This window comes from Akebia trifoliata, chromosome 12, assembly GCF_017979445.1.
Source record: "Akebia trifoliata isolate Shusen 1 chromosome 12, ASM1797944v1, whole genome shotgun sequence".
Classification (NCBI taxonomy): Eukaryota; Viridiplantae; Streptophyta; class Magnoliopsida; order Ranunculales; family Lardizabalaceae; genus Akebia; species Akebia trifoliata.
This window is the reverse complement of record NC_141386.1, coordinates 18,155,327-18,227,415: the sequence shown is the minus strand read 5'-3', so window position 1 is coordinate 18,227,415 and position 72,089 is coordinate 18,155,327. Positions and strand designations below refer to the sequence as shown.

The 72,089-nt window shown below is 39.0% G+C and overlaps 2 protein-coding genes across 2 annotated transcripts; both read right to left on the bottom strand.

Annotated features, from left to right (window-relative positions):
* Positions 1-40,715: 40,715 nt before the first annotated feature.
* Positions 40,716-41,558, bottom strand: LOC147388989 (uncharacterized). The gene has a single exon (XM_086419703.1). It carries the CDS (start codon positions 41,556-41,558, stop codon positions 40,716-40,718), a length of 843 nt encoding a protein of 280 aa, XP_086275829.1.
* Positions 41,559-47,298: 5,740 nt separating this feature from the next.
* Positions 47,299-55,051, bottom strand: LOC147388988 (uncharacterized). Its single transcript, XM_086419702.1, is given in 11 exon segments — positions 47,299-47,817; positions 47,926-48,292; positions 48,392-49,040; positions 49,116-50,504; positions 50,506-50,607; positions 51,314-51,773; positions 51,918-52,152; positions 52,615-52,902; positions 53,662-54,071; positions 54,390-54,731; positions 54,846-55,051. Coding segments are annotated over 11 exon segments (4,863 nt in total). The 3' UTR covers positions 47,299-47,402.
* Positions 55,052-72,089: the final 17,038 nt, after the last annotated feature.

The following is a 72,089-nucleotide window of genomic DNA, read 5'->3' as shown; positions in this document are numbered from 1 at the left end:
CATCATGGTCTTGAAGTCTGACAGCTTTTCCAGGTAATATTTTTTTATGATGAACGGACCTCCCCAATTAACTTTGAACTTCCCCCTGGGGTCAAAAATAGGTACTTGATTTTCTTTAAAATCTAATGATTTCCAAAGTAGTATTTTCTTGCTGATAGATGAATCCCTCCAATTAAGTTCAGACTTCCTCTTATGGTCGAGGAGTTCTTAGTTTTCTTTGAAGTCTGACGGTTAAATCCTTGACTTGTAAGTAGCGAACTTTAACCTTCTTATCAAACGTGCGAGCGATTCTTCTTTGATAAGTTTGCATCTTAAGTTATTTTTCTTCAATCAAGTTTAGTTCTTCATACCCAATGACGAGCCTAGTCTGTTTATAGCGATTGACTTTCCGTTAAGACCTTGAGATACGGGATTTCCATTTCAATTGGTAAGATTGCTTCCATATCATATACTAGAAAGTAGGGAATAGTTCCAGTGGAAGACTGTATTTGAAGTACGATACCCCCATAGTGTGAATGGTAGCTTTTCTGACCAATCTTGGTTTAATTGACACATTTTCACGATGATTATCTTGAGACTCTTATTACCTGCTTCAACTGCTCCATTAATCTGAGGACGGTAAATGAATGATTTGTGATGCCGGATCTTGAATTTTGAACACAAAATAATAACTTAAACTTTGAAGTACGACCCATTATCATAGATCAGCTCAAAAGGTACCCCCATATCGGCTGATAATATGTGTTTGAATGAACTTTACGATTCGAGATGTAGTGAAGATAACGTTAATACATATCCTAACATCTTTGATTCTATTGATATGGGCGAGTATCTACTCCGTGTTGAACAACACCCAAGCTTATACCTAACTTATCCTCATAAGATCACACGAACAAATCTTTCGAAATTTCTGAGTAAATCCATTATCCCTTTGTGTTCCTTTGGAGGATAGGATGTTTTCTATCTGAACTTTTCTAAGAATTATTTTCTTCTGAGGTCAATGACCTTTGCTTTCTCGATTAAAGATTGAGCCCGACCATTATCTATATCCTTGAAGTTAGATTATTAGTTAATCCGTTAATGTGCTCGAGGTATTCAAAAAATTTCTTTATCCGATCAATTTCAGATGGGGCGACAGACACCTCTATAGACTTGATAAACTAACTCGACACAACAGAAAAATAGTAGACTCAATCTAAAGAAAATATGACATTGATGGATTGGTAAAAAAATATTGGACTTAGCTAACCCACATAACTCATGGAAACTCAAAATAAGTACCCACAACGGGCTTGATTACGGACTGAGGACTTGGAACATTGTTTACAACCAACAGGACTAAGGCACTGTGATCTTCAGGGAACAACTGTGTAATTTAAAAAGATTTTGGGGTCATTTCTAACGATTCAGTTGGTGTTGACATTTATTCTAACTGACCAGACTACTGACCCTAGTAAAACGATGGACGATTGAGCTTAGGTACAATGATAACCTTGTAACCCCATCAAATGTGGATTATCAATTTTAGTGTTACCCCCTTGATAACATTTTAAATGAACCCTGAGATTTTATCGAATTCTGTGCACCAATTCATTCATGTAATGATTATTTAGAAGGAAAATAATTTTATTACAATATGAAAACTTATTGACAAATAATGTTTTAATTGAATAAAAACTTTCACAAATCTGATTATTTTTTTTGCAAGTCATTTTCTTTTTAGAAAAATACATTTTAGTAATTTTTCAAAGTTCATGCATAAAAATAAATTTTTTGGAAAAGACATATTTTTAAAATTTCCCATGCCAAAATAGATCTTTTGTAAATCATTTTTCCTCCTTTTTTTTTTCTTTTGGAAAGTATTTTCTCTTGGAAAATATTTTTTCTGAAAAATATTCTTTTTCCGAAAAATATTTTCTTTTTTTAAAATGGGTTGAAATCCGAATTAGCAAAGAATTTGAATTTCATTTTGATTTAAATGGTCCGGCCCACCATGACCGTTGGATCGAGATGGACTGGGTTATCATGAATTATTACAAAAAATGGATTCTTTATTGGGTCGGTGTACCCATTTTAATCAGGTAAAACAAAAAACTTTAATCCTTGAGGACAACCATACATTCTGATCTCATCATTCGCATACACTCATCATTCACAAGGTCCCATTCAATAAACAACCCGGGAACACCCACGATAAATTGGAGTCATGACCTACAGGGGAGGTTCCTAGACTCTAAGTCTTACTATGTGTAATATATTTTTTATCTAACCACCATTGCCTAAGTACAACTGTATACCTCTTGAGCATACTCAATCACACGGTACATGGTGACTTCGTTTGATATACCGTATAGGTGATAATCACAAACTTCAATTCACTTCTCTGAAGCCAAAAACAGTCAATTTAATCCCCAGATCAAAGGTGTCGCGTGATGCTTGAGTGTAGACACCCCATTTTTGTACTCGCCTGATTAATCAACTCGTCAATCCGATTGCAACGGTTCCCAATGATGGATGTCTATTCCAATGCTTTATTTTATTACCAGATATGTTTCAGAAATCTGGATGAGGTATCTCGAACTGACGAAACTTAGAAATCACGTTACGCTAGGAAAATACGACCCCAGAAACATAGAAATCATCATCTTGCAGACTAAAAAGAAGTTTCACGATAAAAATTACTAAAAATGACCAAATTACCAAAATACCCCTAAAATCAAAATAACCCTAGAGCCTACATTACGATTAGGAAAACTCATTCAAACACATAAAATAACAAATCGAAACCAAATAAATCATGTCGCTAATTTTCACAGAATTCGACAAAATTACGAAAATGCCTCTCATAAAGTTCACGACCATTTCATACAAAAACCTTCATAAATTACAAAAACCAACATTCCCATTGAATTCTAAATGAAAAACTGATTCCAAAACATCCTAGGACATTGAAAAACGACTTAAAATGTAAAAAATCCTCTCCGAGGGTAAAACGATAATTTTACAATTTTAATAACTAAAAATTTTGAAATTAATAAATAAATCATTAATAATGTAAAGTGAAACATTAATAATATTAATTTAAAAATTTAAACTAAAAATTGATCAATCAGGCTTTCAGGCAAAATTGTTGATGGTTGCCAGGATCTTTATTTAAGGACCCCCTCCATCTAGGGGCCCAAAGAATTAAAGATATAATAAAAGGGGTTCTCCAAAAATCAAAGTCAATCAAGTAAGATTAAAGTCAGCCTTAAAGTCAATCAAGTAAGACTAAGTCAAGATATTAAAAGCCAACCAAGAAAGACTAAAGTCAAACTATTAAAGTCAATCTCATAAGACTAAAGTCAAAATCCTAAATTAAAACCTTAAAGACTAAGTCCATCTCATAAGACCAAAGTCAAAACCCTAATTAAAACTCTAAAAGAAATCCTAATCGAACCCTAATGCTTCTAAAAAATTTTGTAAATAGGAGCCTCCATACCCTATTTTCGTATCAAAGAAAAAACCCTAAAAAAAATAGGTCAAGAAGCCTCCACAAGCTTCTCGAAACCCTAATTTTGAAGCCCCAACTCCTTACCTAACACTCATACTTCGATTTTAGCTTGAAAAATACCTAGAAGCCCTTCAAAAACACCCCAAAATCCATAAAAAAGTTCGAAGAATCCAGATCTAAGAAAGAGATACCTTGTTTCGGAGATCAGAAATCAGATCCGGAGACAGAATGAAGCAAGGAGTACGGTACAAGGAATGATTTTATCAGATCTAAGGGAATAAAATCGTTGCGCTCGAAAAAGGTGAGTATTTTTATTTTTTTATTATTATTTAGGTCTTGTTAGCAATGTAGTTTTATTTGAAAATTAGTAGAGACCGGCGTTTGCCGGGCGAGGTTGGTGCCTAACACCTTCCAACCCCGTAACGTGATCCCCGGACCCGTATTTTTCTTTCGTAGATTAGTTTATTTGCCTTTAGAGTCAAAATTCGGTTCCTAGACCGTAATAACTAGGTAGCGACTTCCAAACCTCAAATGTCAAAAGCGGATCCACGCACCCCGCGGATCGAGGGCGCTTTGAATGGCGACTCTGCTGGGGATATTGAGGATCAGACTTGAAAAACCTCAAGTATGGGAATATTGCCATTGACATAGATTTTATTTTTTTTTATTTTTTGCTCTATTTTTTTGGGACTGGTATGGGGTGCTGTTTCCTGATTACTTCGCATTTTTTCACTCAAAAATCGTCTCATGTCTCGATTTTAGTGGCTGTTTTTTTGCCCGATCAGTCGTTCTTGTAAGATAGGTGCTTCTGAACTTGATCTCGAACGTGAAGATCTCTGTGAAGATTGGTTGAATCTCGGTTTCTCACTCTCTTTCTTTCAAATAAAATATTCAAATCATCAGAAGGCAGTTCATAGAGAATTTCTTCGTCTCAACAAACTAAGATGGTGAATAATTTATCGAAGAACTCCGTGAATTTTTCATACGCTACGATTCTGTTTTGTTGGTTCTCTCGGTTCTATCTTTCACACGTTGTCTGCTTGATGTCTCCGTTTCACCAATGGGTCTGTATAAAAGTAGATGGCTTTGAAGGTTCTGATTTTCGGGTTGAGTGGGTTCTTGTGTTTTGAATTAGATTCATTTGGTTCTGTTGTTCTCTAAACAGCACCTAAGGTTTATCTCGACGTGATAGTGGATGAGTCCGAATTTTTGGTGACAGCAACATGTAGTTTGTTTCATAAAAGTATTTTGGGTTTTTAAAATCAATTTGTTCTCTAAATTTTTTTTTTAAAAAAAAGATAATAAATAAAGATTAAAAAGTTAAAAAAAAAAAAAAAGTTCAAAAAATTAGAAAAAAACAAATTTTAAATGTTGCTAACAGCAACATATGTTTATGTCTTTTTATTTTGTTTTGTTTTCTGAATTTCTTTTGATTGGGCTCAACTTGTTTTCTTTTTTTTTTAAATAATAATAAAAAAATAATAAAATATCCTCTTTATTTCATCGATCATTATTATACCCTCAATTCAATACCCTTAGAAATTTTGAATTATTTTGGGTCGCCCCAAAATAACCTTGATTGGGCCATATAAATTTTTTGAGACTTGGAACTATGGGCTTATTTCAATGATTCGGACCATATTATTAGTTCTTGTTAATTGCCTATCTAACATGTCATAATCTTGTTTGAGATACATATTTGATGTTAATCATAATGTTGATGTGCTGGAATGTGATCGGATTGGTGTTTAATATTCATGTGATATCAATGTTGTAATGGTTTGATAAGGCCCATGGGCCCATGTTGTTTGAAAAAGGCCTCGGGCACACTCCACCTTGTTTTGCACACACCACATGCACGTTTATTGTTTTACCCACTTACACGTCCCATATAGCCAACGTGGTACTAGTGCGTGGCCCGGTCTCTTCGGAGATGCGACGTCATTCATGAAAACCACAACTCCAGTCACGTACCTTAGGGTATATCAAACTAGGGCATCAATACCGTCCGATCAGGTGATTCTGAGAGGTATATTGATGCACCCAGGCTGGAGCAACCTGAGCCTTTGACCTATTGTGAGCCACACAGTCACATGTCCCGATTGCCAACGTAGCACTAGTACGTGGTCGGTCCCCTCGTGGGATGCCAAACCATTTATGAAAGCTACAACTCTTGACTCGTACCCGTAGGTGTAAAAGATAATCTAAGTATATCAATTGCACTTCTTGGTCAAAACTGGTGCCTAAGCAAGATCTTGCCCCACTGTACCCTACTGTACGAGAGGGACAGACTACGTCTATTTTATACGAGAGGTATTTAAGTGGGCCCTTGCTCAACATTGTGCGCCACCTCTCAACTGGAGATCAAACTGGCTGTTTTTGACTTTAGAGAAGTGAATTAAGGTTTTGGATTATCACCTATACGGTATATCAAACCAAGTCACCACGTATCGAAAGGTATTTAGGTGTGCTTGGGCAAGGGTGGCCAGATAAAAATGCATTGCACGTAGTAAGCTTAGAGTCTGGAAACCTTCCCTGTAGGTCACGACTCGAACTTATCGTGGGTGTTCCCGGGTTGTTTATTGAATGAAACCTTCTGATTGATGAATGTATGTGAATGATGTGAATGGTGAGATCAGAGTGTATGATTGTCCTCAAGGATCAAAAATGTCATTTTTGAAAATTAAAATGGGTGCACCGACCCAATAAAGAATCCACTCTTTTACAATAATGACCCAGTCCATCCCGATCCAACAATCATGGTGGGCCGGGCCATTTAAATTGAAAATGGAGATCAAATTTTCAAAAGCAGACAAATAGTTTATAAAAGGAAAATATTTTCCAGAAAAGAATATTTTCAAAAAGAAGTGTTCTCTAGAAAAAATATTTTCCAAAAAAGCTTTTTCATAAAAATAAGATTTTCTGAAAGGAAAGTATTTTCTAAATAAAAAGGAAATTGATATTTTACATGGACCTTGGAAGAGTACTAAAATACCCTTTTATGTCAAACCAAGATGCTAGTTGCAGGCGATAACCCAATCGATCAGTTAGTCAAAACAACTGTCATAGGAATGCACCCTGTAGAGAAGATCAATTTTGGAAGATTCATGTTGAGGAGTACTCTCTATTTCCACGAATTTGAAATAGACTGGAACCTCTTACATGCTATGGCTAAGCGATGGAACCCCTATCTTCACATATTCCATATGGGGTATATGCACTTGTGCCCCATTCACGAGGATTATTGTGGCATCATGAGGATATCCACTTCAGGACCTCTAGTCAGGCTCTCATTGAAGACTGAAATTTCTGATGAACTCGCCACATAACTGAACATTTCCAAGGAAGAAGCCAAGGCCTTAGTCCATGACGGGAGATTGGACTTAGTACCTTTACTGGGCCCGTATCGCTCCCGCAATCATCCTATCAATGTAAAACCCAAAGCCTAGCGAGCCACTAAAGATTACCAATTATGCCTAGGAATCCTAGCCCAATACATACTGACCTCTAATAGTGATGGCCAAACTATCCCTGAGTCCTTCATAGATATAGCCTCTCAACTCTCAAGGAAAGCCAACCCAGTACCCCTTATCCTAGCTGAAACTTTCTCAGGTCTAGATGTCATAAAAAAGGGTGCAGGGGAAAACTTCAAAGGAAGCCCCTACCTACTCTATATGTGGCTTTGTGATCGTCTGAAAATCATAGATGTTCCCTCAAACCTCGAATATGGGCCAGAACACTTTTCTAAGAGAAACTTGTTAGTGCGTCACAACTCAGTCAAAGCTTGGAGTAAATGGTTAGACTCTCTCCTTGCCTGTAATATCGATTTTAGGTGCCCTTGGTGGATGACTGATCCCCCTGTTCTAGGAACCAAAGGATCCTACTATGTCCGTCTGATTGGTTTAGAAGAAACATCTTTTTTCCATCCTAATCTGATCCCAGAACAGTAAGACGTACCTATAGAGTTATCTTTACCTCAGCACAAAGCTTTCTTTTCCCCCGAGCCTTTGACTGAAAAGTTAGTACACCTCATTGATAAAGCTTGGAACAAGCGCACCTTAGGGTATCCAGACAGACCAACAGAATTCAAAGAGCCCGTGGTTAGAGCCAGGAGGGTCAAGCCTGACAGCAATCCTAATGACCATCAAGATAAAGCCAAGCGTCCATGTAAAAATAATTCCAGTCAAAGTTGTTGAAATATGTTTTTCATAAGAACATATTCGTTGTCAATCATTTTCAATAAAACTATCTTTCTTTTTGAATAAATATTTATTTTCTTTTCGAATACTCATTGTGTGAATGGATTAATTAATGGATTGGTGCACAAACGTCAATAAAATGATTCTTTAAAATTTTTTCAAGGGGGTAATACTGAAATTGACTAAATCTATCTTTGATGGGATCATATAGGATTATCATTGCACCCAAACTCAAGCGTCCATCTCCTAGTTGGAGTCGTAAGTTCAGTCGGTTAGAATGAACCACAGTACCAAGTCAACAAGTAGAGATGGCTTCAGAATCTGAGCTCACAGAGATCCGTAAGATCTTTGCAGCCTTTGCCAATGATATCAACAGTATAAAAGGCAAAGTGGAAGTGTTAGAACAGACCTCGAAATCGACGGGTAATCCTCTAGATGACCCAAAAGGGAAAAATGTGGAAGAGAAACGTCCACATGAAGTCTTCGAACTCGATGGAAACTAAGAATATGTTGATGAAAATCCGACGTTATCTAATAGAATGTCTCAATTGGAGTCAGCTATGAAAAGTATAAAGGGTATTGATGAAATTACAGCAGGCATTGAAGCTCTTAACCGCATCCCTAGAATCCATTTGCCAGAGAAGTTTGTGATGCCTGAAATGGATAAATTCAGTGGGACAGGATGTGCGAAAACACATCTTAAGGTATATGTTACCAACATGCGTACTATGGGGCTCAACGACGAACAAATGACATTATTGTTCCTAAGAACTTTATCAAGATTAGCACTACGTTGGCTAATGTCTCAAGATCCAGTTATTGTGGGTACATGGGAGAACATGTCAAAGGCCTTCTGGCATCAGTATAAATATAGTACCGAGATTGAGACCTCAAGAAGGGATTTGGAAGTAACTAAACATAAAAATGGGGAGGCATTTACTGATTTCATTGGTCGCTGGAGGGCCAAGGCTATTCAAATGTAGGATAGAAATTCGGAGAAGGAACAAGTAGTGATTATCCTAAAGAACCTTTCACAAGGATATGCTCAGCATCTAGTGGCCCAAAATCTCCCTACTTTTGAGTCTCTACTACAGGATAGAAGTCAACTCGAGGATGCATTTTCCTCTGGGGTTCTTTCTAACCCCTCAGATAACAAATCTAAGAAACTATATATTCTCAAACCTAGTACCAACCACGTCTACATAGCAAACACATCAGCTACCCCAGCTCAACCCCCAGCCCGGACTAATAACCAGGTTCATCCAAGTCAACTTCGAACTCCGCGTCAATTTACCAATCTAGGGATGAGTCTCACGGTAACGCTTCACAAATTCATGAAAAAAGGGCTTCTGACCCCTATCCAACCCCGACCTTTACCTAATCCCTTGCCAGCTGGACACAATGCTAACTTGTTCTGTGAGTTCCATCAAAATCCTGGCCATCACACGAATCGATGTATAACCTTGCGCCATGACATTCAAAACCTTATTGACAACAAAAAGGTCACCATCCCTAGCCCACCAAATGTCACCATTAATCCACTACCTACTTATCAACCTTCACCAACCATGAACATGGTTTCTCATACCCCATTACTATTCGTCCTGTTTCTCTCATCCATCCAATCCAAGTTAAACCGCCTAGTTACCCCCTTGCCGGGATAGCCTTCACTGATGAGGTTTTCACTATGAACTATGAACCATTTGATTTAACCTCGGATGATACATGTTGTTTATCCCTGTCCCATTACGATAGTCCCGCATTCATTAGTTACCTGTTGGCTCAAATGAAAAACCTTGTACCTTTGACAAAAGAAGATCCATACTTGTTGACTGAAGAAGATGAGCCTTTCTCCCTTTCCTGTGATGAAGTTAGACATATGACTCGAGGGGGAAGAGTTTTTAAGCCACAAGAACTCTGTGTTGATAATCCTGCAGTCCTAGCAAGAAAAGAAGGAGAAGATCCCACCAAGGAAAGCATCGAAGAGGATAACTCCGTGATCAAGCAGTTGAAAAAATCACGGGCCAATATCTCAGTATGGGGTTTACTCATGGCTTCCACTGCTCATAGGGAGGTTGTTCTCAAAGCACTAAACACAGCCCAAGTCTCCCTTGATACTTCTCCAGATCAGCTGGCTAGTATAGTAGGGACAACTTACGTGGAGAATATCCTATCCTTCTTGGGCTCAGATCTCCCAAAAGAAGGGGCAAGCCACACTAAGCCGTTGCACATTATAGTTGACTGTAACAGGATGAGGGTACCTCTAGTTTTGATCGATAACAGGAGTGTACTGAACGTTTGCCTGCTGAAAACGGCTACTTGTCTTGGGTTTAAGGCTGAAGATCTCAAGCCCACTAATCAAGGTGTTAGGGCCTATGATAACACCAAGAGGGATGTACTGGGAATCTTGCACCTTCGATTGTCCACAGGCATAACTGAATTTCTTATGGAATTTCAGGTTATTGACATCCAGTCTTCTTTCAATTTATTGTTAGGGAGACCATGGTTACACCAAATTAAAGCCATCTCTTCTATGCTACACCAGAAGGTCAAGTTTATCAAGGATGGGCTAGTGATTACTCTTCATGGAGATGCTGAAATTGTAGGGATTATGAACAGTACTGAAACTAAGGATGAGCCGTTGCTTGAAATTCAACCAGAACAATAGGGAGTAAAGCTTAGTGGGTTCGAGCTTGAAAAGATATGCTCAGTCCAATGGGATCAAGCCATGAAAGAATATTTTCCAATGGAAAATACCTCTAATTGCTACATGGCCAATATATTCAAGAAAATGAGATTTTTTCCTGGCATGGGTTTAGGACGCAAGCAGCAAGGTATTAAAGAGGCACCAATGATTAAATAGGTCATCGGCACATTCAGACTAGGATATAAGCTTACTAAGGAAGATTGGGCCCAATACTGGAAGACAAAACGGGACAAGGCCATTGCTAAAAGGCAAAGGCGCACCACGGATCTCATTAAAATGATGCCCTATCGAAAGACCCTCAATGGTTATTTTGTGATTGAAGGAGAAGACTTCCATTACTATGGGTTCCCAGAGCCATTCATTGATCACATCACTGGTACTCGTCTGCCGGGGTTTGAAATCTTCTTTGGCATGGAATGGCCTAAAAAGGAAGCAAGCACAGAAGTTAAAGAGAAGAAAGTTGAAGACTGGCAGCTCGATCTGGACTCCCTCAACATCGATCAGCTATTCATTGAAGATCATAGTATTTTAGTGTTGTCAATTGAGAAAGGGATCCCAAATCCTCAGTCTGTAATCAAACCCGCTGTTGGGTGTCTCTCAAATTATCATGTAATTAGTCTTGTGTTGCATGTCAAGACTGGGTCTGTCGGTCCCATTAGTCCTGTTCAGTTTGACATGCCAGTCGAGTCCTTTATTTCTGTTGAGTCAAATAAGTTAGTTGTTTCTGCTGAGTCTGTTATTTCTAGTGAGTCTGTTTTTCCTGCTGAGTCAAGTGAGTCTGTCAAGTCTGCAATGAGTCATGTTACCCCATCTCTTTTCAATGAAATGAAAGAAATTTTTGATTACCCCGAGCGCAATAATAATTTAACTAATAATCTGACTTCAGAGGGAGAATCTTCTGACGAAGAACCTCTCCCTGAAATAATCAAATTACTTGAACAAGAAGAGGAACGTCGGACTCAACCTCTAATAGAGGAAGTATAGGTTATCAACCTCGGAATAAAAGAAAGTCCGCAAAAAATTCGGATAGGAGTCACTTTATGTCCCGATGAACGCAAAGGGATAGTAGACTTGCTCAGAAAGTTCAATGACGTATTCGCGTGGTCTTACGAGGATATGCCGGGGGTAAGCACAGATATTGTTCAACATCGGATTTCGTTATATCTTGATGCTTGACCAATCAAACAGAAACTTCGACGTATGAAGCCGGAATGGACTTTGAAAATTAAAGAAGAAGTTACGAAGTAGATTAACGCTGGATTTTTGAAAGTAGTAGAATACCCTGAGTGGATTGCTAATGTCGTCCTAGTGTCGAAAAATGATGGAAAAGTTAAAATGTGTGTGGATTTCAGGGACCTAAACAAAGCAAGCCCAAAAGATAGTTTCCCTTTACCACACATAGATGTTTTAATAGATAATACAACAGGACACGCTTTATTGTCCTTCATGGATGGCTTTTCGGGATACAATCAGATAAAAATAAGTCCTCGAGATATGCAAAAAATGTCGTTCATCACATAGTGGGGGACCTTCTGCTACAAGGTCATGCCTTTTGATTTTAAGAACGCTGGAGCCACCTATCAAAGAGCAGCCACGACTTTACTACATGACATGATACACAAGGAAGTCGAAGTCTATGTAGATGATATGATAGTCAAATCTAAGGAATGACTGGGGCACGTTACTGCGTTAGAAAAGTTTCTCACAAGGATTCAAAAGTACCAACTCCGCCTCAACCCACAGACATGCATATTTAGAGTAACTTCTGGGAAACTATTAGGATTTATGGTCAGTTAGAGAGGGATCGAAGTAGACCCTGTGAAGATTAAAGCCATCCAAGAGATGCCACGGCCTGAGAATGAAAGCAGATTCGATATTTTTTAGGCAGAATCCAGTATGTTAGTAGATTCATTGCTCAACTCACCAATGTCTGTAAACCTATTTTCAAGCTTCTCAAGAAGAATGAACCAACAATTTGAAACGAGCAATGTCAAAAAGCTTTCGACCAAGTCAAGGAGTATCTCTTAAATCCATCTATTCTGGTTCCACCTACACCGGGTGAACCACTTCTTCTTTATCTGTCAGTCACAGAAGAAGCTATGGGATGTATGCTTGCACAGTATGACAAAGATAGTCGCAAAGAAATAGCTATATACTACATCAGCAAAAAGATGTTAGAATATGAACGAAAATATTCGACTCTCGAAAAAACTTGCTTAGCACTGGTATGGGCTACTCAGAGACTCTGGAACTATATGCTGTCTCATTCAATTATCCTATTATCTCGGATGGATCCTCTCAAGTATCTTTTCGAGAAGCCGGCGTTGACAGGGAGAACCGCGCGATGGTTATTACTGCTATCAGAGTTTGACATCACGCATGTTACACAGAAGTCTATCAAAAGAGAGCTGTAGCAGAATACTTGGCAGATCACCTTGTAGTAGAAGGAATAAGGCCTATTGATCAATTTTAAGATTAGAACATCTTGCACGTTAAAGAAGAACCGCAGAACCAAACATGGCAGTTGTACCTTGATGGAGCCGCTAATCAAAATGGGTATGGAATAGGGACAGTCTTATTTTCTCCGGAAGGATGCCACATTCCTATCGCTATTAATTAGCCTTTCCGAACACTAATAACACGACTGAATATGAGGCGTGCATTGCGGGGCTTGAAACTGCTTTGAACCTGGGCATTACAGAAATTGAAGTTTTTGGAGATTCAGCCTTGGTCATACATCAGTCATTGGAAGAATGGAAGACTAGGGATGAAAAATTGAAACCTTATCATAAGTATTTGTTAAACTTAGTCAGTAAGTTTAAAGCTATCATGTTCCAACACTTGTCGAGGGAGGATAACAAATTTGCTGACTCCTTAGCAACTTTATCTTTAATGATCCATTTACCCCCTAGCATGGAATTGAGGCCGATCACTGTTGAAGTCAAAGACAAGCCCGCGTACTACCATCAGATCAACATTACTACTCGACTACCCGATGGAAAGTCATGGTACACAGATATAAAGAGAGTGTTAGAAAAACAAGAATTCCCGGAAGGAGCATCGAGGAAGGAACGACAAACCCTACTAAGATTAGCATCTCAATTCATCCTGTGCGCAGGAAATTTATACAAATGGTCTTATGATGGGATTCATTTGTCATGTGTTGATAAAGATCAAGCTGAACAGATAATGGTTGAACTACATTCAGGAGAATGTGGCCCACACATGAGTGGGAAAATGTTAGCTAAGAAAATTATGAGACAAGGTTACTACTAGCCCACGATGGAAACAGATTGTCATCACATGGTCAAAACCTGTCATAAGTGCCAAATACATGCGAACCTTATACATGTGCCACCATCTCAATTAGTGGGTCTGACTTCACCATGGCTATTCTCAGTCTGGGAAATTGACATTATTGGTAAAATATTGCCTAAGGCATCAAACGGGAATGAATACATTCTAGTTGCCATCGATTATTTTTCCAAATGGCTCGAAGCTGCCTCTTGTGCTGTCCTCACTGCGTCTCGAGTTGCAAAGTTCATTCAAACAAATATCATTAGTCGATATGAGGTACCTTCGGAGTTGATCTCTGATAACAGGTCACACTTCGAAGCTGAGGTTATCAAATTGTGTTCAAAGTTCAAAATCTCACACCAAAAATCATCTCCTTACCGCCCTCAGACTAATGGAGCAGTCGAAGCAGCTAATAAGAATATTAAAACTATCCTCAGGAAAATGTGTCAATCACATCGAGATTGGTTAGAAAAATTACCATTTGCATTATGGGCATATCGAACCTCAATTCGATCCTCCACTGGAGCTACTCCTTACTCCTTAATATACGGCATGGAAGCAGTCTTGCCAATTGAAATGGAAATTCTGTCTCTCAGGGTCTTATTAGAAAATCAGTTGTCAGAAGCAGATTGGGTTCGCCAACAGTATGAAGAATTGAATTTGATCGAAGAAAAATGACTAAGAGAGTTGTACCACGTGCAAGCTTATCAAAGAAGTGTCGCCCGCGCATTTGACAAAAAGATCAAGGCCCGTCACTTACAAGTCGGGGACTTAGTACTCAAATAGAATCGGGCACCTATCTTTGACCCTAGAGGGAAGTTCAAACCAAATTGGGGAGGTCCATTCATCGTCAAGGAAATATTACCAGGAAAAGCTGTCAGACTTCAAAATCATGATGGAATCGAATTACCAGAACCAACCAGCCTTGACCAAATCAAACGGTAATACATTTAAGGAGGCCATCTTTGGCCGAATCATTCCTTATATTACCCAGCTACCTGGTTCAACATATCCTTTCTCAACCCCTTTGTAGCCTTTTCAAAAAGAAAAATTATGCCTTTTTTCTTTTTCAGCCCGATCACCTAACCTAGGGAAGGAAAGCTTCGAACTACGTTTTGGTCTGATCCCAAAATTCTAGGGTACATAGGCAACCTGAGAAGTTACTTTAGGCCCGACCACATCAAAATAAAAAAAATCTATTTCCCCACACAATAAAAAATCAAGATAAAATTCAAAAGAAAAAGAAATCCAAAATGGGGAAGAAAATTTAAGGAAAAAGAAAACAATTTAAAAGGAAATGCCACACAAGGGGCATTTGGGTTTTTGAGCCTCAAAATTCCTTTCTTTTTATACCCAGTCCTAAGCTTACCTATAAAAGTCCTCCTGAGTACCGTACAAAATGTCAAGGAAGATAGCAAAGCATGATCAGACAGTAACTCTAGAAGTTCAGAGGAGAAGAAAAAGATAAAAAAATGATGAAGCCTGCTAAGTTGAAAATCCGAAAAGGGTGACTTAAGCAAAAATTAAGGCAAGCTCGCCAGGTTGAAAATCTGAAAGGACAACTTTGGCAACAATCAGAGCCAAGAAAAAAAAAAAGAAAAGCTCGCTAGATCGAAAATCTGAAAAGGCGATCTAGGCAAAAGCTAGAGCAAGCTAGTTTGATAGATTGAAAACCTGAAAAGGCGATCTAGGCAAAAGTTAGAGCAACAAAGAAAAATAGAAGAAGATCCGAAGCTGAGAGGGGTCCGAGCTGAAGCATTAGAAGTCCGAATAATCAAGTTCAATACTAGCTTAAACCAGGCATAGACTCAGAAGCCACAAGTATCTTGCCTACGATCGATCTGAAAATGTTTAGTTCCTCAAGTGAACCAATGGAGAAAAGGGTGAATTCTATGATGAGTCCCGAAAGAAAATATTTTGTTCTCTTGAGCCTGACTCAAAATCTTCAATAAAATTAATCAAAATTAAAAGTTGGATCTTTATTGCGCTTGTGATAATCAAATATTTCAAACCTTCATACAAGGGGCATTTTCTTTCTTCTTTAATATAACTTTTCCCCCTTATACTAGGGGCATTTTTTTTTATTTTTGCATGATGTGTTCAATTATCTTCAATGCCATGTTCATTGTCAAATTAGGGGCATTTTATTTTTGAGCAATGATAATGAGAACCCCAAACTTAAGGTTACCCTCTTGATAACAGTTTTTCGAAAAACTTTGGAGGTTCAAAAGAAATAAAAACTCAGGTTTTAAATTCATAAAATTTTTGGATAAAACCCTGAGTTTCCAACAAATGCATTTTGGATCTCACTTCAGAGATAGAGCATTCATTCTGTCCCGGATCTATTCATTCCCAAATTCAACTCCTCTTTTTCAGATTTCATTTTCAATCGTTCTTTCCCAAATTTATTCCTTCATTCTCAGTTTTACTCAGCCAGATGCCGCCGAGGGCTTTCTCGAAATTATGCTCAGTTGCCGTCGAGGGCTTTCTCAGAATTATGCTCAGATACCGCCGAGGGTTTTCTCAGAATTATGCTCAGTTGCCGCTGAGGGCTTTCTCGAAATTATGCTTAGATGCCGTCGAGGGTTCTCTCGAAATTATGCTCAGTTGCCGCCAAGGGTTTTCTTAGAATTATGCTCAGTTACCGCTGAGGGCTTTCTCGGAACTATGCTCAGATGTCGGCGAGGGCTTTCTCGGAATTATGCTCAGATGCCGTCGATGGTTTTCTTGGAATTATGCTCAGATGCAGCCGAGGGTTTTCTCGGAACTATGCTCAGATGCCGCCAAGGGTTTTCTTGGAATTATGCTCAAATGCCGCCAAGGGTTTTCTTGGAATTATGCTCAGATGTCGCCGAGGGCTTTGTCGAAACTATGCTTAGATGCCACCAAGGATTTTCTTGGAATTATGCTCAGATACCGCCAAGGGTTTTCTTGGAATTATGCTCAGATGCCGCCGAGGGTTTTCTCGGAACTATGCTTAGATGCCACCAAGGGTTTTCTTGGAATTATGCTCAGATGCCGCCGATGGTTTTCTCGGAACTATGTTCAGATGCCACCAAGGGTTTTCTTGGAATTATGCTCAAATCACGCCAAGGGTTTTCTTGGAATTATGCTCAGATGTCGCCGAGGGTTTTCTCGGAACTATGCTCAGATGTCGCCAAGGGTTTTCTTGGAATTATGCTCAGATGCCGCCGAGGGTTTTCTCGGAACTATGCTCAGTTACCATCGAGGGTTTTCTCGAAATTATGCTCAGATGCCGCCAAGGGTTTTCTTGGAATTATGCTCAGATGCCGCCTAGGGTTTTCTCGAAATTATGCTCAGATGCCGCCGAGGGTTTTCTCGGAACTATGCTCAGTTACCACCGAGGGTTTTTTAGGAATTATGCTCAGATGTCGCTAAGGATTTTCTTGGAACTATGCTCAGATGCTGCCAAGGGTTTTCTTGGAATTATGCTTAGTTGCCACCGAGGGCTTTCTCGGAATTATGATCAGATGCCGCCAAGAGTTTTCTCGGAATTATGCTCAGATGCCACCGAGAGTTTTCTCGGAATTATGCTCAGATGTCGTCGAGGGTTTTCTTGGAACCATGCTCAGTTACCACCTTTTCTCAGAATTATGCTCAGATGCCGCCAAGGGTTTTCTTAAAATATGCTCAGATACCGCCAAGGGTTTTCTTGGAATTATGCTCAGATGTCGTCAAGGGTTTTCTTGGAATTATGCTCAGATACCGCCGAAGGTTTTCTCGAAACTATGCTCAGATGCCGCCAAGGGTTTTCTTGGAATTATGCTCAGATGCCGTCGAGGGTCTTTTCAGAATTATGCTTAGATACCGCTAAGGGTTTTCTCAGAATTATGCTCAGATGCCGCCGAGGGTTTTCTCGGAACTATGCTCAGATGCCGCCAAGGGTTTTCTTGGAATTATGTTCAGATGCCGCCAAGGGTTTTCTTGGAATTATGCTCATATGCCACCGAGGGTTTTCTCGGTACTATGCTCAGATGCCGTCAAGGGTTTTCTTAGAATTATGCTCATATGCCGCCGAGGGTTTTCTCGGAACTATGCTCAGATGCCGCCAAGGGTTTTCTTGGAATTATGTTCAGATGCCGCCGATGGTTTTCTCGGAACTATGCTCAGTTACCGCCGAGGGTTTTCTCGGAATTATGCTCAGTTACCTGCAAGGGTTTTCTTGGAACTATGCTCAGATGCCGCCAAGGGTTTTCTCAGAATTATGCTCAGATACCACCGAGGGTTTCTCGGAATTATGCTCAGTTTAGCTCAATTTATATTCATTTTGTGTGCTCAGATTTACTCAAACTCTTTGAAATCTATCTCAAATTTTGAGTCCACACACCTGGACAGTTGTTACATCAGTTAAGGAGAATTTTCCAAAATTCAAGGATCTGACACTGCCAGTGAGAGTTCACGCTCAAGGACCTGACATTTTACTAGTTCGGGGAGAGTTTTACCCTCAAGGATCCGAACACCCTGAAGAATTGCTAAATCAGGCTACAAAATGAACTGTTACTAGCTTTGGCATTCAGATATCGAACTATCTACCAAAATAGATTTGCTAACTAGTTTGCTTCAACCCTCTGCCAAAGAGGGGCATCTGTAGACGCCCCATTTTTGTACTCGCCCGATTAATCAACTCGTCAATCCGATCGCAATGGTTTCCAATGATGGATGTCTATTCCAATGCTTTATTTTGTTACCAGATATGTTTCAGAAATCCGGATGAGGTATCTCGAACTGACGAAACTTAGAAATCACGCTACGCTAGGAAAATACGACACCAGAAACATAGAAATCATTATCTTGCAGACTAAAAAGAAGTTTCAGGATAAAAATCACTAAAAATGACTAAATTACCAAAATACCCCTAACATCAAAACAACCCTAAAACCTACGTTACGATTAGGAAAACTCATTAAAACATAAAATAACAAATCGAAACCAAACAAATTATTTCGCTAATTTTCACAGAATTCGACAAAATTATGAAAATTCCCCTCATAAAGTTCACGACCATTTCATACAAAAACCTTCATAAATGACAAAAACCAACATTCTCATTGAATTCTTAATGAAAAATTAATTCCAAAACATCTTGGGACATTGAAAAATGACTTAAAACATAAAAAATCATCTCCGGGGGTAAAACGATAATTTTACAATTTTAATAATTAAAAATTTTGAAATTAATAAATAAACCATTAATAATGTAAAGTGAAACATTAATAAAATTAATTTAAAAATTTAAACTAAAAATCGATCCATCAGGCTTTCAGGCAAAATTATTGATGGTTGCCAAGATATTTATTCAAGGACCCCTCCATCTGGGAGCCCAAAGAATTAAAGATATAATAAAAAGGGTTCTCCAAAAATCAAAGTCAATCAAGTAAGACTAAAGTCAACCTTAAAGTCAATCAAGTAAGACTAAAGTCAAGATATTAAAAGCCAACCAAGAAAGACTAAAGTCAAAGTACTAAAGTCAATCTCATAAGACTAAAGTCAAAACCCTAAATCAAAATCCTAATCTAAACTAATCAAATCAATCTCATAAGACTAAAGTCAAAATCCTAAATCAAAACTCTAATCTAAACTAATCAAGTCAATCTCATAAGACTAAAGTCAAAATCCTAAATTAAAATCCTAAAGACTGAGTCCATCTCATAAGACCAAAGTCAAAACTCTAATTAAAACTCTAAAAGAAACCCTAATCAAACCTTAATATTTCTAAAACATTTTATAAATAGGAGCCTCCACACCCTATTTTCGTATCAAAGAAAAATCCTAGAAAAAGTAGGTCAAGAAGCCTCCACAACCTTCTCAAAACTCTAATTTTGAAGTCCCAACTCCTTACCTAACACCCATACTTCGATTTTAGCCTAAAAAATACCTAGAAGTCCTTCAAAAACACCCTAAAATCCATAAAAAAATTCGAAGAATCTAGATCTAAGAAAGAGATACCTTGCCTCGAAGATCAGAAATTAGATCCGGAGATAGAACGAAGCAAGGAGTACGGTACAAGGAACGGTTTTATCAGATCTGAGGGAATAAAATGGTTGCGCTCGGAAAAGGTGAGTATTTTTATTTTTTTATTATTATTTAGGTCTTGTTAGCAATGTAATTTTATTTGGGAATTAGTAGAGACCGACGTTTGTCGGGCGAGCTTGGTGCCTAACACCTTCCAACCCCGTAACGTGATCCCCGGACCCGTATTTTTCTTTCGTAGATTAGTTTATTTTTCTTTAGAGTCAAAATTCGATTCCTAGACCGTAATAACTAGGTGGCGACTCCCAAACCTCAAAGGTCAAAAGTGGATCCGCGCACCCCGCGGATCGAGAGGGGCTTTCATTGAGTAAAGAAACTTTTAAATCACCTATTTTCTAGAATAGACGTAGTCTATCTTCTTAGTACGATAGTACATCGGAGCAGGATCTCGCTTAGACATTGGTTTTGACCAAGAAGTGCAATTGATGTAGTTATATTATCTTTGATATACTTATGGGTACGAGTCAAGAGTTGTAGCTTTCATAAATAGTTTGGCATCCTACAAGGGAACCGACCACGTATGAGTACTACGTCAGCAAACGGGATATGTGACCGTGTGGCTTACAATAGGTCAAAGGCTCAGGTCGCTCCAGCTTGGGTACATCGATATACTTTTCAGAGCCACCTAATCAAACGGTACTGATGGCCCAGTTTTATATACCCTAAGGTACGTGACTGGAGTTGTGGTTTTCGTGAATGACATCGCACCTCCGAAGAGATTAGGCCACGCAGTAGTGCCACATTGGCTATATGGGAAATGCAAGTGTGCAAAGCAATAAACATGCTAGTGGTATGTGCAAACAGGTGGGTGTGTCCGGCGCCTTTTTCAAATAAATAGGCCCATGTGTCCAATTAAACCAATACAAGTAAAGGTATTAAACCATACAAGTAAAATGTATACATTGATCGAGAAAGATTAAAAATATATATATATGGTTTAATGCACATTTCATGTATATATCAATGACAAATCAATCAATGAATATGGCATAAAATAATTGATTAGATCCAAACATTGCAATAGGCATAATTTCTATAATATTATGGTCCAAACAATGATCACTTTTGGGTGATCCAAAATAAATCGAGATTCCAATAGATATTACATTGATGATATAATTATAATTGTTGAGATGAGGAGCGATGAACCCTTTTTTTTTAAATATAAAAGAAATTAGAAATACATCCCAAAAGAAAATCAAAAGAAAGATCCTAGTGCCAAATGAGCTCACTCTCTCAAAATAAATCAGGAACGCTAACTGTGCTAGCACTAGATAAATTCAGATTTTCTGTGAGTTAGGAAAATATAATCCGAACTTGCATCGATAATATCTAAAGCTCCTGATAACGAAATCGAGTGAATTCAGATTCTAAATCAATCTCCTCGATGAGATCTACGTTTTACTAATAGGTGCTTAGGCTTAATTCTAACTAGAATGTTCTGTAAAAATATTTTAACATTGCTGTCCCAACATTCTTTCAGCAACAATTCTAGATTTACAGATTAATACGAACTTGCATCAATAATATCCAAGGCCCCCGATAATGAAATTGAGTGAATTCAGATTCTAAATTAATCTACTCGATGAGATCTACGTTTTATTAATAGTTGCCCAAACTTAATTCTCACTAGAATGTTTTGTAAAAACGTTTTAACATTATTGTCCCAACCTTTATTCAGCAACAATTCTAGATTTACAGATTAATCTTGAACTTACATCGATGATATCCAAGGCTCCCGATAACGAAACTAAGTGAATTCAGGTTCTAAATTAATCTACTCGATGAGATCTACATTTTATTACGAGGTGCCCAGACTTAATTCTCACTAAAATATTCTGTAAAAACTTTTTAACGTTGCTATCCCAACCTTCATCATTCCATCCTTTTCATATGTCAATTTGAATCTTTCATTATTTAGGGGTCATCAAAAAGTGACCTTTAATTGGATAAAAAAAAATAAAAATACAATACCCAAAATCAACCACAATCAAACCACAAAAAAAAAAAATAAAATAAAATATATCAAACTAAATAATAATAAAAAACTAGGTCATCCTGACAATGCTCCCACACTTAGGATTTTTCAAGTCTGATCCTCTATAGTCCCTAGTGGAGTCGCCACTGAAAGCGTCCTCGATCCGCGGGGTGTACAGATCCATTTTTGACCTTTGAGGTTTGGGAGTCGCCACTTAATTATTACGGTCTAGGAACCGAATATTGACTCGAAACAGATAAACAAACAACTAATCTAGTAAAAAATACTGAGTCCGGGGATCACATTACGGGGTTGAAAGGTGTTAGGCACCAATCCCACCCGGCAAATGTCGGTCTCTACTAATTCCCAAAAATGATTACATTGCTAAAAAGACCTAAATAATAATAATAATAATAAGAAATAAAAATATTTACCTTTGCAATGCAACGGTTTTGTTCCCTCAGATCTGATAGAGCAGCTCCTTGTACAGTATTCCTCGCTTCATTCTATCACCGGATTTGCTTCAGACCTCCAAGACGAAGTACCTCCTTCTTAGTTCTGAATATTTCTGATTTTTTTATGGATTTCTTGGTGTTTTTGAAGGATTTCTAAGTATTTTTTGAGCTAAAGTTGGGATTTCAAAATTAGGGTTTATGGGAAGCTAGGAAAGCTTTTTGACCAACTTTTCTTAGGATTTATTTTTTGATACGAAAATAGGTTGTAAGGACCCTTATTTATAGATTTTTTTAAGTGCTTTTTTAGATAGAGTTAGTGTTTAATTATAATTATTTTAAATAGAGTTAGTGTTTAATTAGAATTATTTTAAAATAGAGTTAGTGTTTAATTAGAATTACATTAGATAGTTTATAGTTTAATTAGAATTCTATTAGATAGTTTTAGAGTTTAATTAGGTTTCTTTTAAATAGTTTTAAAGTTTAATTAGAATTCTTTTAGATAGAGTTAGAGTTTAATTAGAATTTTATTAGGGTTTTGACTTTGATCTTATTAGATTGATTAGGGTTTTGACTTAAGTCTCACTTGATTGACTAGAATTTAGTATTTTGATTTAAGTCTCACTTGATTGACTTGACTTTAGGATTTTGACTTACGTCTTACTTGATTGACTTGAATTTTATGATTTTGACTTATGTCTTACTTGATTAACTTGAATTTTAGGATCTTGTCTTAAGTCTTACTAGATTGACTTAAATTTTAATTAGGATTTCACTTTATATTAATTAATATTTTAATTATTAATTTCTAAATTTTTAATTATTAAAATTTTAAAATTATCATTTTACCCTCGGAAAGGACTTTTTACGTTTTAAGTCATTTTTTAATGTTCCAAGATGTTTTGGAATCGACTTGTCGTAAGAAATTCAATGAGAATATTGGTGTTTGTCATTTATGAATTTTTTTGTGCGAAATGGTCGTGAAATTTATGAGGGACAATTTCATAATTTTATCGAATTTTGTGAAAATTGACGAAATAATTTATTTGATTTCGATTTGTTGTTTTATGTGTTTGAAAGGGTTTTCCTAAGCATAATGTAGGCTCTAGGGATATTTTGAAATTAGGGGTATTTTGGTAATTTAGTCATTTTTTCGTGATTTTTATCTGAAGCTTCCTATTATCTGAAGCTTCCTTTTTGGGGTTATATTTTCCTAACGTTGCTTTTTTTCTACAGTTTTGTTAGTTTGATATACCTCATCCGAATTTTTGAAACATATCTAGCAACAAAATATAGCAATGGAATAATCATCCATCATTGGGAACTGTTACAATCAGGTTGACGAGTTGATTAATCAAGCGAATGCAAAAATGGGGTGTCTACAACCTCATAGGATCTAAAGTCGTGATCTACACAGACCACGCAACATTTAAGTACCTTTTATCAAAGAAAGATGCTAATGCAAGGTTAATCCGTTAGATTCTACTTCTACAAGAGTTTGATCTCGAGATCCGAGATAAAAAAGGGGCAGAAAATGTCATACCTGATCACTTGTCTAAGATAGTTAACAAGCTATCCGATGAGTCCTTACCCATCTCTGAGTCCTTTCTCGATGAGCAACGTATACAAATCTTTCAAGCCAATGCTCCATGGTATGCAGACATTGTCAACTACCTAGTTACAGGTCAATTCCCAATTGAAATGACTAGCCAAGAGAAACTCTGTCTTATGTCAAAAATAAAATGGTATTTCTGGGATGAGCCATACTTATTTAAGTATTGTCCCGATCAAATCATTAAACATTGTATTCCAACCTGTGAGCAAGTCAATATCCTAGAGTTTTGCCATAATTATGCCTGCGGAGGGCACTTCAGTGGTAAAAAGACGATTTTGAAAATCTTACAATGCTATTTTTTCTAGCATAATACTTTTTGTGATGCCTATGAGTTTAGCAAATCTTGTGATAGATGTCAGAGATTAGGAAAAATCTCTAAGAGAAATGAAATACCTCAAAATCCTATCGTGATCATCGAAATTTTTGACGTGTGGGGTATAGACTTCATGGGACCCTTTCCTATCTCCCAGGGTTACCGATACATCCTAGTTGCTGTTGACTATGTGTCACAATGGGTCGAAGGTATGGCATGTAGAACTAATGATCACAAAGTTGTGATAAAATTCATCAAGGAGACGATTTTTTCAAGATTCGGTACTCCGTGAACTATCATAAGTGATGGTGGCTCGCATTTTTACAACAAGATCTTTGCTGCGTTGATGAAGAAATACCTCATAACGCACAAGGTTGCTGTAGACATGAAATATTCGTAATGAATCTCAATACTACATTTTTGGAGTCACCACCATTCTTTTTTAAAAATGGGTGTGAATAGGCACCCGAATCGAATTTTTTGAAAACCATTTTTTCCATGGCATTGTAGTGACTCTCATGTATTAGAAAGGGTAAGGTCTATCTAAGATCTAGGTAAGGAGGTCCGGTTAGAGGATGGAGAAGGTATTAGGCATCCCATCCTCTCCACCAAAGGTGGTTACCTTGCTTGGCCATTTTATTTTGTAAAAACTTAAGAAAACAAACATTAAAATGTATGATGAGAGTAGTGTGTGCATTAAGTGGAATGTTCCCTTAACAAAGGGTTTTGATTTTTTTAACATGACATAAAGGGGCATTCTATGGAAAAGAATGACCTATGTAGTCACATTAAATTTATGAGTATGAATATAGGTTTGAGCTTTTAGAGAGACTCCATGATGGAGTTCCCTTGAACCCACAACCTTGATGCATGTATGCACGGCTAGAAACTTAGTGTTTCACCCCATCAAGTGGGTGACACATTTCTTCATCATTGCCATGCATAGGTGAGTGTGTGCATTGTGTACAATATGATGCATGAAACTAAGGTAAAAAGGGCTTCAACCCCCATCCTTTCGATCGAACCTTAGTCCAATCTACCGGGGATGGGAGAGGGTAATCATTACATCCTAAGGGATTTCTAAAAAGAAATTAAAGTAGAGGGTTAGAAGAAGAAAATGCAAGCTTAAAAATAAATAAACTACTTTCTTGATCCCACATTGTCCCTTGGTGAACTTGAACCTTAAAGAGTAGACTTGAGAGTTGAATGAGATAGTTAAGGGTTGAGTTGAAGTTTTAGAAGATGAGAGAATGAGTAGAGATTTTGGTAGAATTTTAGGTTGAGAGATGGGGGCTTGAGAGCATGAGTTGATCATAGAAAATGAGGGTATTTATAGAGTTTTTGGAGAACTTTTGGGGATAAAGTGGTCCAACCCTAAAAGTAAAGATAAGGGACACAAGGTTTAGGTTATTTCTTTTTGAATTTTTCATTTGTATGAGGGCAAAAATGACATCTGTGAAGGAACCCTAAAAGCATTCTTTAATCCTTGGTTTTTTGGTAAATAAAGGTGAGAGAACAAAAATACTTTTGGATGATGAATGGGGGAGTGACATGTGTAAAGGTGGAGGGGTAGGTAAAAAGTAGATCTTGATTTATTTGTAAATAACTCATAAAGCAAGGGTAGAAGTGTAATTTTGAAATGGACCAATGGAAAAATAAAAGCACATTTGGGAGGGTGAATAGGAGGTTGACTTGTGTAAAGGTGAAGTAGTAGGTGAAAAGTAGACTTTAATTCATTTGTAAATAACTCATAAAGCAAGGGTAGAAGTATATTTTTGAAATGGATCAATGGGAGAACTTTATGTATGTACTTGAAGATTCCCTCCTTTTGAGGGCATAATGGAAAGTTCCCTCACCTTTATGGAATATTACCAAAGACCCAAGAACCTTTTTGGTTTGACCAACCTTTTTGGGAAGGACATTCTTGAGTTTTTACAAAGAGGTAGTTGACCCTCAAATTAGATAATGCATTGGGTATTGAAGGCTTATGAGATATCAACATGTGTCATCTTGTGGAGGGGTGAGAGAATGGACTTGGAGTGGGCTTGGTGTTGGGCTTAGGTTTGGGTTGGGATATGGACTTGGCTTTGGGTTAGGATATGGGCTTAGGATGGACTTGGCTTTGGGCTAGGTAATGGATTTGGGTCATTGGGTTTAGGACATGGACTTTATTTGTGGGCTTGGGTTAGAATATGAGTGATTGATATAAGTTTAAAGTGGATTAGGGACAAGATATGAGCATGCAATGATATGAGATGCAATAAGTATGCATATATGCATGTATGCACGAATAATGATGCCACGTGGCAATGAGAGTCCGTCAAAGAGCTTGAGTCTAACTCGGAATCAATTCGAGGAAATCTGGATTTTCCTAACGGGTTCGTGCAAATTGGGGTGTCTACAGCTACCCCTTTTTGCAGGAGTTGCTTCCAAAAAACTGCAAAGAATAAATTAGACCCTTTATTTGTACCAATCCGAAATAATTTACTGCATGATGATTAAAAACGTCGGATGGATTGAAGATTTTTGTAAGACTGTGGCTACCCAAGCACGGGGTTTGACAGGATTAGCCTTTTTGAAACCCTTGACTTTGTGGCGCGGAGCTCGTTTGAAGTCTTGGGTTGATTTTTGATGAATTTCGGGAAGTGATTGATGTTTTAAACCATGCGCTTTTGATATTTCATCATTTTCTCTTGTTGATTCCGAGCTTCGAAACTTCCCCTCTTTGGATTATTATTAAAATTTATTATTATTATTTTATATATATATATATATTTTATTGGGTCCGTTTTGTATCCACGGACTGAATTTTGCTCCTAATGGTCCGCTTATAAAAGCCGGACTAAATGATTTTTTCTTGGTCCGCTTATTGTGAACGAACTGCATAACTCCCCATTGGTCCGGTCATAGTGAACGGGCAGTAGCTTTACTTATTGAATTTTTGAACGGTCTCCTTCGCGCGTTTACTTTGCTGTCGCTATTTCTCCTTCTCTCTTCTTTTTTGCCCTCTCACTTCTTGCCCTCTCATCTTCTTCATTTCCCTTCTCTCTTCTCATTGCCTTCTCGCTCTCTCTCTCTTGGCTGTTGTGTACCCTCGTGGACATGTGGATTGGGGTGGTAAAGCTTGACTGCTCTTGGCTGTTGTGTGCTCTCGCGGATGCTGTGGATTTGGGCGGTGAAGATTGACTGAGGCGAGCACTTGTGCTTACATTTTCTTTGTGAGGTTAGTCGTTCTCCTCTACCCCTCTTTTTTCCTTTTTTTTCTTTTCTACCTTCCCTTGTTGGTTACACACCATGCTACTGTTATTTTGTTGCTCGTGTGGTTGACTTTGATTGGGATTTTATTGTGGGATTCGATTTTTTACTGTTGATGAAATTGATTTTGATGAAGATGGTCGGTTCATTGTAAGGTTCGACAGGTTTTGGGATTTGATTGATTAAATGTTTTGGTATTGGTTTATATTTTAACAGATTAATGTTGGATTATTATTTAAGGTTTTATACTTTGCTTGATTGAGACTAGTTGGGATTGAATGGTTGTTGATTGTATGTTGATTAAGATTTTTAATTGTTTGTTGATTAGTTTAGATTGGTTAAAAAAATTTAGTTGATTATTGGTTGTTGATTTAAGGTTGGTTAAGATTTTTTATCGTTCGTTGATTAAAAAAAAAAATTGTTTAAGTTCTTTAACTGTTTGTTGATTAATTAGATTTGGTTATACATTTTTAGTTGATTATTGGTTGAAATTTTAATCGTTTGTCCGTTTATTTTTTTTTTAATTGCCTGTTTGATTGAGATGGATTGCGACTAGATTGGTTAATGATTTTTAGTTGATTGTTGATTAGATTGGTTAAATTTTATTTATTTTTAGTTGATAATTGTTGATTTAAAACTTTTAGTTGATTGTTAATTACATTGTTTAAAGCTTTTAGTTGATTGTTGATTACAAATTTGTTTTAATTGTTGATTAAGATTATTAATTGTTTGTTGATTAAGATTCGGTTAAGATTTTAATTGTTCGTTGGTTAATTTGGTTAAGGTTTTTATTCGATTGTTGACCGGTTAGATTGGTGAAGATTTTTATTTGATTGTTGATTTTTAATTGATTATTGGTTGGCTAGATTGGTTATGATTTTTAGTTGATCATTGATCGGTTGGATTAATTATGATTTTAGTTGATCATTGATCAGTTAGATTGGTTAAGATTTTTAGTTGATTGGCGAGTTTAGGTTGATTTGTAGTCTTGTTGAAGCTTCTAAGGCGTAGCGAATCCTAGCGTTTGTTTTGTCAAGCGTTGAGTGTTTTCGTTTGCGTAGATGGGTCGTGCTCGGAGATCTACTGTTGCCTTTGAGGGGGAGGAGGACGCTCGACCTGCTGTCTGCACCCGATTTGATACCGGAGCCGCTTCAGTATCACATGCGGAGGGGTTTTCTTCGTCAGTTCCCATTACCCCTGATGATTCTTCCGATAGGGCATCCTCTTCTAGTGGGTCATCTTCTGAGAGCGAGAGGGAGGTCAGGGTTCCACGTCGTCGTGTTGTTTCTAGGCGTCCGACTAGAGGTAGACCTGCCGTAGCTGGGAGAGTACTAGGTGGACGAGGCGACCGAGGACATGACGTTACCAGAGATAGTGGTGCGAGTGGAGAGAGAGCTCCGAGTACTGAGAGAGCTATTGCAGTGGCCCGAGTGGAGATTCCAGCCCATGTTAGGAAGCGAGTGGCTGACACATCATTGTTGACTGGACTGAGTGGGCACGTATCCATGCTCGTGAGGATGGACCAGTCGACTCCCTTCCCGGGAGGTCACTTTCGTGGCAGTTTGAAGAGATTCTTGGACGTGTATCGGCTCTTCTCCGAGGACTTATGGGGGCAGTTTACTTGTGCTGGCTTTGGGGCCTTTCTGAGGATTCCTTATTTCAGAGCTGATCGGCCTATCTTTATAAGCTATGATGGAGCGTTGGTACCCTGCTACCCACTCGTTTCATATGCCTAAGATCGAGATCGGCATCCGTCCCTCAGATTTCGTGGCGATTACTGGTCTAGTGATGGAGGGAGAGGCACTTCAGCCACACCTTCTACCCTTAGAGGAGGTTGCTGGTTTGCTAGGGACCCCATACATCCCCGTCGGATCGGTAGGCAAGTTGGGCCACATTAGCATGAGCTACTTATGGGGTTTATTGGGGCAGCGTGGACTCACAACTCGGAGAGGGGATGATGATTTTGCCGCCATTTTCCGCATAGCATTCCTTTGCATGCTTGGGAGTTGCTTCTTCTTGGAGGACGACTCCACTGTCTTCACTACTTTTCTCCCATTTCTCCGAGATATTGAGAGAGTTGATGACTGGGACTGGGGCAGTCTTATCTATGGCACCATTATTGGTGGCCTAGATCGAGTGGTTGAGGGTATCACATCCCCTCGCGGAGGCGGGGTCTCTGCTAGATTCTTTTGGCCTTTTATTGAGGTAGCCTTTTCTCCTACCCTCTTTGTTGTTTCATCCACTTGGTTTGCCAACTCTCTGATTCTATCCTTTTCTTTCAGCTCTTTGTACACGTGAATTTTCCATACTATCTTCCGACAATGCGTCACCCGGACGAGGGTTTCTTTCTTGGAGCTTTCTGGGCTATTCATGATTATCGGACAGTCAAGAGTAATTCCCGCAGTGCCAGAGCCCACTTTGACCGGTGTCGCCTGCAGGAGGTACCTGATCTTTTCTGTTGTTTCATTCATTTTTCTGCATATACCGTGTTCTGATTATCTTATTTTGCAGATTTTCTCTGTTGCTTTCCGAGACCTGCCCGTTCTGTCCAGGAGCGCCGGGAGGTTCGAGCTGCTTTCCGACGAGATCTATCCCGGACGATCTACCCATGCTTCATTGGTCGTATCTCCTACATATATTACCTGGGGGAGCGATTCTTTTTTCAGCATGATCGGTCCTTACGGATCCCGGTTGCTCCTCCTGCCCCACTTGTAGCAGATTACATGGCTCAGGTTGGTGGTGTCCTGGCACGTGGCTTGTCAGTTGAGGGTAACTATATTCGATGGTTCCGGGAGGCTTCGATTGGCTGTTTGATGCCACCCAGGCCTGTCCGAGCTCTGATTAGGGAGCATGATGACACGGTAACTTCTGATTCCTTTCTTCATGTTTGCCCATATCTGTTCTATAGATGTTTCCTTACCCTTCAAGTTTTGGCAGATTGATGATCTTCGTCGCCTCCGACAAGGCTATGAGGTAATTGAGGCGCAAGCGGCCCGGAGCGCTGAGATGGAGGGTAGGTGGCGAGCTGCCCAAGCAGAGGTGGAGTCTCAGGCGGCGCGTATATTGTCTCTTCAGACAGAGATGGCTATGAGGGAGTCTAGGCTGCAGGTTGAGCTGGTATAATACCTGTTATTTTTCCTTAGTTCCATTGATTATCTATTTCTCAGTCTGACTGTTGTTTCTTTCTTGGTGGTGTTTCAGGACTATTATCGTCGTCGTGATGGAGCGAGTACTTCTGCTTAGCCGCCTACTCCCCCACAGGTATCTGATTTATTTTTAGCTTTTCATTTGAATTGTATACAGGCTGTATCTGACTATTATTGCCTTCTAGGCCTCTGCCTCTGCTGGCCCTTCTGCACCTGCCTCTGAGCCCGGTACCTTTGCTCAGACGACCGACGAGGATGCAGCATTGGATCGAAAGTTTTTTACTGTTGATTCTGAGGGAAGAGTTAGGCTACGGGGCCTACCCTCCTCCTCTGGCACGGGTTCGTTCTTCTCAGGCGTGGGTGATGCTGATCTTTCGGGCATTGACTCTTTCCCCCCAGAAGCCCCTGCACCGAATTCAGATAGCCATAGATTTCATTAGGATATATCCTGACATTTGTATATATATATATTTGTTTATGATCATTTGACTTTTATTGACGATGTATGGAAACATTAGTACCCCTTTTGTACAAGTTATACTACTTGTCACCTTCTTTTTAGTGCATATTTCTCTTTTTTTTTTCTTTTTTTTTTTTTTATGGCCAATGATGAGATTAATGGTCTAGGTCCGTGAAGTAAGCGGATTGGTTTCAATTCCCTAAGCCCGTTTTTATAAAGCCAAATTTAATGAAATTTATACGGTCCGTTTATAGAAACCGGACTGAATGAAATCTATTAAGTCCGTTCTTAAAAACCGGACTATGTGATATCTGTCCAGTCCGGTTTCTATGACCGGACTATGTGAAGTTTCTTTAGTCCGCTTTTAAAAAACGGACTTAACGACATTTATTAAGTCCGTTTATGGTGAATGGACCAGTAGACTACGCCTTTTAAAAAAACCGTGGTTATTTTGTCTTTATCTTCGACCTAAGTCAGCCATGGAGGCCACAAAGCGCTCCAAAACCCAGGTCAACCTAGATCTCATGATTCCACCCTCTTCCCTCACTCTTGGAAGCAAACAAGGTGCTCCTAACCTTCTTAATCTCAAAAGGTATGCTATTGTTAACTCATTTTTAACTCAATGGTTAGGTTCTATGACACATGAAGAAAAGGTTAGGTGGGATTCAAACAACCTAGGATTCACCCTTTCCTTGGGGGTGGTTGAGGTTAGATGGGACCTAGTTGAGGCTCTTATGGGATTTTGGATCCCCAAGCTTAACCTATTCCGATTTGGGGAGATAGAGATGACTCCAACGGTTGAAAAATTTGAGCGCATTCTTGGACTTCGCTATTCGGAAAGGGTGGTGATTCCACCTTTGCGAGAGAGCTATAGGAAAGAAGTATCGGGTTTCTTGGGGGTTCCTAAGCATAAACTGGAAAGCTTGGACGAGGACTCCCTACTTCTCAAGATTTCTAAACCTTTCTTGCTTCGATGGTTCGAAGATGAATCCTCTTCACCACACTTCGATGTGTTGACACTTAGTAGTAAACCAACTCTTGTTCCCTCGGAATGACGAGTGTGTGAATCCGGCCCTAATAAGTGTGATTGACCAAGTTCGAAAAGGTTCTAGCCTCGTCCCTATGCTTCTTGGGGAAACCTACTTATCTTTCTCGGCTTGCTCGGGTGGGAAAGAGCGTGTGTATCATGGCTGTGCTCCTCTCTTACAAGTAGATCTTCAAATTTTATTTTTAGTGATTATTTTAAAAGATAACACTTATTTGACTTCCCTTTCTTTTGCAGCTTTGGTTCCTTGATCACATGTCCTTCACCATAGCGGTTAGCCGTCCATTCAATGCCCATGCCGACTTGGTAACGTTGATGAATAAAAGAGAGTTTCCCATTTTTACTGGTGGCAAGGTGGGTTGGTTCAATTGCTTGACCAACTTATCCAGGGCGGATGTACGCTGGGTGGGGGCCTTTCAACCTTCTGCATCTCCTGTGATTTCCTTCCACCAGAGCCACTTCGTCATGTTGATTGGCTTGCGTGGCGCTACCCATTATATTCCTCTTTGGGTTTTGAGACAATTCGGGGCCGAACAAGGGATAGTAGTCCACGGAGATTTCCATGAGCTAGTCGGGCCTTTTATTCCTTCTCCATCCTCCTGGCAGTTAAGAGATCGCCTGGAGAGGGCTTGGTAGAGTGTGATTATTTTTGACCATCCTATCTTCCCTGGTCATTCTTTTTCGGATTATTCGTTTTGGTTGAAGAGGCAGATTGCTAAACGTGCCGGCATTATACCCCCAGTAGAGGTGAAATCTTTCTCCACTCGTTTTTTCGATCATCACGATAAGTTGGAGGAGTTGCGGGTGTCCAACAAAAGGCTTGAAACGATTTGACTTTGCTTTGAGAAGGAGTTACAGGTACAAGTGACCCGTTTGAAATCTGAGATTGATGATTTACGAAAGAGAGTTGCTTCACGGATGCATGCTGACATGATTGTTGAATATTTGGTGAGTCGTCATGCTTCAGATGCAGAAATGATCATTATTGATCAAGCTGCTCAAATTAAAGCTTTGGAGGATAGGCTTGATGCCTATTACGCTTCTCAGGAAAACGTTTGCGTGGTTCTTTGCCTGTTGTTTCTTTTCGTACCCTACTTTTGAGAAGATGATGTAGCACTATTTGAAATGAATGAAATAGGTTTTTTATGTAGTGGCCTCAGATATATCTACTGCTTTCGAAAACTCTTGATTTTAAGAAAAGTCCTAGATTCTTCGTCATAGCCAAAAATAGTAATTTTGATGATGCATTTTTTTTGTTTGTTTTAGGTTTTAAAAGATTGCCTTTGTTGAATAATCTGTGACAAACTAGTGTTGGCCGACTCTAAACATCAACGATCATGGTGTCTTTGCCAAATGCCGAGGATACAGGTGTCAGCTAATCCTTAGCATCTATAGAGTCATCCCCGAGATTAAGGATTTTATCTTCATCGAAAAATTAAGGACTTTCAGATTTTTTGTCGTTCATAGTTTATACTCTTGCGGGCCAGGAGTTTTTTTTTATTTTATTTTTATTTTTATTTTTTCATTCTTGCCCCTAGAGCCAGTTACGATTTTCACCAGACCCGATTTCCACATTTTGCGCATCGACGCCCTTTTTGGGTTTTCATCATGACGATTTTCATGGTGCGGTGACTCAAGTTGAGCTTCGAGATTAATAACTCTACACTTTGAGTCGCTCTTTTTTTTTGAATATTCGACCTAGTCTCCCCACTCAGGTCTTCCAACGACTTTGGCGGCTTGAAATCCGATTTGAGTGGCAAGATCGACTACACTTGACAATATTTCTCATGACATGCTTCCACCGTAGTTGAGTTACCTTGAACCATTCCCTGATCTAAGAAGACTTTAAATAGGACGAAACGTAGGCTTAGGTTAGGGTTATGGAAGGATAAGAAAGGCAGAATCTAGATTTATTTAGGTAAATGATGGACACAGGGTTGATCTATTTTGTTTCGAAAATATGATCTATGTCTTTGAGATCATACATTCGAGGTTTTTTGACTTTTTTGACTTTTTTGATTTTTTTTTTGTACTTTTAGTCGTTCACAGTTTATCCTTATGCGGGCCAGGAGTATACTTTGGTATTTTTGTTTTGACTTTTGATTGTTTTTTTTTTTTTCTTTTTTGTTTATTTGATTCTCTTGATAGCGATGACTTGCCCCGGTCTTGGGTTAAGAAATAAATGTGATGGCTCAAAAAGGGTTAACTAAGGGTAGATAGTTGTTCAGATAGTAGAAAGATGGCCTCTCTTCATTTCAAAGGATGACTTCATGCGTAATATTTTTTAACGGTGTCAGCATTGATTGGTTGTGGAAAGACTTTCCCGTCCATCTCTGTGAGAATCAGCGCTCCTCCGGATAGTACCTTTTGGACGACGAATGGTCCCTCGTAATTTGGACGAAACTTCCCTCTCGCATCTTCTTGTATTGGTAGAATTTTCTTCAGAACTAGGTCTCCTGGTACGAATTCTCGAGGTCGAACCTTCTTGTTATATGCACGTGCTATTCTTCGTTGATAAGTTTGCCCATGACAGATTGCTAAAAGTCGTTTCTCCTCTATTAAGTTTAACTGGTTGAACCGGGCTTGGACCCATTCTGCCTCATCCAATTCAACTTCTTTTAAGATTTAAAGGGAAGGAATCTCGACCTCAACAGGCAGGACTGCTTCTATTCCATAAATCAATGAATAAGGCGTTGCCCCAGTCGAAGTTCGGATTGACGTTTGATAAGCATGTAGGGCTAAGGGTAACATCTTGTGCCAATCCTTGTAAGTAACAGCCATTTTCTTGATGATCTTCTTGATGTTTTTATTAGCGGCTTCAACTACTCCATTCATCTTTGGTCTGTAAATAACTGAGTTGTGATGGGTGATCTGAAAGTCCTTGCACATCTCAGATATGTCTTTGTTCTTGAGATTTTTGACGTTATTGCTTACTATCCCGCTTGGGAGGCCGTACTGACATATAATGTTGTTCTTCACAAACTTCAAGACATTACCCCTTGTAACATTGGTGTAGGATGTTGCTTCTACCCATTTTATAAAGTAGTCGATGGCGACTAAGATGAAGCGATGCCCATTGGAAGCTTGAAGATTGATCTGTCCGATGACATCCATACCCTAGAGTGAGAAGGGCCAAAGAGAAGTCATATTGTGCAATTCTGAAGGTGGTGCATTGATTCTGTTGGCATAGATTTGACACAAATGACACTTCCGAACATGTTGGTACCCGTCGTTCTCCATAGTCATCCAGTAGTAACCCATTCTCATAATCTTCTTTGCGAGCATATGTTCATTCATGTGAGGTCCACAGACTCCTCCATGCACGGTTTCGATTAAGCGTTGAGCTTCTGTTTGTGTTACACACCTGAGGACGACCTCGTGATGCGACTTTTTGTATAAGACCCCGCTACTCAAGAAGAACTGTCCTGCCAATCTCTGAATAGTCTTTCTGTCCGTTGTTGTGGCATCAGGTGGAAAAGTTCGATCCTTTAAGAATGCCTTGATGTCTACATACCATGATTTTTCCTCAGGTTCTTCGACCCCTACAGGTAAGCAATATGCAGGCTCGTCTTGAATACTAATTTCAAGAGGGTCGACTATGGTGTCTTCGAAGATGCTGATCATTGAAGCCAGAGTAGCTAGTGCGTTTGTAAACTGATTATTAGCTCTCGGCATATAAGTAAAGGAGATTCGGGTGAAATTTGAACTTAGATCTTCGAGATACTCGTGATACGGAACCAATTTCTACTCTTGGGTCTTTCATTCTCTCGTTGTCTGGTAGACTACTAGACTTGAGTCTCCAAATACATCTATTTCATCCACTTCGAGGTCGATCGCTGCTTTCAACCCCATAATGCATGCTTCGTACTCAGCTTCGTTGTTGGAACACTGAAATCTTAATCTGACTGCAATGGGGATATGAGTTCTGTTTGGCTTGACCAGGACTGCCCCAATTTTGTTTTCCTTTTGATTTACTACTTCATCGAAATACATTTTCCAACTAGATTCTTTATCGTCGCTCTCGGCTTCAACAAACAAAATGGCTTCATCAGGAAAATTTGTCTTTAGTGGTTCATAGTCGGGCAGAGGGTGTTCCGCTAAGTGGTTAGCAATGATTTGTCCTTTGATGGCTTTTTGAGTGACATAGGTGATGTCGAACTCAGATAATAGTAGTTGCCATTTTGCGGTGCATCCCGTTAGTGCCGACTTCTCGAAGAGATACTTCAAGGGGTCCATCCAAGCAATGAGCATAGTCGAGTAACTGAGCAAGTAATGGCGTAATCGTTGTGATGCCCAGACAAGGGCACAACACGTCTTTTTGAGAGTCGAATAGTTTGCCTCATAATTTGTAAACTTCTTGCTAAGGTAATAGATGACTTGTTTTTTTCGACCTGTTTCATCATGTTGTCCAGTACACAGCCCATGGAGTTTTCTTGCACAGAAAGATACATCAGTAGACGTCGACCTGGTGTAGGTGGAACTAAGACTGGTGGATTAAGCAGGTATCTCTTAATTTTGTCGAAAGCTTCTTGACAGTCTTCATTCCATTCTTTCGACTCATTCTTTTTCAGTAATTTGAATACTGGCTCACAGATCGGAGTTAGTTGTGCGATGAACCGACTAATGTACTCAATTCTCCCTAGGAATCCCCTGATTTCTTTCTATGATTTGGGTGGCTCCATATTTATGATATACTTCGTTTTAGTTGGATCGACTTCGATGCCTCTTCTACTAACAATGAACCCTAATAGCTTTCCTGATGTGGCGCCAAATACACACTTTACCGGATTAAGTCTTAAACTGTACTTTCGTAATCGATCAAATAATTTCTTCAAGTTTACCAGATGATCCTCATCGAGATTGGATTTAGCTATTATGTTGTCCACATATACTTTTATCTCCTTATGGATCATTTCATGAAATAAGGCAGTCATGGCTCGTTGGTAAGTTGCCCCGGCATTCTTGAGATCGAATGGCATAACCTTATAGTGAAAGGTGCCCCAAGGTGTAATGAATGTAGTCTTCTCTTGATCTTCTTCCGCCATTTTTATTTGATTGTAACTCGAGAAGCCATCCATAAACGAGAACATGCCGTGTCCGGCTGTATTATCGACCAGAGTGTCGATGTGCCATAATGGAAAGTCATCTTTAGGACTGGCTCTATTCAGATCATGGTAGTCCACACACATGCGTACCTTTCCATCTTTCTTTGGTATAGGAACGACATTAGCGAGCCACTCAGGATAGGTGGATACTGAGAGAAACCCTGCTTGGAACTACTTCATTACTTCGTCTTTGACTTTAAGTGTCCATTCTGGTTTCAATCTTCGTAATTTCTGCTTGACTGGCTTGCTTCCCAATTTGATAGGTAACTTGTGGACGACTAGATCAATGTCTAAACCAGGCATGTCTTGATAGGACCATGCGAATACATCTTGGTATTGTTGTAAGAACTTTGTCATCTCTTCTTTCTGCTCAATCGTTAATAGGGCTCCGATCTTAACGATCTGTGGGTCATCTTCGGTGCCTAGGTTCACTGAGTTTGTATCCTCTATATCTGGCTGAACACCTTTCTCGTGTCGTTCTATAAGTTCTTTGATTTCTTTTGGAGGATACTCAACCTCTTCCTCTGACTCTTCTTCGATCCCCATGAGATCAAAATCGAGCTCGAGGTCAAAGTCGTAATCGTCTATTTCATACTATGTTTTGTCACAAGGCTCATTCAACTGAGGAAATTCTTTGAAAACATTTGGTATTTTGAAGATTTCTGATTTTTTTGAATTTTTGAAAATATTTGATTTTTTTGAATTTTGCAGAGTTTTTAAATTTTTTGAATTTTGAAAGATTTTTAATTTTTTTAAATTTTGAAAGATTTTTTATTTTTTTTTATCTTGAAAGATTTTTTATTTTTTTAGATTTTGTGGACTATCTATATTCCTGAAACAGGATAAAGAAAAATCATGCAAATTCATTAGCAACGAAGGTGAGCCCCCAAAACAGTCTTGCTCCGAGGACGAGGGCTCATTACGGTCCCCGGGCACATGAGCTTCTGCTAGTGGCATTTTTTTTTGGAGGCCGTAGGGATTCTGGACCCCATGGCGGCCTCATAAGTGATTGGGTACTCCTCCCAATTTTTGAGGACTTGCCCCTCCTCTGCAGGGTAGATAGGTCGGGAAAGTGGCTCCCTCGATGGTTCAGATATGACCATCACTTCCGGGTGACTGTTGTCAAATCCGGTTGCAGACATTTGTAGGGTGGGTGGAATTACGACAAATCCCCAATCGATTTTGAAAGGGGAACAATGATTTTCCTTCTTCACATATTGCGATTTTCGCCTTAGCGGGCTCTTCTTCTTCTTTTTGACTTCCTTCGGAATCCCCTCCGAACAAGATGTTCATGCCATCTGTAAAGGAATGTGGGGACTCAACGAATGAGTCTTCTTGTGATTGAATGGGCTCGATACTTACAACACTTGGTTCTCCTGTGCGGTTTGTCGGTGGTAGTTCTGATAAGTCCTCTGGCCTCTTCAAGGATTGTGGGAAGCTGATGTTGATGTGTGGTACTTTGCCCAAGTTCCATATATTAGGCTCTCGGTTCTATCTTCGTGCAAGTCGAAGCTCTCTCTTTTTATCATTCATATTAGAGATGTCCTTCCTCGTAGGCTTGAATCCAAGACCAAAGTAGGGAGTATGTTTTTGCATGCAGATCAAAGTAGCCCTGCCTTTTCCTTTAGGCCCTAACCCTTGTTTCGGACTATATCCCACCTCTTCATCACTCGTCCGATCATCAAATTTGTTTTTGACAGCCTTGCCTTTGTCTTCTCTTTTCCCCTTTTGATATGATTGACAGATGTGAACTAAAAGGAATGGTACCCCTCTTTGTCTCCAGACATTTCCACATCTATATAAGGTACATCTGACGATCAATCGACGGGTATAAGATTCTCGGTGAGGACGGACGAAGATCACCCTTTGTCCCATAATGAATTTGACCCGTTGATGTAAGGAAGAAGGAACTGCTCCAATGATGTGAATCCAAGGTCTTCCTAGGAGGAGATTGAATGCCGAGGGTATGTCCAAGATCTCAAATGTCATTTCAAATGTACATGATCCAATGGTGACAGGGAGATCCATTTCTCCTAACGACTCAGTTTTTCTACTATCAAATTTCCTTACGGTTCTTCTAGTTGGCCTGAGGTAAGATAAATCTACGTTCAACTTGTGCAAAATTTGTAGAGGACAGACATTAAGAGCCGAACCATTGTCGATTAGCACCCTTGCTACCATCATACCTTTGCACATTACCATAATGTGCAATGGTTCAATGTGTCCACACCCCTCGCTAATAAGTTCATCCTCGGTGAAGGTGATCGGATTGGGGGCCATGATCTGACCCACTGTCTTTTCCAACTCTTCTGACGAGGTGGTCTCAGGTACATGTGCACTACTAAGGACTTTGAGTAGTGCTTCCCGATGATGCTCTAAGTTTAAAAGTAGGTCAAAGATACTGATTTGAGCTGGCATTCTATTCAACTACTCTACTATGTTGTACTCACTCTTTCGAATGAGTTTGAGGAGGTCAGCTGCCTCCTTGTCAGTCACTCTACTCTTCTTCCTCTCTGGTTCCCCTTGTAGTACTTGTTCCTCCTCTACAAGTTTTTCTTTTCCCTTTTCTTTCCTTCTTTCTTCCTCCTCGTTCTACTTCTTCTATTCCTTTTATGGTATTTTGTAGCATATTTCTGATCTGATCATATGACCAATGTCCGTTACCATGGCCTCTTTCGGTTTCTCAACCCCAGCGGATGTTACAATCATCATCTCATAACTCCATGGAATAGTTTGATTTGGACGGTATGGGAATGGTTTAGGGATATGATGGTCATAGGTCGAGGGTCTGATTTTAGATGAAGGACGAGAGGTAGTAAATTGGATTTGATGGTTGGTGTAGTGATATTTGGGATTTGTAGGTTGGTGTAAGATAAGATAAGGGGTGGTTGAGAGGAAAAGCTTGAAGTTTGAGGGGTCGATGTAATGTAAGGTATGACAAGATGTGATCGGGAAGGAGAGCCTGAAGTTGGTATGGTGTAAGGTATAATGAGAGGTGACCGAGAGGAAGAGCTTGAAGTTGGTAATGTGTAAGGTATGATGAGAGGTAGTCGTGAAGGATTTGAGGTTTGAGAATTGGAGTGAATGGTGAGATTGGCCAAATTGATTGGAAGTTGGGATGATGATTGGCTGGTTGTATTTGGTGGTAATGCATTGATGCTTGATGATGTTGATTCTTTCCTCAGATTGACTCTAATCTTAGAGCCAATTGGTGCTATTAGAACTGAAAGGTTGAAGCTCGGTTCATCCCTCTGTATGGCATTGATTGTAGGCCCACTGGCTCCCCCATTATGCGTCGGTAACGGGTTCTGATTGATATTTTGTTGAGGTGCTTGGGTTGACGGACCATCCAAGAGGATCGTTTTCCTGTCGATTAAATTCTGAACTTGGTGCTTGAGTTGCCAACATTGGTCGGTGGCATGTCCTGGTACCCCCATGTGAAACTAGCAGAATTGATTGGGGTTGTACCCTGGTCCCTTAATCGCCTCAGGGTTTGGCTGCCTTTTGGTGAGATAGTCTCCCCTGAGTAATGCTGGGAGTAGTTCTGATAGAGTCATAGGCAAGCGGGTAAAGAATCGAGGGACCCTGTTGGGTCGGTGCTACTCGATTTGATGATTCTGGGCAAATTGTGGGTTTTGCCCAACCACTGGATTTTGTCCGAGTTGAAATCCCGGTGGAGCCGGTGCAACTTGAGGTGGCTTCACCATGAAAGGGACCTGAGGTATTGGCGGCCTCTGGTTTGGTGTAGAGATGAAGAAATGACGAATAGGTTGCACATTGTTAACTTGGGCTTCATCTTTCTTCTTGTTCAAGATTGCTGGTTTCCGTTGAGTAGATTCCCCTGTTGGTGCTCCTAGATTGGACAGGTCATAAATCAGACCTAATCGGATACCGTCCTCTACTCGATCCGCCACTCGGACCAATGATGAGAAGCTTGCAATTGTATGACCCACTAAATGAGTGTAGAATGAGTGACCCAGCGTAGAAATGAATATAGTGTTCATCTCTTGTTTAGGCATAGGTGGTTTTACTTTGGAGGCTGATTCCCGCCACCTATGCGCATACTTTTTCACACTTTCTTTCGATTTTCGTGTCATTTTTTCCATGTCATTTCGGTCTAACCCCATGTTTGTATTGAACCTATATTCTTTCGAGAACAGTGTAGCCAGATCTTGCCAGCTCTTGATTCGAGAATGATCTAATTGAGAGAACCATGAGAGAGCCGCCCCTGTTACACTCCTTTGGAAGAGCTGAACCAATAACCTGTCATCATCACCGAACTGGCACATAGACCCACAATAGAGCTTCAAGTAGGACAAAGGGCATCCAATGCCATTGTATTTTTTGAAGTCGGGACACTTGAACTTTGGCAACAATGATGCATTAGGGTATAGGCACAGATCTCTGAACCTCATTCCATTTGTGGAGTCTTTGCCTTTCATCCTTTTGATCTCTTCCTCGACTGTCTCGAGCTTGCTTGCAAGTCTCTCCTCTGTAATACTCCTTACCTCAACTGCCCTGAATTCACATTCTTCCTCTTGAACGACCTCATGTCGTGGTGGATTGTAGTGAATGTGAATTGGAGGTCCTTGGTTGGCAGGAGCGGTGGGTGGTGAGGTATTCTGTGCTTGCGGAGGTTATTGTTGTGGTTGCTCTGGCATGGCCTGATTTGAGCCAAAAACTTGATGTTGGACAGCCTGAATGATACTTTGGTTGGCCATCAGCAAATCAAGAATCTTATCGTGCTTTTCTAGTGCCTTCACTACCAAATCAAGCTTTGAGGCGAGATCCGTTACTACTTCTGACGATGTCTACTGAGGTTGCTCTGAACTGCTTATGGTTGGTTGTGAGCGTAGAAAATACGGAGGATTGTCAGGTGGTAAGTACTTCTTTCTGGGTCGTTTGGTTACCTGTGGATAAGAAGTTAAGCGTTAATATATCATTTACATAATGAAGATGCATGATGATTTACTATGTCAGATTGGATTAATTGGTAAAGTTATATTAAGAAAATCCTGAATTTCGTTGAGGTTGGATTTTTTATGAGTACGGAGCTGAGGTTCGTCGGCACGGGGCCAGATATTGATTAGCATGGAACTGGGGTTTGTCAGCACGGAGCTAAAGGTTTATTGGCGCAAAGCCGGAAGATTATCGACACGGAGCCAAAGGTTTGTCAGCACGGAGCTGGAGGTTTGTCAGCATGGAGCTGAAGTTTATCGGTACGAAGCCGAAGGTTCATCAGCACGGAGCCGGAGGTTTATTGGCATGGAGCCGAAGGTTCATCAGTACGGAGCCGAAGGTTTATCGGCACGGAACCGAAGCTTCATCAGTACGGAGCCGAAGATTTGTTAGCACAGAGCTGGAGGTTTATCGGTATGGAGCCGAAGGTTCATCAGCACGGAGCCGGAGGTTTGTCAGCACGGAGCTGGAGGTTCATCAGCACGGAGTCGAATGTTTATAGGCATGGAGCCAAAGGTTTATTAGCGCGGAGCCGGAGGTTTGTCAGCACAGAGTTGAATGTTTATCGGCACGAAGCCGAAGGTTCATCTGCACGGAGTCGGAGGTTTGTCAGCACGGAGTTGGAGGTTTATCGGTACGGAGCTGAAAGTTCATCAGCAAGGAGCCGAAGATTTATCGGTACGGAGCCGAAGGTTCATCAGCACGGAGCTGGAGGTTTATCAGTTAGAAAAAATATTTTGTAAAGACGGATTATTGTAAAAAGATTGAGTCGAAAAATCATTTTGTTAGTCCCTCAATTCAATTCTCTAAAATCAAGATCGGCCAGTCAAATCTCTGAGGAAAAGGTGGTGCACAATGGCACTCTTAAATCACCTTATTTCCTTAAATAGACGTAGTCTATCCCCCTTGTATCAACAGGGTAAGATCGTTCTTAGGCATCGACTTTGATCAAGAATTGCAATTGGTGCTTTAAAATTTCTTTATTATTTTTTTTTCAAATCTAGTTTGTTGAAAAATGATTGGATTTATTTGAATTAATCGACCAATTGTTGATCTTGATGGTTCATACATAGATTATGCACATGGTTGAGATTAAAGGATAGATATTATTCGGGTTGGGTACGGGTTGTGGATCCGACTCGAAATGGATATGAGTCATGGACTCATTTCGAAAATGAATATGGGTCGTGGACCAATTTGAAGTGGATATGGGTCATAGACCTATTCAAAAGTGGGTATGTGTCTTGGACCCAGTTGGAAGTGGGTATAGGTCATTAACCCATTTGGAAATTGATATGGGTCGTGTAGACATGAAATGTTCACAATGAGCCTCAATACTACATTGTTTGGAGTCGCCACCATTCTTTTTTAGAAATGGGTGTGAATGGGCACCCGAATTGATCATTTTGAAAATCATTTTTTTCATGGCATTGTAGTGACTCTCATATGTTGGAAAGGGCACGGTCTACCTAAGATCTAGGTAAGGAGGTCCGGTTAGAGGATGGGGAAGGTGTTAGGCACCCCATCCTCTCCACCAAAGGTGGTTACCTTGCTTGGCCATTTTATTTTGTAAAAAAACTCAAGAAAACAAATATTAAAATGCATGAGAATGTATGGTAAAAGTGGTGTGTGCATTAAGTGGAATGTTCCCTAAAAAGGAATTTTGATTTCAATGTGACATTAGGGACATTCTATGGAAGAGAATGACCCATATAATCACATTAAATTTATGAAATGAATGTTGGTTTGAACTCTTAGAGAGACTCCATAATGGAGTTCCCTTGAAGTCACAACCATGATGCATGTATGCATGGCTAGAAACTTAGTGTTTCACCCCATCAAGAGGGTGACACATTTCTTCATCATTGCCATGCATAAGTGAGTGTGTGCATTGTGTACAATATGATGCATGAGATTGAGGTGAAAAGGGCTTCAACCCCCATCCTTTCGATCGAACCTTAGTCCAATCTACCGGGGATGGGAGAGGGTATGCATTACATCCTAAGACTTTCTAAAAATAAAATAAAGTAGAAGGTTAGAAGAAGAAGATGCAAGCTTTGAAATAGATAGACTACATGTTAAACCCTACCTTGTCCCTTGTGGTTTTGAATGAACTTGATCTTGAGAAGTGAGCTTAAGAGTTGAGTGAGGTGATTGAAGGTTGAGTGAGTTGAAGTTTAGAATATAAGAGAGTGAGTAGAAATTTGGGTAGAGTTTTAGGTTGAGAGATGGGGGCTTGAGCATGAGTTGATCATGGAAAATGAGGGTATTTATAGAGTTTTTGGAGAACTTTTGGGGATAAAGTGGTCCAACCCTAAAAATAAAGAAAATGGATATGAGATTTAGGTTATTTCTTTTTGGATTTTCCATTTGTATGAGGGTAAAGATGACATTTGTGAAGAAACCCTAAAAGCATGCTTTAATCCTTGGTTTTTTGGTAAATAGAGGTGAGAGAACAAAAGTACTTTTGGGAGGGTGAATAGGAGGATGACATGTGTAAAGGTGGAGTGGTAGGTAAAAAGTAGATCTTGGTTTATTTGTAAATAACTCATAAAGCAAGGGTGGAAGTGTAGTTTTGAAATGGACCAATGGGAAAACAAAAGCACATTTGGGAGGGTGAATAGGAGGATGACATGTGTAAAGGTGAAGTGGTAGGTGAAAAGTAGACTTTGGTTCATTTGTAAATAACAAATAAAGCAAGGGTGGAAGTATAATTTTGAAATGGACCAATGAGAGAACTCCATGTATGTACTTGAAGATTCCCACCTTTTGAGGGCATAATGGGAAGTTCCCTCACCTTTATGGATTATTACCAAAGACCAAATAACCTTTTTGGTTTGACTAAACTTTTTTGAGAAGGGCATTCTTGAGTTTTCACAAAGGGAAAGTTGACCCTCCAATTAGATGATGCATTGGGTATTGGGGGCTTATGAGGTATCAACATGTGTCATCATATAAGGGGTAGAGAATGGACTTGGGTTTGGGTTTGGGATATGGACTTGGATTTGGGCTTAGGATGGACTTGGTTTTGGGTTAGGGATGTGGACTTGGGTTTGGGCTTAGGATGGACTTGGTTTTGGGTTAGGACATGGACTTGGATTTGGGTTTGGGATATGGAATTGGATTTGGGTTTGGGTGATGGGCATAGGTTTAGGTGGATTAGGGACAAGGTATGGGCATGCGATGATATGAGATGATGCATGTATGCATGAAAATGATGCAAAATAGCAATGTGGGTCCGTCGAAGAACTTGAGTTCTAAATCGAAATTAATTCGAGAAAATTTGGATTTTCCTATGGGTTCGTGCAAATTGGGGTGTCTACAGCTGCCCCTCTTTGCAGGAGTTGCTTGCAAAGAATAAATTATACCCTTTATTTGCACGAATCCGAAATAATTTATTGCATGACGATTAACAACGCCGGATGGATTGAAGAATTTTTTGTAAAATGTGCCTACCTAAGCACGGGGTCTGACAGGATTAGCCTTTTTGAAACCCTTGATTTCGTGGCACGGAGCTCGTTTGAAATCTTAGATACCATTTTTTATGATTTTTGGAAGTGATTGACGTTTTGAACCATGCAATGCAATTTTGAGATATTTTTTCTTTTTCCCTCCTTGATTTTGCATTTCGAACTTAGTTTCCCCTTCATGGAAGTTATAAGATCATCTTGAGAGAGCTTAGTGTGACGTGACCATCCTTGAGAAAGACTTGCATGATGGCATAATATTTGAGTATTTGGTGTGTCATCAAGCCTCGGATGTGAAGAGAATCATCGTTGATCAAGCTGCTCAGGTCAAGCCCTAGAGGATGACTTGTTGCCTTCTACGCTTGCCAGAGAAATGCTTGAGTGGTACTTTGCCCGTTATTCCTTCTTGTACCCTGCTTTTAATGATAATGATGTAACACTATTTGAAATGAATGAAATAGGTTTTTTTTTTTATAGTGGCCTCAGATATATCTACTGCTTTCGAAAACACTTGATTTTAAGAAAAGTCCTAGATTCTTCGTCATAAGCCAAGAATAGTAATTTTGATGATGCATTTTTTTTTGTTTTAGCTTTTAAAAGATTCCCTTTGTCGAATAATCTGTGACAGACTGTGTTTGAAAACTCTAAAGTTAACGATCATGGTGCCTTTGCCAAATGTCGAGGATACAAGTGTCAGCTAATCCTTAACCTCTTTAGAGTCATCCCCGAGATTGAAAATTTTGACTGAGTTATCTTAGTTGCATCTGTTGGAACATTGAGGATTTCGAGATTTTCGCCATTCACAGTTTATACTCTTGCGGGCCAGGAGTTGTTTTTTTTTTTTTTTTTTTTTTTTTTTTTTTGTTTTTTTTTTTTTTTCATTTTTTCCCCTGACGCCAGTTACGGTTTTCACCAGACCCGAATTCCACATTTTTGCACATCGACGCCCTTTTTGGGTTTTCATCATGCCGGTGGTTTTGATCTTGCCATGGACTGATTTTTTACTCATAGTGCCCTTGCAGGTTTTCACTATGCCCTTTCAGTCTATGCTTACTTTATAGATTTTTTGCTTTGAATACCTTCTCGATTTCTTTATGCCCCTTGTGGCTTGGTGACTCAAGTTGAGCTGCGAGATCGAATACTCTACTCTTCTAGTGGCGCTCTTTCTTGAGTAACAGATCTGGACTCCCCTCTCGAGTTCCTCCGACGATTTTCATGGTGCGGTGACTCAAGTTGAGCTTCAAGATCAATGACTCTATACTTCGAGTCGCTCTTTTTTTTCAAATATTCGACCTAGTCTCCCCTCTCGGATCTCCCAACGACTTTGGTGGCTTGGAATCCGATTTAAGTGGCAAGATAGACTGCACTGACGATGTTTTCCATGACGTGCTTCCACTGTGATTGAGTTGCCTTGAACTGTTCCCTGATCTGAGAGGACTTTAATTAGGACGAAACGTAGGCTTAGGCTAGGTTGTGAAAGGATATAAAGAAGGTTGAGTCTGGATTTATTGAGGGGTAGATCGGACATGGGGTTTGTCTGTTTTTGTTTCGAAAATATGATCTATGTCTCCTCCCATTGTCAGACGAACTTGGAGATTTGGGTCGAGCTTTGATCAGACATTCGAGATTTTTGACTTTTTGATTTTTTTTGTACTTTTAGCCGTTCACAGTTTATCCTCATGCGGGCCAGGAGTATACTTTGGTATTTTTGTTTTGACTTTTGATCATTTTTTTTTTTGGTGGTGACTTGCCCCGGTCCTAGGTTAAGAAATGAATGTGATGGCTCAAAAAGGGTTAACTAAGGGTAGATAATTGTTCAGGTAGTAGAAAGATGGCCTCTCTTCATTTCAAGGAACGACTTTAGGCGTAATATTTTTTCACGGTATCAGCATTGATCGGTTGTGGAAAGACTTCCCCATCCATCTCTGTAAGGATTAGCGCCCCTCCGGACAGTACCTTTTGGACGACGAATGGCCCATCGTAATTCGGACGGAACTTTCCTCTCGCATCTTCTTGTATTGGCAAAATCTTCTTTAAAACAAGATCTCCTGGCGAGAACTCTCTAGGTCGAACCTTCTTGTTATAAGCTCGTGCTATTCTCCGTTGATAAGTTTGCTCATGACAGATTGCTGAAAGTCGTTTCTCCTCTATTAAGTTCAACTGATCGAATCGGGCTTGGACCCATTCTGCTTCATCCAACTCAACTTCTTTTAATATCCGAAGGGAGGGAATCTCGACCTCAACGGGCAAGACTGCTTCCATTCCATAGACTAGTGAATAAGGCGTTGCCCCAGTCGAAGTTCGGATTGATGTTCGATAAGCATGTAGAGCGAATGGTAACATTTCGTGCCAATCTTTGTAAGTAACGGCCATTTTCTCGATGATCTTCTTGATGTTTTTGTTAGCGGCTTCAACTGCTCCATTCATCTTTGGTCTATAAATGACTGAGTTGTGATGGGTAATCTGAAAATCCTTGCACATCTTAGACATGTCTTTGTTCTTGAGATTTTTGGCGTTATCGGTTACTATCCCGTTTGGGAGGCCGTATCGACATATGATGTTGTTCTTCACAAATTTTAAGACATTGCCCCTTGTAACATTGGCGTAAGATGCTGCTTTTACCCATTTTGTAAAGTAGTCGATGGCGACTAAGATGAAGCGATGCCCATTGGAAGCTTGAGGATTGATCTGCCCGATGACATCCTTGCCCCAGAGTGAGAAGGGCCAGGGAGAAGTCATATTATGCAATTCTGAAGGTGGCGCGTTGATCTTGTTGGCATAGATTTGACACAAGTGACATTTTCGAACATGTTGATATCCGTCGCTCTCCATAGTCATCCAGTAGTAACCCATTCTCATAATCTTCTTTGCGAGCATATGTCCATTCATGTGAGGTCCACAGATTCCTCCATGCACAGTCTCGATTAAGCGTTGAGCTTCTGTCTGTGTTACACACCTGAGGAGGACCTCGTGATGCGATTTTTTGTACAAGACTCCGCTACTCAAGAAGAACTGTCCCGCCAATCTCTGAATAGTCTTTCGATCCATCGTTGTGGCATCGGGTGGGAAAGTTCGATCCTCTAAGAATGCCTTGATGTCTGCATACCATGGTTTTTCTTCAGGTTCTTCGATCTCCACAGGTAAGCAATACGCTGGCTCGTCTTGAATACCAATCTCAATAGGGTCGACTATGGTATCTTCAGAGATGCTGATCATTGAGGCTAGAGTAGCCAATGCATCTGCAAACTGGTTCTTAGCCCTCGGCATGTAAGTAAAGGAGATTCGGGTGAAGTTTGAACTTAGATCTTCGAGATACTCGTGATACGGAACCAGTCTCTGTTCTCGGGTCTTCCATTCTCCCGTTGTCTGGTAGACTACCAGACTTGAGTCTCCAAATACATCTATTTCATCCACTCCGAGGTCGATCGCTGCTTTCAACCCCACAATGCATGCTTCGTACTCGGCTTCATTGTTCGAACACTGAAACCTTAATCTGACTGCAATAGGGATATGCGTTCCGTCTGGCTTAACCAAGACTGCCCCAATTCCGTTTCCCTTTTGGTTTACTGCTCCATCGAAATACATTTTCCAACTAGATTCTTCATTGTCGCTCTCGGCTTCAGCAAACAAAATGGCTTCATCAGGAAAATTTGTCTTTAGCGGTTCATAGTCGGGCAGAGGGTGTTCCGCTAAGTGGTCAGCAATGGCTTGTCCTTTGATGGCTTTTTGAGTGACATAGGTGATGTCGAACTCAGATAATAGTAGCTGCCATTTTGCAGTGCGTCCTGTTAGCGCCGGCTTCTCGAAGAGGTACTTCAAGGGGTCCATCCGAGCAATGAGCATAGTCGAATAGCTAAGCAAGTAGTGGCGTAGTCGTTGTGATGCCCAAACGAGGGCACAACACGTCTTTTCGAGTGTTGAATAGTTCACCTCGTAACTTGTGAACTTCTTGCTAAGGTAATAGATGGCACGCTCTTTTCGACCTGTTTCATCATGTTGCCCCAGTACACAGCCCATGGAGTTTTCTTGCATAGAAAGATACATCAGTAAAGGTCGACCTGGTGTAGGTGGAACTAAAACCGGTGGATTAAGCAGATATCTCTTAATCTTGTCGAAAGCTTCCTGACAGTCTTCATTCCATTCTTTTGGCTCATTCTTCTTCAGTAGTTTGAATACTGGCTCACATATCGGAGTTAGTTGTGCGATGAACCGACTAATGTACTGAATTCTCCCTAGGAATCCCCTGATCTCTTTCTCTGATTTGGGTGGTTCCATATTTATGATGTACTTCGTTTTAGCTGGATCGACTTCGATGCCTCTTCTGCTGACAATGAACCCTAATAGCTTCCCTGACGTGGCCCCAAATACACACTTTGCCGGATTAAGTCTTAAATTGTACTTCCTTAGTCGATCAAACAGTTTCTTCAAGTTTACCAGATGATCCTCATCGAGATTGGATTTAGCTATCATGTCGTCCACGTATACCTCTATTTCTTTGTGGATCATGTCATGAAATAAGGCCGTCATGGCTCGTTGGTAAGTTGCCCCAGCGTTCTTGAGACCAAATGGCATGACCTTATAGTGAAAGGTACCCCAAGGTGTAATGAATGCAGTCTTCTCTTGATCTTCTTCCGCCATTTTTATCTGATTGTAACCCGAGAAGCCGTCCATGAAGGAGAACATACCGTGCCCTGCTGTGTTGTCGACCGAAGTGTCGATGTGTGGTAATGGAAAGTCATCTTTAGGACTGGCTCTGTTCAGACCACGATAGTCTACACACATGCGCACCTTTCCATCTTTTTTTGGTACAGGAACGACATTAGCGAGCCACTCAGGATAGGTGGATACTGCGAGAAACCCTGCTTGGAACTGCTTCATTACTTCATCTTTGACCTTAAGTGTCCACTCTGGTTTCAACCTTCGTAATTTCTGCTTGACTGGCTTGCTTCCTGATTTGATAGGGTAACTTGTGAACGACTAAATCTGTGTCTAACCCGGGCATGTCTTGGTAGGACCATGCGAAGACATCTTGATACTGTTGTAAGAACTTTGTCATCTCCTCTTTCTACTCGATTGTTAATAGGGTTCCGATTTTAACGATCCGTGGGTCATCTTCGGTGCCTAGGTTCACTGAGTTTGTATCCTCTATATTTGGCTGAACACCTTTCTCGTGACATTCTATGAGTTCTTTGATTTCTTTTGGAGGATACTCAACCTCTTCCTCTAACTCTTCTACGATCCCCATGAGATTAAAGTCGAGTTCGAGGTCAAAGTCGTAATCATCTCTTTCATACTCTGTTCTGTCACAAGGCTCATTCAACTGAGGAAATTCTTTGAAAACCTTGGGTATTTTAAAGATTTCTGATCTTTTTGAATTTTTGAGAATATTTGATTTTTTTCAATTTTGAAGAGTTTTTGATTTTTTTGAATTTTGAAAGATTTTTAATTTTTTTGGATTTCGAAAACTTTTTGATTTTTTTGGATTTTGTGGACTATCTGTATTCCTGAAACAAGATAAAGAAAAATCATGCAAATTCATTAGCAACGAAGGTGAGCCCCCAAAACAGTCTTGCTCCGAGGACGAGGGCTCATTATGGTCCTCGGACAGACGAGATTTTGCTAATGACATTTTTTTTGGAGGCCGTAGGGATTTTGGACCCCATGGCGGCCTCGTAAGTGATTGGGTACTCCTCCCAATTCTTGAAAATTTGCCCTTCTTCTGTAGGGCGGATAAGTTGGGAGAGTGACTCCCTTGATGGTTCAGATATAACCAACACTTCCGGGTGACTGTCGTCAAATTCGGGCGTAGGAATTTGTAGGGTAGGTGGAATTATGACAGATCCCCAATCGATTTGAAAAGGGGACAGTGATTTCTCTTCTTCGCATATTGCAACTTCCGCCTTGGCGGGCTCTCCTTCTTTCTTCTTTTGACTCCATTCGGAATCCCCTCCAAACAAGAGGTCCATGCCATCTATAAAGGAATGTGGGGACTCAACGAACGAGTCTTCCTGCGAATGAACGGGCTCGATACTTACGATACTTGGTTCTCCTGTGTGACTTGTCGGTAGTAGTTCTGCCGAGTCATCTGACTTCTTCAAGGATGGTGGGAAGCTGATATTGATGTGTGGTACTTTGCCCAAGTTCCACACATTAGGCTCTCGATTCTGTCTTCGTGCAAGTCGAAGCTCCCTCTTTTTATCCTTCATATCAGAGAGGTCTTTCCTCGTAGGCCTGAATCCAAGACCAAAGTAGGGAATGTATTTTCACATGCTGATCAAAGTGGCCCTGCCCTTTCCTTTTGGCCCTAACCCTTGTCTCGGACGATATCCCGCCCTCTTCATCACTCGTCCGATCATCAGATTTGCTTTTGACCACCTTGCTCTTGTCTTCTCTTTTCCCCTTTGGATATGATTGATAGATGTGAATTGAAAGGCGTGAAACCCCTCTTTATCCCCGGTCATCTCTACATCGATATAAGGCACATCCGACGATCGATCAGCTGGTATAAGATTTTCTGCGAGGACCGATATCATCCTCTGTCCCATGATAAATTTGACTCGCTGGTGCAAGGAAGAGGGGACTGCCCCTGCGGTGTGGATCCAGGGTCTTCCTAGAAGTAGATTGAATGCAGAGGGTATGTCCAGAATCTCAAATGTCACTTCAAACGTACATGATCCAATAGTGATTGGGAGATCCAATTCCCCTAACGACTTAGTTTTCCTGCTATCAAAAGCCCTTACGGTCCTTCTAGTTGGCCTGAGGTAAGATAAATCCGCGTTTAACTTGTGCACAGTTTGTAGAGGACAGACATTAAGAGCTGAACCGTTGTCTATCAGTACCCTTGCTACCATCATACCTTTTCACATCACCATAATGTGCAATGGTTCAATGTGTCCACATCCTCCACTAACAAGTTCATCCTCGGTGAAGGTGATCGGATTGGGGGCCATGATCTGACCTACTGTCTTTTCCAACTCTTCTGGTGAGGTGGTCTCAGGTACATGTGCATTACTAAGGACTTTGAGTAGTGCTTCCCGATGATGCTCTGAGTTTAAAAGTAAGTCAAAGATACTAATTTGAGCTGGCATTCTGTTCAACTGCTCTACTATGTTGTACTCGCTCTTCCGAATGAGTTTGAGGAGATCAGCTGCCTCCTTGTCAGTTACTCTGCTCTTCTTCCTCTCTGGTTCCCCTTGTGGTATTTGTTCTTCCTCTACCAATTTTCCTTTTCTTTTTTCTTTTTTTCTCTCCTCTTCCTCGTTCTGTCTTTTTTGTTCTTTTTCTGGTACTTTGTAGCACCTCCCCGATCTAGTCATATGACCAATGTCCATGATCATGACCTCTTTTGGTTTCTCAACCCCTGCGGATGTTACAATCATCGTCTCATAACTCCATGGGACGGTTTGGTTGGAGTGGTATGGAAAGGATTTAGGGGACATGATAGTCATGGGTTGAGGATCTGGCTTTACATGGAGGATAAGAGGTGGCGGACTAGGTTTGACGGTTGATGTGGTGGTGTTTGGGGTTAGTGGGTTGGTATAAGATAGGATGAGGGGTGGTCGGGAGGAAAAACTTGAAGTTTGAGGGGTCGGTGCAGTGTAGGGTATGACAAGAGGTGATCAGGAAGAAGGGCCTGACGTTGGTATGGTGCAAGGTATAATGAGAGGTGGACGAGCGACAGAGCTTGAAATTGATGATGTGTAGGGTATAATGAGAGGTGGTCGTGAAGGATTTGAAGTTTGGGAGTTGGAGTGAATTGTGAGATTGGCCAGTCTGACGGGAAGTTGGGATAGTGGTTGGTGGATTGTATCTTGTGGTAATGCATTGATGCTTGATGACGTTGGTTCTTTCCTCAAACTGACTCTGACTTTAGAGCGAATGGGTGCTATCAAAACTGAAGGGTTGAAGCTTGGTTCATCCCTCTCTATGACATTGACTGTCAGCCCATTGCCTCCTCCATTATGCGTCGGTAGCGGGTTCTGATTGATATTCTGCTGAGGTGCTTGGGTTGCCGGACCATCCAAGATGATCATTTTCCTATCGATTAAATTCTGCACTTGGTACTTAAGTTGCCAACATTGGTCGGTGGCATGCCCCGGTGCACCCATATGGAACTCACAGAATTGATTGGGGTTATATCCTGGTCCCTTAATCGCCTCAGGGTTTGGCTGCCTTTTGGTGAGATATTCTCCCCTGAGTAATGCTGGGAGTAGTTCTGACAGAGTCATAGGTAGGCGGGTGAAGACTCGAGAGATCCTGTTGGGTCTACGCTGCTCGGTTTGATGATTCTGAGCAAATTGTGGATTTTGCCCAAATACTGGATTTTGTCCGAATTGAAATATTGGTGGAGCTGGTGCCGCTTGAGGTGGGTCCACCTTGAAAGGGACCTGAGGTATTGGCGGCCTCTGGTTTGGTGTAGAGATGAAGAAAGGACGAATAGGTTGCACATTGTTAACTTGAGCCTCATCTTTCTTCTTGTTCAAGACTACCGGTTTCCGTTGAGTAGACCCCCCTACTGGTGCCCCTAGACTGGACAAGTCATAAATCAGACCTGATCGGATACCATCCTCTACTCGATCCGCCACTTGGACCAATGACGAGAAGCTTGCAGTTGTGTGACCCACTAGATGCGTGTAGAATGAATGGCCCAGAGTAGAAATGAATATAGTATTCATCTCTTGTTCAGTCATAGGTGATTTTACTTTTGAAGCTGATTCTCGTGACCTTTGCGCATACTCTTTCACACTTTCTTTCGGCTTCCGTGTCATCTTTGCCATGTCATTCCTGTCCAATCCCATATCTGTATTGAATTTGTACTCTTCTGAGAAAATCGTAGCCAGATCCTACCAGCTCTTGATTCGAGAGTGATCCAATTGTGAAAACCATGAAAGAGCTGCCCCTGTCAGACTCCTTTGAAAGAGTTGGACCAACAACCTATCGTCATCCCCAAATTGGCACATGGATCCACAATAAAGCTTCAAGTGTGATAGAGGGCATCCAATGCCATTATACTTCTCGAAATCAGGACACTTGAACTTTGGTGGTAATGGTGCATTGGGGTATAGGCAGAGGTCTCTGAACCTCATTCCACTTACGGAGTCCTTACCCTTCATCTTTCTAATTTCCACCTCGACTGCCTCAAGCTTGTTGGCAAGTTTCTCTTCTATGGTACTCCTTACTTCAGCTGCCCTAAATTCACATTCTTCCTCTTGAATGACCTCATGTCGTGGTTGATTGCAGTGAATGTGAATTGGTGATCCTTGATTGGTAGGGACGGTGGGTGGTAAGGTATTCGGTGCTTGCGGAAGTTGTTGTTGCAGTTGTTCGGGTATAGCCTGATTCGAACCGGATGCCTGATGTTGTACAGCTTGAATGATGCTTGGATTCGCCATTAGTAGATCTAAAATTTTATCATGTTTTTCCAATGCCTTCACTACTATATCTAACTTTGAGGTGAGATCTGTTATTACTTCTGTCACTATCTGTTGAGGTTGCTCTGAAGTACTCATGATTGGTTGCGAGCGTAGAAAATATGGAGGATTGTCAGGTGGCAAGTACTTCTTTCTAGGTCGTTTGGCCACCTGTGGATAAGAGGTTAGGCATTAATATATAATTTACATAATGAAGATGCATGATGATTTATTAGGCATTATATAGATTTCCCCCTTTACTTAGGGGGACATGTAAGGAAACAAAGGAGAAAAAAAATAAAAAAAAAGCCTAAAATCTATACAAGTTTGCTTTGAAGGGCTAAAAAAACAAAAAGAAGATTACATGATACCTAAGGGTTGATACATCTTGACATTTGTGTCATATGCTTCTAATCGTATTTTGATGCATGTGGCTATAGGTGGTTTGAGGTTACTAAATCTTCAAACCTCCATGCACAATTAAATGTACACTTCTTAGGTTAGTGATTGAGGTAGATGTTCTCCTCCCCGCCTCCCCAAATGAACCATCTAGGGGCTTGAGAGTACCGGCATCCGGGGTTAGATTTAAAAATAGGAGAAGGTGGTTTGTGCAATGAGCTATGAATCGAATGTGCATAAGCGCATTACAAATGTGTATCAACCCTTACAACTTTGAATCACAACAAGATAATAAAATAAATATTACATGCTTTCCCACAAAAAAGAGAAAATCATAAACACAACAAAGTGAATCAACCACCAAATATGTTAGTAACAAAACTAAAACTAAGAAAAAAGTTGAATATTTTTTTTTTGAAGAAAAAACGAAAGAACAAGAAAATGGCCAAGTCAAATTAGTTTTGACCTACTAAGTCCCTAGTGGAGTCACCAAGTTGTAGACATGAAATATTCGCAATGAATCTCAATACTACATTTTTTGAGTCGCCACCATTTTTTTTCAAAAATGGGTGTGAATGGGCACCCGAATCGAATTTTTTGAAAACCATTTTTTCCATGGCATTGTAGTGACTTTCATGTATTGGAAAGGGTAAGGTCTATTTAAGATCTAGGTAAGGAGGTCCGCTATGGGGAAGGTATTAGGCATCCCATCCTCTCCACCAAAGGTGGTTACCTTGCTTGGCCATTTTATTTTGTAAAAATTTAAGAAAATAAACATTAAAAGGTATGATGAGAGTGGTGTGTGCATTAAGTGGAATGTTCCCTTAACAAAGGATTTTGATTTTTTTAACATGACATAAAGGGGCATTCTATGAAAACGAATGACCCATGTAGTCACATTAAATTTATGAGTATGAATGTAGGTTTGAGCTTTTAGAGAGACTCCATGATGGAGTTTACTTGAAGCCACAACCTTGATCCATGTATGCACGGCTAGAAACTTAGTGTTCCACCCCATCAAGAGGGTGACACATTTCTTCATCATTGCCATGCATAGGTGAGTGTGTGCATTGTGTACAATATGATACATGAACCTAAGGTAAAAAGGGCTTCAACCCCCGTCATTTCAATCAAACCTTTGTCCAATCTACCGGGGATGAGAAAGGGTATTCATTACATCCTAAGGGATTTCTAAAAAGAAATTAAAGTAAAGGGTTAGAAGAAGAAAATGCAAGCTTAAAAATAAATAAACTACTTTCTTGATCCTACCTTGTCCCTTGGTGAACTTGAACCTTGAAGAGTAGACTTGAGAGTTGAATGAGATGGTTGATGGTTGAGTTGAAGTTTTAGAAGATGAGAGAATGAGTAGAGATTTTGGTAGAGTTTTAGGATGAGAGATGGGGGCTTGAGAGCACGAGTTGATCATAGAAAATGAGGGTATTTATAGAGTTTTTGGAGAACTTTTGGGGATAAAGTGGTTCAACCCTAAAAATAAAGATAATGGACATAAGGTTTAGGTTATTTTCTTTTTGGATATTTCATTTGTATGAGGGCAAAGATGACATTTGTGAAGGAACCCTAAAAGCATTCTTTAATCCTTGGTTTTTTGGTAAATAAAGGTGAGAGAACAAAAATACTTTTGGGAGGATGAATGGGGGAGTGACATGTGTAAAGGTGGAGTAGTAGGTAAAAAGTAGATCTTGATTTATTTGTAAATAACTCATAAAACAAGGGTGAAAGTGTAGTTTTGAAATGGACTAATGGGAAAACAAAAACACATTTGGGAGGGTGAATAAGAGGATGACATGTGTAAAGGTGAAGTAGTAGGTGAAAAGTAGACTTTGATTCATTTGTAAATAACTCATAAAGCAAGGGTAGAAGTATATTTTTGAAATGGACCAATGAGAGAACTTTATGTATGTACTTGAAGATTCCCTCATTTTGAGGGCATAATGGAAAGTTCCCTCACCTTTATGGATTATTACCAAAGACCCAAGAACCTTTTTGGTTTGACAACCTTTTTGGGAAGGGCATTCTTGAGTTTTCACAAAGAGGGAGTTGACCCTCCAATTAGATAATGCATTGGGTATTGAAGGCTTATGAGATATCAACATGTGTCATTTTGTGGAGGGGTGAGAAAATGGACTTGGAGTGGGCTTGGTGTTGGGCTTAGGTTTGGGTTGGGATATGGACTTGGCTTTGGGTTAGGATATGGGCTTAGGATGGACTTGGCTTTGGGCTAGGTAATGGATTTGGGTCATTGGGTTTAGGACATGGACTTTATTTATGGGCTTGGGTTCGGATTTGGGTGATGGATATAGGTTTAAAGTGGATTAGGGACAAGATATGGGTATGCAATGACATGAGATGCAATAAGTATGCATGTATGCATGAATAATGATGCCATGTGACAATGAGAGTCTGTCAAAGAGCTTGAGTCTAACTCGGAATCAATTCGAGGAAATCTGGATTTTCCTAACGGGTTAGTGCAAATTGGGGTGTCTACAGTTGCCACACCTTACCACCTACAAATAAGTAGGCAAGTGGAGATTTCTAACAGGAAAATAAAGACTATCTTAGAAAAAACAGTCAATCTTTCAAGGAAAGATTGGTCTTTGAGTTTGAATGATTCACTCTGGACCTATAGAACCACATTCAAGACACCCATAGGGATGTTTCCTTACTGTTTAGTTTTTGGTAAGGCCTATCATCTCCCTGTAGAACTCGAGCATCATTCATATTGGACGATCAAGCGCCTCAATTTTGATTTTGATAAAGCCGATGAGAAGCGAAAGTTACAACTAGATGAGTTAGAAGAGATTAGAAATGACTCGTATGATTGTGCCAAAAGGTACAAAGAGCGTACCAAATTTTTTCAAGATAAGCATATTCTTAGAAGAAATTTCATTCCAAATCAAAAAGTTTTGTTGTATGATAATAAACTCTACCTTTTTCCAGGAAAACTCAAGTCTTGATAGACTGGCCCATATATTATCCAAACAGTCTACCCCCATGATGCTGTTGAAGTCCTTAATCCAAAGGATGGATCCACGTTTAAAATGAATGGCCAACGTCTCAAACCTTTTCTCGAGTATGTTCCGCAGGAAGAAGTTATTTTCCTCGATAATCCCGTCTATCAAAATTAACTATGTTTTTGTTTGGCTAAAGACGTTAAACTTAGCGCTTCTAGGAGTCAACCCATGCGTTTCAGGGGACAATGTGTTAAATATCAACAACACTATAGGGTCTTTTTCAGGTGCTATCTAACCCATTTTATTTCATTTTGTCAATTTTACCTTTGCATGTATATGTTGAAATATTGAGGACAATATAATATTTAAGTTTTTGGGTGTATGAGTCGGATTTCCATTTATTATTTTCTTCTTTCAAAAAAAAAAAGTTTTTGGTTGGCGACTTTATTGCATTTTGCTCAAAATCTTAGCTTGTATCTTAAAGCACTTAGGTAAAAATATTTAATCAATCTTTCATTGGAAGTTATGATGTGGAGTCCCTATTTGTGTTTCTCTTAGGCAAAAGTTAAAGTAAAATTATCTTTTGATTTATAGTCACTTCTAATAAGGTTACCAAGAGTCTAGATTGTATTAAGAGAGCTTGTTACCTTCTTTCTACCTAGAGTTTAAGGAAAAATTAGGTTTGATGAACTTTGACTTCCTTGTTCAATTGGTTGGCTGATTAGAAGAAAAATAGAACTAGGTTGTATACACCTTGTACAACAACCATTGAATTAGACTGGGTACCTTGAAAAGGGCTGCCTACTTTTCTTAGAAAAAGAGTGAATAAGTAATATAAAAAATAAATAAATCATTCAAAAAAAAAATCAAAGATTCAAAAGTTTATGTAAAGTTTTAATAGGGTGAAAGCCATCAAGTGTAAAAATGTGAGTATATTGGAATATCACAGATAAAACCCCTTAGAGGTATTAAAGTGAATATCCACACTTCTTACTACCCCAAACAGGATGCTGAGTTTAGAATTAAACCCTAACTTACTCCAGCTATTCATGAGTAGTTAGAAGGTTGAAACTCATTCTAGGAAATTTTATCTCTTAAATTTCTGAATTAGAACTACTATCGCTCAAAGGTCAATTTAAGTTAAAATTTTGTAATAGAGAAATAAGGGTTGGGACTCTATACCCAGCATTCATTCAAATTGATTGACAATACCAAAAATAAACTTGTGCTTTTAAATATAAGTTTTGATTTTGACTATTTTTACTTCAAAGTTATTTTCAATTTTGTGGGTATATTTTCTACAAACCCTCACGAGTCAAACTCGTCCACTAGGGGTAACCTAACTGTTCAAGGGCTTGCTGCATTCGAGGTGCCTGCGAAAGTGGCAGTTTTATTTTCTAGGGATTAGAAAAAGGTAAGTTTGGGGTATGATGAGTGTCTCGAAACGCTCAATTATACGTACATTTTTCAGATATTTATCTTGATTTTTATCCATTTTTATCTGTATTAAGGTAATAATCATGATAAGCCTCGAAACACCATGTTGCATGTTAATTAGGCTTAATTATACATAAATAAATTTTTTTACTAGATAAATCTAATTATGTGTGTTTCTTGTGCAGAAAATCAACATTTTGGAATCAAAATCTCGAGGTAAAAGTATTTGGGCCCACTTTGGAATACCCTAATCCTTAACTCATGTTCTCCTCTTTTGTCTTTTTGTGCAAAGAAAAATGGAGGCTACTTTTAAACTCTTCTACACAAATTTTTCTCTATAAATAGAGTCTCAATCTCTAGAGAAAGGAGCCCATCTTGGTTCTCTTATCCAAGTCTCCTTTAATCTAAGGCTCTTAGCATATTCTCTTATTTTTTGTATTTTTATCTTTTAGTTATTTTCTTTTGGCTAAAAGTTTTGTAAGAAGTAGAAGAAGAAGTTGTAAGTTTCTCCATGAAATGAAGAAAAGTTCTTTCATTTCTTATCTTCCCTCTCTTGCAATGACATTAAGCTAAGCTCTCCTTTATTGAAAAGTGGAAAAGCCTATAGCAAGTTCTTGTGTTATTTCTAATTTCCTGCCTTTCTTTTATTTAAAATGCTTATGAGTTCTCTTTAAGATTTTTTGCACCTTTTAATTTTAATATAGATACTTTATGCTTAGATTAGATCAAGCTAAAGTATGCTTAAAGTAAATAATTAGTAGCAGGAAGTTTTCAAAGAATTCTACTTTGTTTATGTTCCCTCATTTGATTTCATTTGTAAAACTTTCTAATCTAAGGAGCTAACACCAAGCCCATATGATAATGGATATACAGTTTCCTACCATGCAACTGTGGCTACCCGGCCTAAAATAAATAACATAACGGAAAAGTAAACCGTGCATCGCGCTAACAGAAAGTAAATAAACATGCAACCAGTAATATTATCCCTGGATACCCATTCACCAACCTACACACAACACAACAATGTAAAATGCATATATCACCCCTCAAGTGTGATTTTGACATTTTACCATTTTCATACCCTTCTTTCCTTTTTTTGAATTTTACAATTTTCAATCTCTCAAACAAAATATCCACTTTCTGATATTCATTAACTCAATATGAGTTAATTGAATATTAAATCATTTTTTCAATTATGAAATTTATTTTTATCAATAATATTGAAAAAGTACGAAACTTAGATCAAAACAAGGTCCGAGCGGTGCACAAGACCAAATTGACGGAAATAACCCGTTGAAATATCCTACCCACGTATAATTTGTCATAAAATACAATTAAACATATCAAATGTGCAAGTCCTAGCGTGAATTTGAAATAACTAATTGAATTCAATATTTTTGGAAACTCATCACAAAATTTTTATAAAATCTTAAATGCAATTTTCACAATCTACGATTACTAATAGAAATTGAGAGGTCCTAACAATCTTTACGCGAAAGGATTGAAACATGTGCGCAGAAATTGAGATGATCGGTATAGAAATCGAAGTAGTTCAAACTTCGAAGTGGCTGATTTTCGAGTTTAACCCGGTAGTTTCGAAGACCTCGAAGTCGTCGTCTTTTCTCCCTTCTACGGCGGAGGACGGTTTGATCCTAAAATGGATGAAATCCGAGGTAAAAGTTTAGAAATCCCCGTATATAAATACAGCAGATTTTTGATGATACGGGGTAAAAAAAAAGTGAAAAGAAAAAAGGTTGGGTGGGTTTTGTAGAGAACATGGCTATGGACGTTTTTCCCTTCTACATCGGTCGTCGACGGCGAGCCCTTTGTCGTGAATCTGAGGTTGAAGATTGGTAAAAAATGAAAATATTTCATTTAAAAGTTGCGAGTTTGGTTGGGGAAGACAATGAATATAAATTAAAAAAAATTTAAAAAAAATTATTTATATAAATTTTGGGACGAAATTAATATTGTACTTATTGTTTCTTTCAACAATAACTTAACCATCCGGACTCTAAAACTGATAAATGAATACTTTATTTTATCTAATTTTTTATTTCATATCTAATGGTGTGGCCAATTTCTACAAATTATGTTTCTAACCAAAATTTATATTTTTGGCCTGAGGTGGCCCTAAAATTGACATCGTTTTCATTTTTGATGATAAATTGACTTTCTGGTCTCCAAAAATGATAAATAAAGAATCCATGTTCAATAATTTTTCGTTATGAACCCAACGGTTTAATCGAATCTTAATAATTCTTGTTCTTACAAAAAATCATTATTTTAACCTGGTCCGACTCGATAGTCAAGGATTTTGTAACTTTTCTATTCAGACTTGCACTTGAGCATGCTTATAGGCTAAAGTATATTTTTTAATTAATTTGAATCCAATGGTAAGATCAAATTTTATTTAAAATGATCAGAACAAGGTCCTACAGTTTTACCCTAAGTCCTAGTTTCATGATTTTCTTAAAATTTCATTATTTTTTTTTAAGATACGAATCAAAAACTCAGGTTTTTACAGAACCCAAATCAACCATTCCTCTATCCTAGGGTTTCGACCCATTCTCATCAACATTCCTTGTGATCAAGCCCGTGTTGATCGTCGACGAAGAAGAAAGGATCGTTGGCATTGTCGAGCTCCACATCCTCATCCCATTTGACCCTTATTTCCTTTTCTTTCTCTTGGTCTATCACAAAAGTTAGCAAGTAGGTTCGTTTAGACCCACTTGGAGTCTCATCGAAATCGATGGAGAGTCGTTGAACGAGGAAGGATACCTTCAAAGTGGGTTTCACAACCAACCCGACCGTTGGCACCAAAGTTCAACCACTTTCGAAACTTCGAGCCGTCGAACATTGACCGTTTGTGTTAGTTCATCACCATTGACAACCATGAACCAAGTAGGGAACTCTCAACTCTTACTAGTAGTCATAGATTTCGAGAAAATTGCATTTAGGGATGTTTCGAAACTTAATTTGTGTTTTAAAAATTATAGAATATTGTTGTAATTACTTCAAGCTCATGCTAGAACTAATGTATTTAATGTATTTTATCATGATTAAATATTGGATTTTGGGTAGGTTATTAGAATCGAAAACGATTGAAAAATATGAAGAAACGATGAAAAAAATGAAAAAATTCACGAGTTTCAGTGTTCTGACAGTTCCATTGTGAATAGTCACGGTGCCACCGTGAGCTGCCGTCAACTGCAAAAAGTGCCCAAATATTTTTTTGATATTTTTTCTGGATTACTCATGCTATTAACATGCAAAAACTACTACTTATGGGCCCCATAACTCTTTCAAATGAGTTGGAAAAAAATTAAACAAAATTTCGTCAAAACAGGAATGTTTCAAGAATTCATGTGACATCTTTAGTATTACTTTTAATTAAGTAACAAAAATTACATGGCCCTTCTCATTTTTTTGAGGGCCTTCATTTATAAAAAACCCATTTTTAATTTCGACAACTTTAAAAAATCGAGTTTCCAACACTTAGCCAAATTTTCACCAGTTTTTGTCGTTTTGAGTGTTTGACTTCGCGAACTTATTGGGACCACGATTTAACAAAAATTTAATAATTTTTGATTGAATGATCAAAGTGAATTTAAAATTTTGAAAAAAATGGTTTGGTTTGAAAATATGAAGAGTGAAAATGTCGAAAGAATGGGAAATGAATGAATCGGTAAAATATTAGAATCATACTTGAGGGGTGATGTCTACATTTTACGTTGTATGTTGTGTGTTGTGTGTTGGTTGGTGAAAGGATATCAAGGGATAATGAATGGTTACATGTTTATTTAAGTTTCTATTGGTGTAGAGACTCCGAGTACTATTATTTATTTTAGGCCGGGAACCACAGTTGCATGGTAGGAAATTGGATATCCATTCTCAACCCTATATTGTTAATTTCTCTTTTGTTTTGAAATAAAAATGATATATATATATATACGTAGCTATTTTGTGAGCTGTTAAAGAGTCTTTGAATGCCTGAAGGGATAGTACATCACATCATCTAGAGTGGTGTACTATCCTAGGATGTATGGTATGGACCACCAAGCTCATACGTGATATGGGACGCGTATGAGAGTGGAGTCACAACTAGAATCTGGGTCCATTCCTCTCTATCTTTATCAGTGAACGTGTATTGAAAAGGTGGTCGTATATGAATGAAGTTATTTACTTTGAGAATCACATGCACGTCTGATAGGCATAGACAAAGATGATTGATCAGTAATCACTAACAATCTAGTAGTAGTTGAACATTCTGACACATCGAAAAGAGACCTATTGCTCACGGTCGCGTCAAACAGTCCGCTGGATAAATGGTCACCAATGTGGTAAGCGTAGCGACCGACCACAAAATCAGGAACTAAAATCCAGATTAATGTTTTAACATCATGTCCCAATTGGAAGTGATCCAGTCGTCAATCCCGACTCTCTAATTCCACTACTCCACCATTTTGTATTACGTATCTGTTGTTCTATTTGGAATTATAAACTAAAAAGCATACTTGTCATTTTAGTGTGATAAATCATATTTGTTTAAAAAATGAAAATGTATAGTAAGTACTAATAATTGATGCCATGTGAATCTTTAAAATTGTTTATTTGGTCAGCCCTGGCTATGCATACCAGTTAACCGTAGTTTTAATAGTAAGTTTTGCATGTATTGAAATTATTCAGTATGCTTATTCGTCCATGCTAAGTGAGATTATTAGTAGACGTCGTTTGTAGACCTACTGGGTAACCATTGTTACTCACCCTTTCCTTCAATTTTTTTTAGTTTCAGATCCTACAATCGGAGAGGCAACTTTAAAGCCAACGAGCGATGATCATCTGGTAGGTCATATTGATGACCGGAGTCCGTTGCCCGGTGAGCATTGGGATTATTTTCCCTAGGAGTCTGTTCGTTCCCAAGGGGTGTATGTAGTCTTTTTGGATTGAGTGATAGGTCTATGTTAGTGGGAGATCAAATTTTTGTAATCCTGTACATTTTCACATTTTTGCGCAACTCTGATCTAATTATAAGCTTGGTGGTCCCTACCGTACATCTCAGGATAGTACACCACTCCGGATGATATGACGCACTATCCCTTCAGGCATTCTCAGACTCTTTAACAGCTCACAAAATAACTACATATGTATATTATTATTATTTCTTTGAAAATGAATCAGATATTTTCTTTGAAAAATAAGAAATTAACAATACGAGATTGAGAATAGATATCTAGTTTCCTACCATGCAACTGTGGCTACCCGACCAAAAATAAACAACATAACGGAAAAGTAAACAGTGCCTCGCGCTAACAGAAAGCAAATAAACATGCAATTAGTAACATTATCCCTGGATAACCGTTCACCAACCTACATATAACATGACAATGTAAAATGCGGACATCATCCCTCAAGTGTGACTCTGACATTTTACTGTTTCATACCATTTTTCCCTTTTTTCAATTTTTAAAATTTTCCATCTCTCAAACAACGTATCCACTTTTTGATATTCATCAACTCAATATGAGTTCAATGAATATTAAAATATTTTTCCTACTATAAAATTCATTTTTTTATCAATAACATTGAAAAAGTACAAAATTTATATAAAAACAAGGTCTGAGCAGTGCACAGGACCCTACTGACAGAAATAACCTGTTGAAATATCCTACCCATGTATAATTTGTTATAAAATACAATGAAACATATCAAATATGCAAATTCTAGCGTGAATTTGAAATAACCAATTGAATTCTATATTTTTGGAAACTCACCACAATTTTTAATAAAATCCTAAATGTAATTTCCACAATATACGATTACTAATAGAAACTGAGAGTTCTTTACAATCTCTGTGCGAAAGGATTGAAGTGCGTGCACGAAAATTGAGACGATCAACACAAAAATTGAGATAGTTCAAACTTCGAGGGGGTTAATTTTTGTGTTTGACCTGGTGGTTTCAAAGATCTCAACGTTGTCGTTCTTTCTCCCTTCTGTGGTGAAGGACGGTTTGATCTCAAAAAAGATGAAATTCGAGGTCGAAGTTTCAAAACTCCCGTATATAAATACAGTTGATTTTTGACGATACGGAGTGAAAACGAAAGTGAAACGAAAAAATGTTTAGTGAATTTTGTAGAGAACGAGGCTGAGGACATTTCTTCCTTTTGCGTTGGTCGTCGACAGCGAGCAGTTCGCGATGAATCTGAGTTGGAACGTTGAGAGAAAAATGATTTTTTTTTTAAAAACCATTGGTTATTTTTTTGGATGGATTGGGGAACACGATGATAAAAAATAAAAAAATTTATCTATATAAACTTTGGGACAAAATCAGTATTTTGCCTATTGTTCTGATCGACGATAATTTGACCATCCGGACTCCAAAACTGACAAATGAATACTCTATTTTATCTAATTTTTCATTCCAGATTTAATGCTGTGGTCAATTTCTACAAATTTTTTCTCTAAGAAAAATTTATATTTTTGGCCTGAGGTGACCCCTAAAATTGACGTCATTTTCGTTTTTGATGATAATTTGACTTTCTATGCTCCAAAAATGATAAATAAATAGTCCATGTTCAATAATTTTTTGTTAAAAATCTAATGGTGTAATCGAATCTTAATAATTCTTTCTCTAGCAAAAAATCACTATTTTAGCCTAGTTCGACTCGATAATTGAGGATTTTGTAACTTTTATGTTTGAACTCGCATTTGAGTGTGCTTACAGGCTAAAGTATGTTTTTCGATCATTTTGAATCAAATGGTGAGGTCAGATCCTATTACAAATGATCAGAAACATCCTAAAATTTTACCCCTAAGTCCCACTTTCAAGATTTTCTTAAAATTCTACTATTTTTCTTTTTTGAGATACGAATTGAAAACTAGGGTTTTACATCTGGAGTCTCAATATTTCTGATCTAAGAAGTTTTTTATTTTACTTAGTTTTTCAATCAAAAATGGAGGAAGAAACCCAAAAATGAAACACCAACTACGTGTATTTCTTGGCATCTCCCTTCACATGCAAGAAGGGGTTTGAATGTGAGTATCGACATAGCGAAAGTGCGAGGCTCAACCCGAGGGATTACTGGTTTTGGTTGGCTAAGAATTGTTTGAAGCCAACTTGCGTTTTTCATCCACCATTAGATTAGGCCACTAAAAATTAAATTGGAGCCCACTTCTTTGTCGCATTAGACATTTGTACCACCCGTGAACATGACCACAGTCCATTGTTATTTTACTTCAATAGCTTTTGCAACGAAGGAAAAACTTCAAGTGTTGTGAGTGTTGTGTGCTGGGTGTGCTTGCAGCAACCTAATGAAACAAAAAAGAAGTGTTGTGTGTACTGCCTGAGAGCATGTTGGGTGGGTTGGCAGCAACAAATAAGTTGTGCAGCAGCTTATTAAAAAAAGAAAAAATGTTAGTTGTAGATGTGTGAGTTTGTGGATGATGGTAGCAACTCAATAAAGAAAAAAAAAAGTGGAGTGTTTTGTGCATGAAAAAAAAAAAGGAGTTCTTTTTGTTTTTAAAATCAATTTGTTTAAAATAAAGGTCTTTTTGTATTGCATGCTAAAAAAAGAAACATCACTCCCTATCTCCACCACTATCGTGCTATCCTCAAATCAATATTTTGTGAAATTTCAAATTATTTTGGGTCACCCAAAGAGATCTTTGATTGGATCATAAATAAAAAAAATAAAAAAAGATCGGATTTCGAAAATCAACCATAGGGGTGAATTTTTAGGTGATTCAACTCAGTTGAACTCATCTTACATCACATAAGGAACTAGTTGTGTGCTATTTAATTTAATTCTCTTTGTGTGATTTTACTATAATGTGTTGCTATGATACCCAATTTTGAACGTAATGAGTCAAGTCAATTCATTTAAATTTATTAGTTTCATGCAATTTATTGCTTATTCTTATACATTCCCTTGATATGTTACGATGATATTCCATGTGATATTTTTTTTCCATGTTATATGGGGATTGAATGCTATGAGACGAGTTAACTCAATGAATCCACATTTGAATAGGGTGTATGGTTTCCTTTTGATACCCGATTGATATGATCCCTTGGATGTCTCGATTGCTTGAGCCATTAAGTCTAACATGTTGATTGCTTGATTCTAATTAATTGATTGATTTTTATTCGATTGATTAATTTTAATTTCTTCTAAATTGCATGCTATGATTTTGATCTTGTTAATCTTCCAATGTTTGTATTCACTATGTTTGTGGCTCATTGATGATTTGATCTGGCCCACGGACCCATTTGTTTGAAAAAGGCCCCGGGCACACCCCACCTTGTTTTGCACACACCTCTAGCACATTTATTACTTTGCATGCTTGCATGTCCCTTATAGCCAATGTGGCACTAGTGTGTGGTTCGGTCTCCTCAGAGATGCGACATCATTCATGAAAATCACAACTCCAATCACGTACTTTAGGGTATATAAAACTAGGGCATCAGTACTATTTGATCAGGTGACTCTGAAAGGTATATCGATGCACCCAGGCTGGAGCGACCTAAGCCTTGGACTTATTGTAAATAGCACAGTCACATGTCCCAATTGCCAACATAGTACTAGTACATGGTCGGTCCCCTCATGGGATGCTAAACCATTTATGAAAGCTACAACCCTAAACTCGTACATATACGATATATCAAAGATAATCAAAGTTCACCAATTGCATTTCTTGGTCAAAATCAGTGCCTAAGCAAGATCTTACCCCGCTGTATCCTACTGTATGAGGGGGATAGACTACGTCTATTCTAGATGGGAGGTATTTAAAAGGGTCCTTGCTCAGCATTGTGCGCCACCTCTCAATTGGGGATTAAACTCGTTACTTTTGACTTTAGAAAAGTGAGTTGGGGGTCTTAGATTATCACCTATACGGTATATCAAACCAAGTATCGAGAGGTATATAGGTGCACTTGGGCAAGGGTGGTCTGTAGACACCCCATTTTTGCATCCGCCTGATTAATCAAGTCGTCAACCCGATCGCAAAGGTTCCTAATGATGGATGTCTATTCCAATGCTTTATTTTGTTACCAGATATGTTTCAGAAATCCGGATGAGGTATCTCGAACTGACAAAACTTAGAAACCACGCTACGCTAGGAAAATATGACCCCAGAAACATAGAAATCATCATCTTGCAAACCAAAAAGAAGCTTCACGATAAAAATCACTAAAAATGATTAAATTACCAAAATACCCCTAACATCAAAACAGCCCTAGAGCCTGCATTACGCTTAGGAAAACCCACTCAAACACATAAAACAACAAATCGAAACCAAGTAAACCACTTCGCCAATTTTCACAAAATTTGATAAAATTACTAAAATACCCCTCATAAAGTTCACGACCATTTCATACAAAACAAACTTCATAAATGACAAAAACCAACATTCCCATTGAAATCCTTTCGAAAAACTGATTCCAAAACATCCTGGAACATTGAAAAATGACTTAAAACGTAAAAAATCCTCTCCGAGGGTAAAATGGTAATTTAACAATTTTAGTAATTAAAAATTTTGAAATTAATAAATAAATCATTAAATAATGTAAATTGAAACATTAATAAAATTAATTATAAAATTTAAACCAAAAAATTGATCAATCAGACTTTTAAGAAAAATTGTTGATGGTTCGCAAGATATTTCTTTAAGGAACCCTCCATTTGGGGGTCCAAAGAATCAAAGATATAATAGAGGGGGGTTCTCCAAAAATTTAAAGTCAACCAAGCAAGACTAAAGTCAAGATACTAAAGTCAATCAAATAAGACCAAAGTCAAAATTAAAGTCAATTAAGTAAGACTAGAGTCAAGTATTAAAGTCAATCTCATAAGACTAAAGTCAAAACCCTAAATCAAAACCCTAATCTAATCAAGTCAATCTCATAAGACCAAGGTCAAAACCCTAAATCAAAACCCTAATCTAAACTAATCAAATCAATCTCATAAGACTAAAGTCAAAACCCTAAATTAAAACCCTAAAGACTAAGTCAAAACCCTAATTGAAACCCTAAAAGAAACCCTAATCAAACCCCAATGCTTCTAAAAACTTTATAAATAGGAGCCTCCACACCCTATTTTCGGATCAAAGAAAAAACCCTAGGAAAAGTAGGTGAAGAAGCCTCCACAACCTTTCCAAAACCCTAATTTTGGAGCCCCAACTCCTTCCGTAACACCCCTGCTCTGATTTTAGCCTAAAAAACACCCAAAAACATCCCAAAAATATCTCAAAAATCCACAACAAATTCAAAGCACCCAGATCCAAGAAGGAGATATCTTACCTTGGAGATCAGAAATCAGATCCGGAGATAAGAACGAAGTAAGAAATACGGTACAAGGAGTCGTTTTCACCAGATCTGAGGGATTAGCACTTTTGCAGATCGAAGGTAAGAATTTCATTATTTTTTAATCTAGGTTTATCATTAGCGATGTAGATTTATTTGGGATAAGTAGAAACCGACAATGGCCGGGCGAGGTTGGTGCCTAACACCTTCAAACCCCGTAACATGATCCCCGGATTCAGATTTTCTGCAGTAGAGTAGTTTTTATCCATTTTAGAGTCAGTTTGGTTCCTAGACCACAATAACTAGGTGGCGACTCCCAAACCTCAAGGGTCAAAAGCGGATCCGCGCACTCCGCGGATCGAGGGCGCTTTTAGTGGCGACTCCACTGGGGACTATTGAGAATCAAACTTGAAAAACCCCAAGTATGGGAGCATTGCCAAGATGACCCAGTTTTTTTTATTATTTAGTTGGATTTATTTTATTTATGTTTTCTGTTTATTTATTTTTTATCTTGATTGTAGATGATTTTGGGTATTGCATTTTTTTTCTCCAATTAAGGATCACTTTTTGATGACCCTTAAATAATGAAAGATTCAAATTGACCTATGAAAATGATGGAATGATGAAGGTTGGACAGAAATATTAAAATATTTTTAGAGAATATTCTAGTGAGAATTAAGTCTGGGAGCCTCTTAATAAAACATAGATATCGTCGACTAGATTAATTTAGAATCTGAGTTCACTCAATTTCGTTATCGGAAGCCTTAGATATCATCGATGCAAGTTCAATCTGTAAATCTAGAATTATTTCTGAATGAAAGTTGGGACAGCAACGTTAAAAAATTTTTACAGAACATTCTAGTGAGAATTAAGTCTGGGAACCTCTTTATAAAACGTAGATCTCATCGAGTAGATTAATTTAGAACTTGAGTTCACTCAATTTCGTTATCGGGAGCCTTAGATATCATCGATGCAAGTTCAGATTGTATTTTCCTAATTCACAGAAAATCTGAATTTATCTAATGTTGGCACAATTAATGTTCTTGAGAGTGAGCTCATGTCAACCATTGTCATTCTATCATCAATGTAACACCTATTGGAATCTTGATTTATTTTGGATCACCCAAAAGTGATCATTGATTAGACCTTAAAAATTATAAAAATTATGCCTATTGCAATGTTTGTTTGATCAATTATTATATGCCATGCTCATTAATTGATTTGCCATGATCTTGAAGATATATTTGTGATGGGTTTTGGATTATTTTCTTGATCAATATTCATTTGATATCCATATGTGATGACATAATCTGGCCCATGGGCCCACGTGTTTGAAAAAGGTCCCGGGCACACCCCACCCTATTTTGTACACACCACAAGCACGTTTACTGTTTTACCCACTTACACGTCCCATATAGCCAACGTGGCACTAGTGCGTGGCCCGGTTTCTTCGGAAATGCGACGTCATTCATGAAAACCACAACTCCAGTCACGTACCTTAGGGTATATCAAACTGGGGGCATCAATACCGTCTAATCAGGTGATTCTGAAAGGTATATTGATGCACCCAGGCTGGAGCGACCTGAGCCTTTGACCTATTGTGAGCCACACAGTCACATGTCCCGATTGCCAACGTAGTACTAGTACGTGGTCGGTCCCCTCGTGGAATGCCAAACCATTTATGAAAGCTACAACCCTTGACTCGTACCCGTAGGTATAAAAGATAATCTAAGTGTATCAATTGCACTTCTTGGTCAAAATCGGTGCCTAAGCAGATCTTGCCCCGCTGTACCCTACTGTACGAGGGGGATAGACTACGTCTATTCTAGATGAGAGGTATTTAAGTGGGCCCTTGCTCAGCATTGTGCGCCACCTCTCAACTGGAGATCAAACTGGCTGTTTTTGACTTCAGAGAAGTGAATTGAGGTTTTAGATTATCACCTATAAGGTATATCAAACCAAGTCACCACGTATCGAAAGGTATATAGGTGTGCTTGGGCAAGGGTGGCTAGATAAAAATGCATCGCACGTA

Excerpts from the sequence above, each read along its gene's own strand:
- LOC147388989 (XM_086419703.1), bottom strand. The coding sequence starts at position 41,558 with ATGAAAGGCAAAGACTCCACAAATGGAATGAGGTTCAGAGATCTGTGC.